The following is a 72,089-nucleotide window of genomic DNA, read 5'->3' as shown; positions in this document are numbered from 1 at the left end:
ATAACAACATGAAATGGAAAGAAAGAAACTGCAGGACTGTATTCTGGAGGTGGGCAAAGGAGAAATTTAGCTGACATGCACGGCAAGGAGACGATCGCTAGAGGTGGTAACTGGCTTGGCACTCACTGCTGACAGGATCACAGGGCCAGCTTTTCTCGAGTATTTAAGGATATTTGCTCAGAAAACAAGCTGGATTAAATAAAACAAGAGTCCAGGAAATAGAGAAAGGATGTTAAAGGTGTTGGTGTCAACTAGACAGCTGGATGGTATACCGGAAACAGCAAAAGGGAAAATAGGTTGAGCCTGGCAACGGCAAAGCTAGTGCTGGGAAGCTACCTGAGAGGTGAAGAAAGAGTTTTAAGCATCTGTTTGAAACTACCTTACCTCAAAGCCTAGAGGGAGCCTTCTTGGTTCCAAGCTAGGAGTAAGAAAAGATACTGAGGACACGAACTGAATCAGCGTTCACATCTGGGTTAGCTACAGCAGCAACTGGACTGCCGTGGTATGCCCATTGGTGCAAAATAATTACGAATGTCATGGGAATAACCAACTGCTTTCTGATTGGACTAATACACAGTCCCCAATTTGAAACTCATATCTGACACAATTATCAGGACCAAAATCTAGACAGGTTCTGCTAAATTATCAGTGTTAAACCAACCCCTGGTGACTTATTATTATGCCCATAATATGTCCCTTAACCCTCAGCAGATAAGCTTTTTTTTTTTCAGTTGATGGCAATTAACTCAAAGAACCACAATTGGTCAAGATGCAGAAAATAAGAAAATGAGGAATGTTCAGCTCTAAACAGGCACATCTGTAGCATACACCCCTCCCAAGACTGAGTGATCACCTGGAAGAGGGCTAAGAAAGATTGTAGGAGCCGGAGGTGATAAATAACTACAAGGAGACAGAGTCTTCTAACACAGTGGGACAGTTTGCACATTTGAACTTGGAGCACTTGTGACAGCATGTATAAGACCTGTGCCACCTCAAGCCAGAGGAAAAGCCCGACATGAGGACTGAAGGTGAATAGGAAATCCCACCCTAGTCGAGGAGCTATTGGCAACTGATGGCGACAGTGAGAGGGGGAATCCATTGATTTAAGCATGTAGATCCTAGCAGTTCCACCACCCTTGAGGAGAAGACCACACATCCAACAGTATATGGAGGCACAAATTGCATTTGATGTGAGGAAGAGAAAATAAAAAAGAGGACATAATATTGGGTGGGTATGAAAAGGGGGTGGATCTGGGAAGAGTTTTGGAAGGGGAAATAAATATAAAAAATACATTTTACAAAATTTTTAGAGAACTAATAAATCACAAAAGTAAAAGAAAATTAAAAAGAAATAAATTTTAAGAATAGAAAGAACTGAATCAGGAAGAAAGGGAAATAGAGACCCAAAAAAGGCTACAAATAGAAAGCCCAGCAAAACACCTCTGCAGGAATATGTGGATACAAACCGTCAACAAAACCAAATTAGAGGTCTTTGTCACACACTGTCACCCACATTCAGAGGGCCTGGTTCAGTCCTATGCAGGTTCCCCAGCTGTCAGTCCAGAGTCAGTGAGCTCCCACTAGCTCGGGTCAGCTGTTTCTGTGGGTTTTCCCACCGTAATTTTGACTCTTTTTGTTCATATTATCGCTCCTACAACTGGACTCCGGGAGCTCAGCCCAGTGCTTAGCTGTGGATCTCTGCATCTACTCCCATCAGTTACTGGATGAAGGTTCTATGATCACAATTAAAGTACTCATTCATCAGTTTGATTACAGGGGAAGGGCAGTTAAGGCACCCTTTCCACTATTGTTTATATTCTTAGCTGGGCTCATTCTTGTGGATGCCTGGGACTTTCTCTATCACGAGGCTAACCTCATAATGGCTCCCTCTATCAAGGTCTCTCTTTCCTCACTCTCCCTCTCTGTCCTTCCCCCAACTTGACCTTCCTGAATCCTCATGCTCTCCTCCCCCTTCTGTTCTCCCCTCCCGACTCCCCATCCACCCTTCTCCCTCTTCCATGTTCCCAATTTACTCAGGAGATCTTGTCTATTTCACCTTCTAAGGAGGTTCCATGTATGTCTTTCTTAGGGTTTTCCTTATTCTCTGGGGTTGGCAGGAAAACTAGCATTTCACCCTAATGCATGAACTGGCTTTTTGGAGCCCATTCCCTATGGAGGAATACCTTGCTCAGCCTTGATATGGGGGGGGGGGAGGGTGGAACGCTTGGCCCTACCTCAAGAAATGTGACAGACTTTGTTGACTCCCCATGGGAGACTTCAGCCGCTCTGAAGAGTGGATAATGGATGTGATGGGGGAAAGATGAGGGGAGTGGAAGGAGGGGAGAGAGAGGAAATTGGGATTGATACATAAAATAAGAAAAAATATTGTTTCACAAAATTTTAATTAAAAATAAATATTCAAAATGCCTCAAAAAAGAATTAGCTTGTTTTTTATTTTTATTTATTAACAAACTCAATATATTTGCATTTTATTTCAGAAGTTTTATAATTTAATCTAAAATGAAGTTCTAATTGGATTTTTGACATTCCCTCTTGATGAATTCAATGTATCTGATTTAAAATGGGTGGCAAGAATTCATGATACCCATGTCACAATCAATGCAACTTATTGCTCGTAGTAAAACATAATAATGAAAGAGCAGTTTCTGATGTTACACAGTCTGTTAGCTAAGGAAAATGCTGCCTGTAGTTAAAGGAGAAATGATAAAAATCCCATTGGATTAACAGTAAATGTTCACTTTACAGGTGCATGAATTCAACATTTATTTCTGCTTGGATGGAAGAAGAAATGTGGGCCTTCTGTAGATGGTAGATGGTAGACATCTAGGACCCAACTGTCACCTTCAGCATTGCTGACACACAGCTGGCCCATTCACACGTAGCTGGTAAATGGTGATAGGATAGAAGGTTAATTGGTAGGGGTTTCTATGGTCAGGGACGATAAGCCATATGGAAATTATGGTCTAAATCTTATTGATCAGAACAAGTGCCAAGGTCTCAGAAATCCTCAGGAAAGTCTGGAAGATGGAATACCTGGTTGAGCACTCGCTTCTAGCAATCAATTTACCCTGTAAAAGTGATAGTTTACATCAAAATTTTAAAGTCATGGAGATTCAGGTGGTGCATAATTTCATTACAGAATCCCTGCCGCTGTCGAAGCATTCAAAAGGCCTTTCCATGTAGAATTAATTGGTATTTCTATGCTACTGTCTGCAGAAATGTGTCCCTGCGGTCTACCTAGTAGTCATTTTCTAGCCACTCAAGCAGATCATTGCCGCTCTAAAAGATGACTGTATCTTTAACAAGCCTCGGAGTTCTTACTCTGTTTCAGTTTATTTAATAAACATTGTTAAGGTGCCAGATTCCATGTTAGTCTCAAATACCATTTTAGGTGATTGTGGTAGCTCTTTTTCCTAACACTGAGTAATTTTACTCTCTATATATGTCCTCTGTGGCTTTCCATTCTTTCCAAACCCCACTTGCGTTATCCTTTCCCATAAAAGCCTCTTGGAACAATTATATTTGTTGCAGATTTATCTTCACCTAAGTTCCTATACTCTTTCTCTTTCCCTCTCTTCCCGATAGTTACATGGGAGTTTATTTATCATCCTACTTTTTTATTTTAAGCTTGTTTTTTTTTTCTGTCCTAAACTTTTATCTCCTAAATAAACCTCTTATATGGAATGCTTCAAAATGTTGCATGTCTGTTCCCAAGCATGTATCATAAAAAAGGAATAGTAATTGCTTACAGATATGTTTCACTTCAAAATATTTGTGAGAATTTAAGTTGTTAATTAATATATAAATTATGCTAGGTAAATTTTAGAAGAAGCAAAGAATTGTTTCTGTAAATTATGAGCTGCTTTTAAAAGGGTAAAGAAAAAATAGAAACCATGGCGACAAATCTTGGACACTCAGCGAGCTCTATCTTATGCCTTTCCTGGAAGTCAAGCGTGGCCATGACTGGAAGTGATGCATTTCATAGTTGCAGTTAAGAGAATGCAGGCCTCCTTCACATTCCCCTTTTGCTGGTTGAAAGCTGACCTGGAGCTACCCTGTGCTCCAAATGTGGCTGGTATGAAAGCTCCAGAAAGAAGGGTGACCCTTCTAGCCTGGCACCTGCAGTGCTTTGGAAAGTACGGAATGTCTACTGCTATATTACTTACATGTGTTTCAGTATTACCTTTGTAGCTCATGACTGCAATTCTTAACCTAATGCATCCAATAACGTGCTTGTTATTATTATTGAGTCTGCTCTGCATATAGCATCCTTTATGCCAAGGACTGGTTACAAGGGATATCCCCAAACTAGGTGTCATGTATCTAAAATACACAGCAGATGATAAATGAAAACCTCACCAATCCACTCAGAATGAGGACCCAAATTTGCAAATAATAATGATGATGGTTGCTTTGTTACATATTGTTAACTGAGTGTTGTCTTTCTTCCGCAGAAGCACATCATAAGATGGTCCTCGCTAAATATCATCACATTAATCTTGCACTTTCTAGCCTCCATAGCAGTAAAATATAATTTCCCATTCATTCGCTATAGTGTCAAACATAGCGAAGATACAAAGGAAAATCTTACATAATAGATAGATAATATAACTAGATTAAGCACCAATTTTTAATGATGCATTTGTATTTTAGAGAAGTCAACACTAACAAAGTGTACAACCAAACTGGTTGTGTGATGGTAGTCAATAGTCTGTTGTGCACACCTTCACAGACTTCCTTAGAAAAACAAAAAACTTGGTTCCACTAAAGTTAGGACTTCATTTCATGTTTATCTGCTTCTTATTGCATAAACATATTGCACTTGCTGTAATAGCCAAACTAAATTTATGTACATTTGTAGACATGTTTAGACTATATAATATATGAGGTCAGTATGTTCCTTTCTCAACTTCCCCAGTAGTTTGGTGAGAGTACTTTTTAAAATCGGTACTGGACATCAAACTCAGACCCTTATGTTTACACAACAGGGACTTACTGAGACATCTCTCTAGCCCCTGGTTTCTAGTATTATCTTGAATCACCTGCCATGAGCTGAATTAGGCTTGCTTGAATTTTCAAGTCTTCTTCAGCAAAACCAGAATTTGGAAGACTGTAGTGTAGACAGTGAGAAGCAGCAGTTGCAGACACACACTGTGATAGGTTATATTCGAGTGCCACCCACACAACAGTTAAGTACTGAAGCAATTATCATGTGTATATGAGTGACCATGAAGCGGTATTATCACAATGGTTCTCAACCTGGGAGTCACATACTGGATGTCCTACATGGCAGATATTTGGGATATGATTTGTTACACTAGCAAAATTACAGCTATGAAGGAGCAACGGAATAATCTTATGGTTGAGGATCACCACAGCACGAACAGCTGTCCTATGGGATCACAACATTAGGAAGGTTAAGAACGACTGCCTTGAGCCAGGCATTGGTGGCACACGCCCTTAATTCCAGCACTCGGGAGGCAGAGGCAGGAAAATCTCTGTGAGTTCCAGACCAGCCTGGTCTACAAGAGCTAGTTCCAGAACAGGTTCCAAACCTACAGAGAAATTCTGTCTTGAAAAACAAAACCAAAACAAAGAAAAAAAAAAAGAACCACTGCCTTAAGACTTTATAGTACTTGGACCAGACAGGACTCACCCATTCTTCTATTATTTCAACATAAAATTCTGTAAGCTTTTAATATTATGGAATTTCAGCAATATGGTAAAATTTTATGAAACATTTGAAATAATGTTTTAAATGCATAAAACAAAAGAAATAGAATAAAGAATTGATTATTTTTCTATTCAATTAACAAAATACTATTTAACAATATAATTAGCATTATATTTTAACATATTAAATAATTAGATCAATCAACAAATTCATTATTTAAAATAATAAAACATGAATGAAAAGTGAGGATTTAGAAATGCTGCATCAAGTATAGGGTAAAATAAAAATATTTTTCTTAGATTTTTAAAGCAAACTACTATTTTTAATACCACTGTGATTGTTACATTCAAAACTAATGGAAACACTAAATTCCAATTGAAAATTAGTAAGAAGCTTTTCTTCAGTCAAGGCATATAGGAGCCCTAAATACTTTCCATAAGTCCATAGACTACAAGCTTAAGAATTGCAGCAAAGAGCTGGGAGTGTAGAAAGATACAAAACTTTTTAGCATGTCTAAGACTCAAGGTTCAACACACACAAGAATTTTAATGAAAATGAATCTATTTATAACTAGTTTTGTGTAATATCTCCTGTGATTTAAAGGGTGGGGTATGTTTTAAAAGGAAAATGTCATCTGTGCCATGCAATAATTTGTAGCTAAAATTTAGCAGCAGGATAGTGGAAGCAGTTCAGCTAGAATCAAGTCTTGATTTAAAAACAAATAAGAAAGATACTAAAAGGCATAACAACTTCCATAATAGGGAAGTTACTGTTCACTGAAGTAGTCATAGACACAGAATGAGCTTGACAGAGAACATTCAAAGCACAGGAAGTCCATGAGTGTCAAAGGAGACTGCACTTGATAATGAAAGAAAAATAAAATGAAGAATTAGCATAATAAATTGCTTAGTTGAGTAATATTGTCCCTATAAGGACAGATTTAATAAAATAGAAAAAAAATGGTACTAAAGGAGATAAAGAAAGCACCTAATGAGTTTTCCACAAATAGAATGAGCTGATGGATATGAGAATGGTTATAAAGAACAAAAAAAATGGGTGGATGTAAATTTTGAACCTAGATAACTAGAAACTGAATGGGTTGTAAAAAAGATATTGAAAAACTACATTGAGCTGCATGTGGTGGCGCATGCCTTTAATCCCAGTACTTGGGAGGCATAGGCAGACTGATTTCTGTGAGTTAGAGGCCAGCCTGGTCTACAGAGTGAGTTCCAGGACAGCCAAGAGAAACACTGTCTTGAAAAGAAGAAGGAGAAGGAGAAGGAGAAGGAGAAGGAGAAGGAGAAGGAGAAGAAGAAGAAGAAGAAGAAGAAGAAGAAGAAGAAGAAGAAGAAGAAGAAGAAGATTGATTTTGGAAAAATTTGTTAAGTCAAGTCATATGGTCCCCAAAGGGAGTGGCACTATTAAGACATGTGGCCTTGTTGAAGTAGGTATGACCTAATTGGAGGAAGTACATCACTGTAGAGACAGGCTTTGAATTCACATATATGCTTAAGTCATACCCAATATCTTAGACTACTTCCTGTTGCCTGTGAGACATAGGACTCTCAGCTGCTTCTCCAGCACTATGTCTGCCTGTACACCACGATGTCCCACAATAATGATAATGGACTGAATCTCTGAACTATATAAGAGCCAACCCAACTAAATGTTCTCCTTCTTGGTTCATCTTCTCTAAGACTCATTTTTGTTGTTTGTAGCCTGCACATAATAAATATTATTGTATGAGGCTCTTGTCAACAAAGCCATTAAAATGTAGTGGTGCAGAGATGCTATGGGCATGGTGTCTCTCTGTAGCAATAGAAACCCTAACTAAAACAACAAGTTTTCAACAAGAGCGGATGCATTTCTACTGCTGCTACTACAGAAAAATGCAAAAAGATGAAAGTCAAAGCATAGATTAGACAAACTCCTAAGATTGATGTATTTATTCAGAATTAATTGTGTTTTCTTGAATCCTGGATAGGGACAGAAGCTTTTGGACAGACTTCAGTGATTTTACTCTAAACCCTTGAATCAAAATGAAAAATAAGAAATAGTTCCGAAATTAATTTCTATGGGATTCTTGGATCCTCTATCTCTGCACCACTACATTTTTAATGGCTTTGTTGACAAGAGCCTCATACAATAATATTTATTATGGGCCGGGTGGTGGTGGCGCACGCCTTTAATCCCAGCACTCGGGAGGCAGAGGCAGGCGGATCTCTGTGAGTTCGAGACCAGCCTGGTCTACAAGAGCTAGTTCCAGGACAGGCTCCAAAACCACAGAGAAACCCTGTCTTGAAAAACCAAAAAAAAAAAAAATAATAATAATATTTATTATGTGCAGTCTACAAACAACAAAAATGAGTCTTAGAGAAGATGAACCGAAAAATTTCCCAGGGTAAAGAACAGGGAAAGGAGGCTTGGTCTTGCCTCAACTGAATGTTCCAGGCTTTGTTGATTCCCCATGGGAGGCCTTACCCCTTTGGAGAGAGGATGGGAGATGGGTTCTGAAGAATGGGGATGGAGGGGAGAGGGAGGATGGGTGGGAGGGGAAGTGTGGTTTGTATATAAAATGAATAAAAAAGCTTAAAATAAAAAATTAATTCTCAGAAACAAATTTTCAAAGGATTCGTTGTAAAATGCAATATAGGAGAAGCAGTTTTATAGCAAAACACATTATCAGGTCACTGTAGCCTCTTCATAAACATGTTTTATGAAAAAACATATGATTAACACTGTGATCCCAGAGAGACTGAAATTAATTCCATGACTGAGTATTTGACAGACAGAATTGTAATGAGTGGGAGGTGTAACCCATGAAGTATACAAGATGACTGGGATGTTCCTGGTGTGGGAAAATTTTAAAATCAAAACCACTATAGTTTCTTAAGCCCAGGGCACTACTTAGTGAGACTTCGAAGTGACATTAAAAATGAAAATGCTCCCTCTACCAACCAATTCTGGTTTTCTCCATGGAACACTATTCAAGAGTATAGTGTTTATAGGTTCTCGGGTATTTTCCACTTATAAATAAACAATGACACTCCATTTCAGAAATTGTCTGGCTGAGCTGGGGGAGGGTTTGGGGAAGGGTTCAACCTGGTTTGTCTCCTCGACAGTGTTTACGAGGGGACTTTGGCAAGTTAAGTTTTTGAGTGACCTTGACGCTTGATGCAAAGAAGGTAGGAGGTTCAGACTTGAAGCTTTCTAAAGATGGCTCTAAGATTCTCAGATTTCTTGGGTAAGATGATGATGTGGTTTTAGCACTTCATATTTTTCTACAGCCAGCGTCCTGAGTGACTGACGTGCATCTTTGTGTATGCTTTAAAGACATCTAAATAATCAGTAAAGGTAATTACTCCTCTTCAAATACCTTCCGCATCCTTACTCTGATTTTCTTTTTTAATGGGTTATATATCACAAAACAGACTTTCCCTTTGGGTAAAATAAGAAGCCAAAAGCCCTCTGCCACTCATTTCCCCAGGAAAACTCCATGGAAACCGTGCAAAGGGAGATTCTGATGACTCTTCTTGTGGTCAGAATGGAGCCCCTTCCTTTCACAGTCTTCCTACTTCTTATGATTCGGAGCCTTTTTCTACCACCTGTGGTTTCTGTTTCTCTCAGCTGAGGACTTTATTCATCCAGCTTTGAAGATGGGGTAGTAATGTCTTTCCACTAAGTTCCCTTTCAAAGATGAATCCCCATGGCCTAGATTACAAAACTTTTCCATTTATTAAAAATGATCATATGCCTTAGGCTCTAGAACATAATCGTGACAGAAAAAAAAAAAGTCCTATTTAGGGCAGCATAAATTCGTTCCAGGAAAAGCTCTCATTATAGCCATTTTCTTCACCTTATCCCAAAGTCAGAGGCATCCTTTTAGCTGTGTCCCTGACAAAATAGACATCTCCTCTAATGCCCTAGTGTCTAAATCTGGAGAATAATGACAAAAGTCTATGAGGACTCCTGAGCACACAGAAGGAACATTATTCGGTCTACAAGGATCCTTTAAATATCTAGTGTGCCACTCTCCTCACAAGTGGGAGGAAATCATGACCCAGGAAAGCAATGCAAAAGGCCATGATGCTTGCTATGTAAGTTATCTCTAATCCACTCTGTGGGAAGGAAGCCACCAGGCTCTATTGTATTCTGCTGTCTGGAATGCAGATTTGTCAGATCTAGAGAGGAGTTAAGAGGTAATCTAAACTTTTAGTGGAAGATAGAGAATCCATAATACAAAGAGATTAAGTAGTTTTTGTCCAAGGGGGCTCAAGTAAGTAGTAAGACACTACACTATGGATTCAAGAGTGCATATGTAGAACATAGGAGCTTGGGAGTTTTATAGATTGCCCCATGCTGTCCTGACTAAAGTTAAATTACAATTTGGAGATATTTCAGTGCTGCTTTGCTAAAGCAATGCCTTAGTGATACAGCACTGCAGACTGATTGGTTTTCACTAAAGGCATTAGAATTGGGCAGTTAATGTATACAAAACCACACGTCAGTGGCAAAGTTATTGTTCAAAGATTCTCAGATTGAAAGGAAAAAGACAGATCATCCTGTATGCACGTTTTGTTAAACAAATCTCCATTGTGTATGCAGTCAGAGACTCTTCGGCACACCGGTATAAAGCGAATTGCCTTATCTGTAGAACTAGATAGTAGTTACTAGTAACCAATTTTCCCATTAGTCACTTATCTGCCCCATTATCTCATTCTTTATCTGTGCAATTTGATGAGCTATTATGCCCACGCTGAAAATCAGAAGAACTCCACTCAGTATTTCAGAGAAAATTGCTTCCAGTACTTTGAATATGCTACAGTAGATTAAGAAAATTTCCTCTTTCATTTTTCCTGAATCTTTAGTGATTTCTGTCATTTTTCTCCTTTCTGTCAGTCTATCCTTATCCGTAATTGACCCTAAGTCATTGAAAATGGTGTTGCTTAATTGGCATCAAACAGTCTACTTTTAGTTGTTTTCCTAAATAACCTGTATCATTTCACCCACACCTACATGGTTAGTGAAAAACTCTGGGCCCTTCTGAATATCTCATTGCTACCAAAACTTGGGCTTATCAACATTTCAAGAATTGCTCAACATCCTTAATGATCAGGAAAATGCAAATCAAAATGACTTTGAAATACCATCTTACACCAGTCAGAATGACTAAGATAAGAATATACTGAGGACAGCTTCTGTTGGATAGGATGTGGAGTCAAGGGAACACTCACCCACTGCTGTACAGTCACTTTGGAAATCAGTACACCAGTTTCTCCGAAATTTGGGAATAACCTACCTCAAAACCCAGAGATACCACTTTTGGGCATATGCTCAAAAAATACTCAATCATAACCCAAAGACACAATGTTCATGGTAGCATTATTTATAATAGTCAGAACCTGGAAACAACCTAGATCCCCTCAACTGAAGAATGGATAAAGAAAATATGGTACATTTACACAATGGAGTACTACTCAGCAGTAAAAACAATGGCATCATGAATTTGCAGGCAAATGGTTACCTGAGTGTGGTAAATCAGACTCAGAAAGACACAGTATGTACTCACTCATAACTGGATATTAGAGGTAAAGCAAAGGATAACTAGACTAAGTTCACAGCTCCAGCGAAAATAGGTAACAAGGAAGACCCACATGGATTGTCCAGGGAAGGGGAATCTGGATAATCTGGATAATCTGGGGGTGAGGAAAGGCAGCAAAGGGGAGAGAATGGAGGATGAGACTATGAGAGAAAGGGATGGTCGAGAGGGGAAAAACGGAGTGGGAGAGCAGTGAGAGATATCTTGATAGAGCCACTGTGGGGTTAGGGAGAAGCCTGGTACTGGGGAAGTTCCCAAGAATCCACAAGAATGACCCCAGCTAAGACTCCAAGTAATAGTGGAATGGGTGCCCAAACTGGCTTTCCGCTATAATTAGATTGGAGAATATCCCCACTATCATCATAGAGCCTTCATCCAGTAACTGATGGAAACAGATGAAGAGATCCACAACAAAGCACCAGACTGTGCTCTGGGAATCCAGTTGAAGGGAGGAAAGAGGGATTATATGAACAGGGGAGGTCAAGATCATGATGGAGAAATCTACAGAGATAGCAGAACCAAGCTTGTGGAAACTCATGACCTCTAGACTGACAGCTGTGGAACCTCCCTGGGACCGAACTAGGCCCTCCGTACGTGGGAGACAGTTGTAAAGGTTGAACTATCTGAGGAACCCCTGGCAATGGAACCAAGATCTATCTATCCCTTGGACATGAACTAGTTTGCTGGAGCCCATTCCTTGTGTTGGGATGCCATATTCAGCCTTAATGCAGAGGGGAGGGGCTTGGTCTTGCCCCAACTTAATTTGCCAGACTTTGTTGACACTCCATGGGAGCCCTTACCCTTTGGGAAGAGTAGATGGGGGGTGGGCTGAGAGAGAGGCAAAGAGAGGCATGAAGAAGGGTGGGAGGAAGAACTATGGTGGGAATGTAAATGAAATTTGAAAAATAAACTAATTTAAAAAACCTTGAGCTTGTCATAGCACTAATGCACACCTGTGTAGTTTACTAAACGGTAAGAAATACAAAAGCGATTTACTTGTTTTGCATCACGTAGCCATCCATGTCTGTTACAAAAACTAATAAAGGAAAGCATTATTCAAAGCTAACACAGCAGTTATTTTCTGTAACACTCTGGGCAGGCAATGTTAAATCAGAAACAATGGAACTGTTTCAGGAAGCTAAACAGTGGGAAAAAGAACAAACAGCCTTCTCCCCAATCTCAACAGCAGTTGCCCAGAGATCAGAAAGTATTTCACGCTACTTAGCTATTGAATTTTTTCTAAGTCTTTTTTTTCTAACTATAAGTTATGATCTGGTTACACTGTTTTTATCGTGGCGACAATCTGCGTCTTTAATGTGTCATCCTTGGTATCTAGCAAGCTAGCGTTTACTTGTAAATTGCTGGGTATCTGACGGAAGGTCTTTGTGTTCTTCAGATTAGATTGCATCTAAGGTCATAGGTGTCAGATGAATGCATGATGAGGCAATAAAAGGCTCCACATAAGAAATGAGCAAGTCACTCTGCGGAAAGCTTTACACAGAGAAGAAAAGAAAAGGGAACAGAAGAGAGAGAAGCAGGGAGAAAACCGTGTGGCAATGGAGACGCTGGTGTTACTGTTTTTGCTGAGACTGTTAGGGTTGTTGTGATGTCAAATCCTTGCATTCATTAGCTTTCCCAGCTACACACACAGATTTCTATTTCCCTTGGTAACATCTGTGCACCTACTGAATGCTTCATGTGAACGAAGACAGTTGTCTGTTGTTATTATTAATTGAAGAATAACTTAAGATTTTCTGTGTTAGGTACAGGAGATGAAGTAAAGCCTCTAAAAGCAGGAACTCAACAGGAGTGGAAGCATTGCAACCCACCCTTATCCTTAGAATGCACAGGAAGCAAGGATGGTTGCTGGAACATGCAGGACATGAAACACATTTCAGAAACATTTATGTCTAAAACTTACGGGAAGTCGCAGCTTCAAGAGAAGCATGAGTTACCAATGGACTCTCAGAGTGAGCACTGTGGACTGAAATAAGATCATCAAAACATGCTTTCAGAGACACGTAGATTACAACATAAAAATTTTCCTAGGTTTGTTGTAAAACAATGGTCTTTTATCCTGTCACTTGTATTATTTTTAATAAAATGCTGAAAGTACAGGTAGGGTGACCAGGCAGGAGGTAGAGACGTGGCAACAAAAATTATGGCAATGAGAATTATGGAAAGAGGAAAGTTTCAGTCTGCAGTGGTCGTGACCCAACTTCAGAGGAAGCAAGATGTGACTGCCTTGCCAAAAAAGGTACCAAGCCACGTGGCTAACTCAGACTAGAATTATGGGCTAATGTAAGTTATAATAATTAGTTAATAAGAAGCCTGAGCTAATGGGCCAATCAGTTTATAACTAATGTAGACCTCTATGTGATTCTTTGGGACATAACGGCTGCAGGACCAGGCAGGACAGAAAATCTCGATCAGCATAGGATGACAGGGAACTACCCTTTATTTTGTATCCAGACTGTTTATCCTCATATTGCAAGGCAATAAGGAAATAAATTTAAAAAGTTAAAAAGACCTTTGGTTGGTTTAGAGAAACCCTTTTCAAGTAATAAGTGGCAGCAGCTGAGCTTGAGTCCCATTTGCTTTATGCAAAATAAAGGGAAAATTAATTTTAAAAAAGAGAGAAACATTAAAAAAAGAAAGAAATGACATTGCTCAACTATGTTCATAGCAGCATTGTGTGTCATAGCCAGAACCTGAAAACAACCTAAATGACCCTCGACTGAAAAGTGGATAAGGAAAATGTGGTACATTTACAAAGCAGAAAAAAATAATGACATCTTAAAATTGCAGGCAAATGAATGGATCTAGAAAACATCATATTGAGTGAGGTAATCCTGACCCAAAAAGAGAAATATCACATGTACTCACTCATAAGTGGCTTTTAGACATAAAGCAAAGAAAACAAGTCCACAATTCACAATCCCAGAGAACCTAGACAACAATGAGGACCCTAAGAGAGACACAGATGGATCTAATCTACATAGGAAGTAGAAAAAGACAACTGGGAACATGGGAACCGTGGGAGAGGACGGAAGGGGAGGAGAGTGGCAGGGAGGAGAGCAAAGAAAAATGTATAGCTCAATAAAAATCAATAACAAAGAAAAAATGTTAATGAAAAAGAAGTGAGAAAACATAAAACACAAAATAAAAATCACCAAAAGATTATAAATTTTAAAAAAAGAGTTCCTTCACTGAGTAAGGGGGCAGAAAAGAGTGGGAATAAAATCTCAACAGAAAGTATTTTCCCAGTTGTGTTGTATGAACTAGAGATGCTCTTGGAGTGTTTGATATACTCTCCAAAGGGCGCTTCTTTTAAACTTCCAAGTGTGACTGAAAGCATCAGTTTAGCTCCTGGTACCTCATAGAGATGTCAGACCCTTCAAATTTAGCCTAAATGCTCAAGCTAACAACCCACGAAAGGAGCTTTAATGGAGGGAGGGTCAAAAGGAAGGGGAAGGAATGGAGGGTGAAGAAAGAAGTACTTTATTCTATATTTTTGGCAACGTTCAAAGGATGTAACCTTGGTATTTGTAGAGTTGGCTAGTCTAGAGTACACAGTTATTAAGTTAAACACTAATCAAGACGCTGGTATGAAAATGTGTTTGTAGCTATAATTACCACTTGAAGTTTAAATAAAGGAGATTATCCTCAGTAACACAGATGGCCTTCATCCAATCAGCTGAAAGGCCTTAAGAGCAAAATCAATTTACACTGATGAAGCAGAAATCTCCCTCAAGAGTACAGCATCAGCTCCCCACTGCTGAGACTTTCCAACTTGTCAGCCAGCCTGGCCCAAAGCTTTGAACTCATCAGCCTCCACAAGCCAACAGCAGATTAAGCCTAGAAATAAATTTGTTATATATATACACATAATTTCTCATGAATCTGTAATGTACTAAGCAGCCTTCTATGGACAACTGAAACAGTGGAAGCAAACAGATTATGCTATGATATTGGTCATAGGTTTTCCTCATCCTGGCCAAGTACAACATGAAAAAAAAAAGCCAAGGGACTTAATTGTTGGGTTCTTTTTTGATAATAGACACAAGAATTTGTTTATCATCTAGGAAATTGTATAATTTAAGAAAGGAGTCCGGAACTGTAAAAACATGTCAAGGACAATCTGATTATTACTCAGAACACATTTTAAACCAGAACAAACAGCAATCATCTTGAAGAAGAGTAGACTCCCTCATAATGGTATTAAAATGCATATCCACATCCTTCCCACTAAATTATGAATGCCTGAAAAGCAACAACAACGTCTTAGCACCTTCTGCATGTCATATGTATGTAATAAATGGCTTCTAAATAAAGGGATGGCTAAATTTGCATCAAGAATGTTGGTAATTTAATGCTTGTTGGCTGCATGCCAGTTATATTCCAGCCCTGTGCTAAGTTTTGAGTACACAGCCATAAATAAGCATAAATATTCCCATGTAGAAGTGGGCTGTAGTTTACCTGAAGAAGCCTAAATGCCCGACGATGCTGCCGAAAAGTACACTGGAGAGAAAACTATGCTGTTAAGTTAAACTCAATAAGTTAGTTGTTTATTTGCTACAGTGATGTTTGCCTTTCTAAGCATAGAATACTTAACACTTCTGTGGGGATAGCTTTAACAGAAGGGCTCATCAGAGTTATCAGAACTAGTCTATGTCCCGGCATTACAGCCAGGTATAAGACATTGGGCACATTGCTTAACATCTCTGATCCCCCTGTTTCCCAACAGCGAAACAGAACAATTCCTAACTGGCAAGAAGTGTGTGTGTCAAATAAACAGTGGCAAGGAGAGCTAGTTGCTTGGTGCCCAGCCTGTGGAAGGTTAAGTACAAACTAGGTTTTACAGACTTTGTATTGCAAAACTCCACCGTTACTGGGGCAACAAATGTCTTTAGAGAAATAACCCCATTCCCTAGGAGCTTCCCAGCCCTTGTGATTTTTCAAATGTGCTCAGACATTCTTTCATCCAAGGGGAAATCCTCTACAATGTAAAGACAAAGTCACAAGAAATACAATGTAAATACAGATGTTAGTTACGGGTTCCTGTAGACTCATAAGAGTTACAGTCACGTAGACTTGGAAGAGGCTATGGAGATCATCCACAACTCATTCCTTATACGTTAGAAAAGCAAACCAACTTCAACTAGAGTACATGGCGGGCGGTACCATGAGCACACCCACAGTTCAGAGATGCGCTTTATTGCTTTATTCTACTATCTGTAGTTGGTATTCATACGCTGCCGGGGTTAGCACACAGAAGACAGGGAGCTGTTAGTACTGACTCTTTGCTACCTGCCATGTGTCAGACATTACTGGAGTTAGAACCTAAAGCAAGATACACACAAGACCAAGAGGGACATTGGAAGACGACTGTTACTATGTACCACTGAAAAGAAAGTCTCTGACTCACCCACCACACTCTGAACAAGCAGGGACAACAACACAGGTTTCGGGGGTGAGGGGGTCTTTACCTCTTTTTTGTCTGTGTACAAATGTTGTTTGTCTTTTTCTACAGTTTACTTAGTCAAACCCATTTTTCTTTTCTGATAATTTAGAAGAAGTGTTCTTGTTGAATGTATACAGTGGCCAGACAGAGCCCTGAGCCATCAGGCAGACATGAGGTCACAAGGAACTACCCCAAATGATCACCATTGCTCCCATCTCTGAAGGAGGTAACCATGAGTAGCATGACCCCTTCCCTTCTTTCCGTGGTTATTCAAAAGATAAGCGAGCACCAGCCATTGAGAAACATCTGGGGAGAACAAGGGACACCAGATGAGACATCTTTTCCCTTTGAGTTCATTAAAAACCAAAGGAAGGCGATGATCTTTTCAGGGGTGTTAACCACGCCTCTTTCTTTCTCAGATTCTTTTTTTGCTTCCACCCACAGGGCACATTTTATAAATAAGCCTATTTAGTCACTGACTAAAAGGGAGTTTCTAAAAGGCTACTAGTTGCTTATTTCATGTGTTAAAAGATTCATTTCAAAACTTCTGTGTCATCCCAATAGATCATAAATTGGCAACAGACCATGTTAGTATCATCCATACACTTTTAAATTTGTAGAAAACTGTAAGGGCCTTCCCATACCCTTCCTGTGACCTCTTATAGCCACTAGAACATATGTTCAAAACAAGGTATCCTTTCCTTAGAATGGAAACTAGGGACTGGAAAGTCTACTTCAAAGATGAATAGTAATAATGGATGGAAATTATATGCCCACCCCTGTAACATCTACTGGTTAGTTGCTCTGGTACTTGCTTCCTTTCCATCATACTTGAGCCCCCTGCCAGCATTCCCTTCATTTAAATGTCTCAACCTCACTTGTTCAATACAAGTACTGTGCTTGACTTTGTTCGCTCTGTTTCACCAGTACCTATGATTCCACACTGCCACCAATTCCTACTAACAACTTCTCTGTTTAATGCCTAGAGGTTTTAGTATATTCCCCAGAGATTTGAAAAATATATAAAATTATTCTTACACACCATACTGCAAATGTATGTGAAGATATGTCATAGATCTGCTCTTTACTCAATTAACAACCCAAAAGGTTGTGGCTACTTTGGTCTCAAAGCCTGTTCCACTGGTGTCGCTGTCTCTAGAACATGTCTTGTTAGTCAAATCCCAATGACAGTGTGACAAAGACCAAGAGTAGAAGAATCCAGCAAAATCCAATGCTATTCTTATGCCCTGGGCTCACTTATCTTCCGACCATATTGCTTGTGTATAGTCCTTTCTCATTTAGTCACGTGTTTTCAGACTATGTTGTAAAACAATCTTGTTTATTTTCATACCACTTCTTGAAGAAATCAGTTTCTCCATTGTTTGGACCTCAATGTAAGATTTGAGTTTAGTACCATCTATTGTTTTTGTTGATGTTGTTGCAATTTATATTCCAGGATACTAATATCATTGACTGTTTTTTCCTTTTCACTTAAATTAAAATTTTAGCTGATATATATCATAATTGTCCTCATTTTGAGATAACATGTTATGCTGTGATGCATGCACATATTTTGCAGTTTAAATAGATTTGAATCAACAGAAGCATATCTATCTACAGAGTGATTACAGATAATAACAGTCCTGTATATTTCAAAAAGCTTGGAGAAAGTTTCAACTTCTTACCAGTGTTTATTCTTGACTCTCACTTTACCCAAGATGCCCCTGACCACCCATGCACTGTCCACAATGTCAGTATTGATATGCACCCTAAAAAAAGACTAGTGCTGAAGGAAGTGGTCACGCTGAAAAACAGAACTGAAAATATAACATTTATTTTTAGGGAAAGTGGTCTCTGGCTCTCTCCAGCATGAATGTGAGCACCATCCTCCATAGAGGAATGAATGGAATGAATCTCCAGGGTAATACTGCTGTTATGAATGAAACTTTAGCCTTCTCCTCCAAAACACAGCCCCTTCTACCCAAACTCAAGAACAATGGACCAAAGGAGCATGATAGGCAATTAGAAAATCTGTTTCAGCTGCTTAATTTCAGGTTCTTTTTTTTTTTAATTCTGTCCACCAAATACTGGTTGGAACCAATACGTACCTTCTCTTATTTCCCATCCTTACTGATTTTGCCTAAAGTGTTGCTAACCTATACATATCACCCTATACAGGGTAAGATTCTTATCTCTGTCATCTAAGCTTAATCTAGTTCTCCTACTTAACAGATGTCTACTTTGCACTACAGCAGGCAATGCACTTAGCACAGATAATAAATTTTATGTATTTTATCAATATCTCATGTTATCAAGTATTATAAATGAAATATAAACTTATACAAGGGAAGTAAAGAAAAAAGAAAAGTGGAACAGGGAGGTAATAAGGTGATGGAGGAGGGTCATCTGTCTATGTGTTAATTTCATTGGTTAATAAAGAAACTGCCTTGGCCTTTGATAGGACAGCAGCTTAGATAGGTGGAGTAGACAGAACAGAATGCTGGGAAGAAGGGAAGTGAGGCAGATGCTATAGCCCTCCTCTCCAAGATGCATGCTGGTTATGATCCTTCCCAGTAAGCCACCACCTTGTGGTGCTACACTCATTAATAGAAATGTGTTAATCAAGATGTGAGAGTTAGCCAGTAAGAGGCTAGAGCTAATGGGCCAAGCAGTATTTAAAAGAATACAGTTTCCGTGTAATTATTTCGGGTATAAAGCTAGCTGTGCGGGAGCTGGGTGGGAACACAGCCCGCTGTTCCTTCTACAATAAGGCATCAGAAATGAAAACAAAATGGAAGCAAGACAAAGGCTGTAAAGCAGAACCATAGAAGAAACTTAGAAATGTATCCCACAAGAAGCCATAAATTCCCTGTTTTGGTTGACACTAACTTCAAATTTGTTCAGGAAGGACCAAGTGGTTATTAGGGTGACTCATTGTCTTAGTTAGCTTCAATTGTCAACTTGACATAACCGGGAGTTATCTGAAAAGAAAGCCTTGACTGAGTAAATGCCCATTATTTGACATGTGGCCATGCCTGTGGAGAGTTGTCTCAGTTGTGAATTGCTGTAGGGCCGCCCGGGTAATGGGCAGTACTACCCCTAGGCAGATGACCTAGGTTGGACCAGCAAGCAGTGTTCCTCGGTGGTTTCTGTGTCAAGGTCCTAATAGAGTGCCTGCACTGATTTTCCTTTGTGAAAGACTGTGACATGGAAGTGGAAGACAAACACACACCCTCTTAGTTGCTTCTGGTCAGAGTGTTTTCAATCACAGCATTGGGAAGGAAACAAAACAACTCATTGAAATGTGTCCTTAACCTACAAAAGACAGAATTGTTTCAGAAGAACTACTCTGCCTTGTCCTAGAACTAGCACAGAAATGTTTCCCATGAACTTCTGTGTGGAAACAAAAGTGATCAAGTGGCTCTCCTATTCAATAAAAATGATGCCCTGAGTGTCTCTCTGATGATGCAGCCTTCCTTTCATCTAGGCTTCCTCTTAAAGTGGTGCTCTACCTTTTAACTCAGTTTACTCCCTTCTGACAGTTCTGCCTGTGACACTGAAGCTTCTGCCCACACAGCCTTTTGGAAACTACTTCACAATGAAGTCCATGTGCCTGTGACTTCACATTGAACAACTGCTTCAAAATATTTCCTGCCCCACCTGGGCCTTCTCAATCTCTCTCTCTCTCTCTCTCTCTCTCTCTCTCTCTCTCTCTCCTTTCTCTCTCCCTCTATGATTAGCATATCATAGCCTGAGAAGTTTTCATAAACACTTGCCCTGATGTGCCTGCCCCTCTACTCAAGTGCCCACTATCATCAATCACACCAAGACTGAACATGTCTACCTGTTCCTAAGTGTTCGTGTCCAACATTTATTTCCTTTCATGACTCTCAAGTTCAAGCTTGAGGAATGGCAGGTTTGGTTTCTCTGCTGACCTAATTGCTCTAGTATCCACATCACGTATTCAGCCCTGCCTTCAGGCTCTGGGCAGCATGACACCTAAATCAGATCAGAGAGGAGATGTGCCCCGTTATTGTCTATTTACTCACAAGATGTTGCAAGTCTACTCATGTATATGCTTTGACCTTGAAACTGAATAACTGTTTTCATAATCACTAGAACAGTATACTGATTTAACTTACAGTTTATTAAACCCATGTGCCCTACCATGTTCAGTTCTCTGATGACCAAAATTCTGTGTTCTAAAGGTTGCATCTTGAGGTCTGTAGACTGCAGCATTCAGCAGTCAGAGTTCCAGCCCCTTGTCGTGTGTTCCATAATATGCATTCCCTTCTCTTCCTGTGTCTCTTCCTATTCCTCATTTTCAGTTGCTATAGCTCTTTTATTCAAAGCCAACTCTAACTTACAAATCTCAGTTGAAGTTCTAGTTCATCGAGAATATTCTAGTGTTCACCAGTGGGTCATCTTTTCTTGGCAGCAGCTGCATCTGTCCTATAACATCAAATATTTGACTTTAGCACAAATTCATGAATTAATATTTCTAGCCAAATATAGGAAACTTAGAAATATTTTCATAAGACAAATTATAAATTTTAGACAACAAATTAATGTGAATATAGAAAAAGGAAGGAGTACCAAAAAAATCAGGAAGGATCAAATGCACATACTTGATGCCAAAAATGCAGAAAAATCTTGGTCTCCAACTTGCAGTCATTTTTCAATAAAAATTCTGTTCTGCTTTTGGCATATTTAGAAAATGAACATTAAACAAACTAAAGATAAATTATAAAGAATCGGGTGTATACTGTATAATGTTAACAGATTTGGGTGATTTCCAGTTACCTTCTTCCTCAAGAGATTATAATGCTTATGAATAAGTGTTGCTATGGCTTTCTTATATATTATAAACAAGATAGTTTCACTATGATCAAATGTCTACAAATTATGTTAGCTAATATTTTATTCAATATGTAAACATTTACATTTTTATTTTAACAAATTAATAGAAAGTAATTATCAGAATAAATAATAAAATGGACAAGTTGGATTTCCATAATATCAGTCTTATAACAATACAGTTCTATGAACTAATCAACTTCAATGAATTTTGAGATCTATCTCATTTCTATAAAATACAGACTACATACAAAGAAATAGACCTAGATGACGTTTTCTGGTTTTCTATTTTTATTCCAAAGCCTCATTCTAAGCATTTGTAACTAAAACAATAAATCAATCCTGAATTCCACCAACAGCTGTGACCTCTGATCAATAATCTAACATCTCTAAGTTTATTTCATCATTAATGATATACCATCATCATAATAATAATAAATATAAACTTTCTTTGGTATATTGTAAAAATGTATTAAGTACACATCTTACAAATAATGAAATTGTTTATAAAATTTAGTCGTTTACTTTATGAACAACTATAACCGCCTAAGAATGAAATCATTCAAGACGACTTGATTCAACTTGAAGTGACCACTCTGTCACTAAGATCAGATGACTTCCTCTAGCCATGGTTACTCATGAATGGCTAAGCCTGTTGCTGTAAATAAATGGGCACTAGGACGTTTCTTTAAAAACACATGTGGCTCAACATTAGACTTCTTCCGCTTTGTGGTCTCACATGTCTGACCACAGTGACTATTTTTAATCAGGAATTGTGCTTTTTAGTGACATCCAACTCCACACATCAGAGTCACTGTCCCTGTGGTGATGTAGGGATGTGTGACACTCTTCACTGTCATATCCTTTTCCTTCTGTTGTTTTTCTCCCATTTATGTTTCCAAAATGCATTTCTACTATGGCGATTTTGAACACACAGAACAGTGAGATGGGCATAGGCTTCTCACTCCTTAAATCTACAAAAATAAAAATGAGGTAGTCGGCTGTCTTGGCATACCTTATTTAGCTAGTAAACATGGGATGTTTCCAAAGAAAGCTTCTGCAGTGCTGATAAATTAACCTTGTTTTTAACTCTAATTGAATGAAAGTATTAATACTAAACATCAGTTTTCATAGCCTTCTAGAATTCTAACAGAATTGTGTCTCTGACAACAATGTGCACTGGATGTGTGCTCTCTGTCATTCAGTTGCTTACACAACTGATGGAGAAAAAAGCTGAAATTCAGATGAATATGGGTTCAGCTAGAGTGGCTAAAACACTTTTTGAATATCATATAATATCCCCAACCTGAATTGAGACAAATCTAAGTTCAAATCCCAATCACACAATTTCAAAGCCTTATGACTCTGAACAGCTGAATTATTTATATTACTGGGACAGACAGACCTTAGTAAGACTAGAGAGAAAATGAGGAGGAGAAGGAATGAGCACATTATCAATTAACACTAAGTACTAAACTGAAAAGCAGCCCAAGTTAAGGTAGAGCCAGTTGAGAAAAGGACCCTCTGATGGCATAAGAAACATTATAGTATCTATGAGAGTGTTTCTCAACCTTCCTAATGCTGTGACCTTTTAATACAGTTCCTCGGGTTATGGTGACTCTCAATCATAAAATTATTTTTATTGCTACTTCATTACTGTAATTTTGTTACTGTTATGAAATATAATGCAAGTATCTGTGTTTTCAGAGGGTCTTAGGCTACCCATGTAAAAGGGTCATTAGACTCTCAAAAAGGTCACGACCCATGGGTTGAGAACCTCTGAACTATGATCTATACTTCATAAGACAGTTCCTTACCCTTTTCCAAATATAAAACAAATATATGTAAACAGTCTTCACTAGAAACTATGCAGTTTCACAGCAAATATGTGATTTTGGTATGAATTATTTTTCAATCTTAAAAACTTCAAAAAAGGACTAGGAGATTACACAATGGGTAGAGACATTTTCTGCTAAGCCTATGATGTGAGTTCAACAGAGAACCAGCTCCCTCGTGATGCCCTCTGGCCTCATCACACAGACCTTGGTAGGCCTGTATGCATGCACACGTACACATCAAATAAAGAAATATAAATAAAACTTTCAAATTAAGAAAGTCGTTCAGGTTATTTTTCTAAGCCTATTTAACTGGAACCTGAAGGACTTTGTGTGCTCAGATAATGATACTTCAGGTAGAATGAAGAGCAAGAAAAATCTATGCACTCAGGTTGATAGCAGAAGATGAATATTAGAAAATCAGTAGCATTTGGGGAATCCAGATGCTGAAGATGTGGCAATTGGATTACTAAGTTCCCTCCCCATATCACTTACTTTTCACAAGGAGACCAATTTGAACATCACTCTTGTAAGGAAAACCTTCATCTTTCTATGTATTTAAGTAACTAGTACTAGAGATTACATGATAAACAAATGGCAACAGTAAGATTTTATCTCAGGTCTGCCAAACCCTATGCTCTTAACCAAAATGCTATGGGAAACAGCTCAATTTCAAACAATAAGACAATGTGGAAATAAACCAATGCAAAATGTGAAATAAGATTTTAAATTTAGACCTCAGACTTAGATGCTTTTCCAACAGATCTACTAGCAGAAACCTAACTACTGCCGAAGGCCCAGTACCCAGTACCCAGTACCCTACTCCTGTACATTCCTTCTGCTGTAAGTATTGTTGACCAGGTTGTGCTCTCTGGAAGATGTCAGAAATGATATGCAACCATATGATACAACACACACACACAGGTGTATACACAAGCCTGAACACGCGAGCTCATGCAAAGACAAGAATAAATACAAGTGCACACGCACCCACATAGCTATACATACATGTGTATGCATAACTGTATACCAATGTATACACACATTCACTCATGCACACACACATAGATACACATACACACACACGCACACTCTCGCCTCTACAGCTGACACAACACCTACCACTGTTTCTCTACACCCTTACTGGAACAAAGAGAAAATCAGTGTTAATCTAACAAGTGAGAAAGAGATATAAGTCATAGTTTATCACAGCATAGAGGTCATTGTTTTTCTTCATTGAAAACTAAAAGCCTGGAAGTGAGAAGACTTCAATGTCACAGTAATGATAACACAAAGCAAAAATCTAAATGACGATAATTTTTGCATTAGAGGCTGGTGGTTAGCTTGCATCCCCTCTGTGAAACCTAGAGAGCTGGAAACCCCATGCCCAACCTTGTGGCAAAGCATCCACACAGTCGCTGTCCCCTCTAGCCTTGGTACGAGGACCACAGTTGTAATGTTCACACCAGAGACTCTGACTGCCACCTGCTGTAACTAGAGCCCACAGAACCAGGTTTTTCCCCGGAAACAGGTGCTGCTGACACCCTGGTACCTCTCACTGGAAAAAATTCGTATCCCTCTTTTTCATGTGACTGACTCCTGACTGACTAGTGATTGTCAGGCTTTATGCATTCGCCCATATATTAGCAAAAGGGGAGTCTGGAACATACTTGATTTTTAACTTACATATTGTGAGAAACTAAAAATGCCTTTAAACCAAGTAAGAGTTGAAGTCAATGATAGACCATTCTGAAAACTTTTAAACATTCGCAGTAAATGCTAGATTAAATTAATTTCCTTAACTGAAACCCCCCTTCATGTAAGTTCAGGCTTAGTGTGGCAAAAGAGATGGAAAATGGAGGGTAGAGCCGAGCCAGTTAATATCTCTTTCAAGCACCAAAATTGCAACTTCTACCTGACTGTCACTTTCTCTACTTTCAAACTGCACCCATCCATCCATCCATCCATGTGGATCTTGGTTCTTCCCAACCTAGCCTCTGTGAGTAAGCACCATGGCCAGTGAAGTCTGCAGATAGGAAGAGCATCATCGTTATTTAACATTGACCAGCTGCGCTGCTTCGCTCGCTAAAGTCACAGAACAGGATTATAGTCCCTACTTCATGAAGTATGACAATAGCTATGCAGTGTTAATTCCATACCATAGCTCTAGAAGGTCAGGAATAAAACCACTTTCTCACAAGAATATACCGCCCATCAACTACAATGGCATGCAGCGACACCTAGTGGAGAACAGGCATATTTTGAACTCTCAAGTTGATGGAGGTAAGCGATTTTCAATTCTTCCCTTCCCCTATAAATATTCACGGTGTTTCCTTTCGTAAATTCTGGAAGACTTCGAATGGAAACAAAATGTATACAATTTCTCTATATATTAAAAAATACAAACTCTCAGAAGAATATTCTCCAAGAAAAGTTACCTTTGAAGATGTTTATGAAACTAACTCTTCAAATAGTACATTAGCTAGCAATCACGATTGTAAAGGAACGACATAGGACTGGAAATGCGGCTCAATTGGTAGCATGGTTGCCCAAAATACATAAAACTCTGGATTCCATATGCCACATCACATGCCCATGAAGGTGGAGTGTCGTGGAATAATCTTTTTGTACCCTGTAAAGATGTGTCTCTCCCAAAGCACCTTCTGATTGGTTTAATAAAGAGCTGAACAGCCAGTAGTTAGGCAGAAGAGGATAGGCAGGACTTCTAGGCAGAGATAGGAATTCTGGGAAGAAAAGAGAAGGGATTCACCAGCCAGATACAGTACTCAGGAGAGGTTCTGAGCCACACAGCAGAACGTAGATTAATATAAAAGGGTTAATATAAGTTTTAAAGGTTAGTTGGGAAGACACCTAAGCTAAGGCCAAGATTTTATAATTAATATGACGTCTCCATGTCACTCTCTGGGAGCTGATAGCCCAATGAAAGTCCGACTACAGTAGACTATGCCTGTAATTCTAATACTGGGAGGTGAAGCCTTCAGGATCAGAAGTTCAAGGCTGTCCTCAGGTACATTGCGATAATAAGTCTAGCCTGAGAGTACAAGAGACACTGTCAAATTTTTTAAGAGGTAGAAAATTTTCAAATTCAAAATAAATTTGTGCACTGAAACACACAGGCCCTCCAAGAATAAGAGAATATAGAAGAGAATCATTTGCCAAAATTACTGGAGTATAATCCACAGATTTGTGGTCTTGGCTGTGTTACTCATTGACTGTGACCTTAATCAAATTATGTGACCTCTATGGGACTTTGTTTTATACCTTGTAACATTAAAAGGTTTAGGTTTAGATGACCTTTGAAAGAGCACTCACAAAAGATGGCAGATTTCGGTACCAGCTCCTGAACACTGTGATGCTCAATCTTGAGGTCACCACTAAAGGTAAAATACAAAGCACATTTTCCCATACCAGACTTTCTTTCAATCATAAGTTTGTCCCTAACAGTAAACTCACTTGTAATTGTAATCTTAAATGTGTCATCATTTCCTTGATTGTCGGATAAAATGGTTGCATTAGCTTTCAACATTCTTTCTATTTGCTTTACTAGTTGGGCTGTTAGCTACCACTAGTAATTACCGCCCATGAGAGGCTGAGATAGAACAGTCACATGTTCAAAACTGTCCTTGAAAAGAACTGGAAACCTAGACCCCAAAAGGCAAACATCACATCTTCTCTCATGTGTGGATGTTAGCTTTAAATTTAGGTATTTGTGTTTCAATATTAATAAACATATCGGGTGGGAAAATATTAAGGGACCATGAGGTGGGGGATATCTTGCAAAAACGGGGAAATTAAAGCATAGTATTATTCGGGGGAAAAGGAGAATAATGGGACAAAAAACTAAATGGGGTCGGGAGTAGAACAGGGAGAGGGGCAAATATGAGGAGGGATAACTAACGCTAGAGACATTTTGAAAAAGCCATGGTTAAACTACTAACGTATAAGCTTCCTAAAAATATTTCATAAATGTATATATAATGAGAATCTAAATGGAGTTTCCCTATAACGGGACCAAAATTCCCCCCAACTAGACACCACACGCTAGCAAACAATAAGCCCAGTATCAGAATGAGTTTACATCCTTTTGGGGGTTTTGGCCAGTGGGGCCACATCGACCCATAAACGTTATAGGCTATTGCCATTACTCTTAGTTACCGCCAAGAACCTGAGGGGAGACCCTACTACTGAAGACACCACATACTTGGATCACAAACTCAGCAAAATGTAAGTGGGCGCTAATCAAAAAGCTTCCATCGTGCTGGAAGGTGACAGGAACACGATTGGAGGAACAAAAGTGATCGTTATTCTCACCCAGCTGGGAACCCTGCCAGCTGCAATAATCACTCATCTGGCAAGAGGTGCCCACTGGCACACTAGTGACATAAAGTCTACCATAGATGTAAGGAACAGCAATGCAAATAGGATATCCATGTCTTTCTAATTGGTTTAGCTTACTCCCAGAGATGGAGCCCATAGTGGGCACCATTAACACTAACTATGGCTGGCCATAAGCCCTAGAAGAGAACCTACTATTATTTATTATTCTGATAAAATAGGCAGAGTATTAAAATGACCCCTAACAACTTATTTCTGCACCCACATATTAGTACACCTTTCAACTCTCATCAAAGTAGCTTCTCCTTTGAGGTGATGACAGTTAACACAGAGACCCATAAACTGGTTCATAGGAAGAGAATAAGAGACTTCTAGTGTTCAACCCAAAATGGGAAGCCTATATGATAGCCCTCTCCGCAAGACGCAAGAAAAGTCATGGAAAAAGTAGTGGGAAGACTGTAAAACCCAGAGGCGGTAAAGGTTGTCAAGGAAACAGAGTTCTCTGGACTCGTGGCACGTGTGAACTCATAGCACTCTGACCATATGCAAAAACCGTTGCAGGTTGTAGCCACAGAAAACCCCAACACAAAGGCGAGGTGGGGAGTATGAAGTCCCCTAGCAGAGGAACACTTGGTTGGCATTTACTAGCTCCTGGGAGAGGGAAAATCAGATTTTTACAAGGGTGTGACCTCTGGCAGGCCAGTCAGGCTCCAGGGCAGTCCCCACACCTAAGATTATTTGGGCAGTGTAAATTGAACGTGGTGAGGAAAGATAAAGAAAGAACACAAAGTTGATTGGGCAGGGAGATGGGAAGGGGTTGAGTGTGGCCAAGATACAATGATGAAATAAAAAGCATTTTTTTTGTTTTTTGTTTTTTTAATGGAAGGCCTGGGGCAATAGCTCCAAGGTTAAGAGCACTGACTGCTCTTTCAGAAGACCCAGGTTCAATTCCCAGTACTTCCTTATGGCAGCTAACAGCAATAGTTAACTGCAGTTTCAAGAGATCTGGTGCCCTCTCTTGGCCTCTGTAGATACTGCATACATGTGATGGACAGACATACATCCAAGAAAACACACTCACATATACAAAATAAATATATTTTAAAAAGAAGGGAAAAGGAAAAAAGAAAATGAAAAAGGAAATAAAAACAGAGACGAGAAGGACATCCCATTTGCACTGTTTGTTCCTTATATCTTTGGTAGACTTCATCCGTCATGTCATCTGGAAATAGATTTGTGCATTCTATTACAAGATGAGGGGATACAGGGCAGAGATTGGGAGAGATGAATATTTTCAACTTTCCTCAAATCCCACAATACTTAGAATCTATTCACTTTTTCTAGTTATTTTGGATCTAAAGTATGTAAACTACATTTTCATAGAAATATGACCATTTATTTCCTACATTCAAGATATTCTCCTGGGATTATATTTAACATTTATTGGACCTGTAGATCTATAGCCATTATTTTTCCTGCCCTTGATATTAAACGACACCCGTCATTTTTCTGTATAATCTTTCCAAACTACTTCTCTATTAGCATTACATAGAAACAAGTGAGTTTGTTCTTTTAATCCTGCTCACTTTTTTTTAAACTACAGATGCTTTTTCTTTCTTCTGTTTTGTTTTTGGCTTTTTTGTTTGTTTGTTTCTGTGATGCAGCATCTCATGCAGCCCCGGCTATCAGCTATGAGCCTCTGATGCTTCCACTTCGGTTTCCCAAGCATTTTGTTTACAGGTGCGCACCATCATACCTTGTTTATTTGGTGCTATGAATCCAACCCAGGGCTTTGTGCCAAGCAAGCACATCACCAGCTCAGCTATATCCCCAGCCCCTATCTCATTGTTTGGTTTTATTGTGCTTTTACATTCACTTCCTATTTGTTTCTAATTTCTAATCTATGGGATCTTATGTGCCATTTTATAACTCATGGTGGTCATATTCCTCATCATTTTAGAGCTTTTATTACTTTTTAAATATAAGTATTTAGTGTTATAACATTTCCTGAAAATTACATTAAGAGCAAAACTTTGTGGTATGTATTTATATTTCAAGCGTTGGGAAACTAAAGCTGGAAGAAGATGAACTTGAGGACACACAAGGCTATAGAGTGAGTTCAAAACCAGTGTGGACATGTCAGGCCCTCACTAAAATGAGCCACTTTAACTCCATTCTAGAATTTTTATTCCTAAAAGTTTAATAATTTTATTTACCTTTTAAGTGTCCTTGAGTCATTTTATTTTAGCTTATAAATATATGAAGAAGTTTTAAGGCATCTTTTAAAGATAGAATTCTTTTACTATTATGGTAGGAAGAATAAGCTATCATGAGATCCTCCCTCATATTTTAAACATATGAAATAATATCGTTCAATGTTTAGAATGAATCACTGCTCAGCTTGTATTTTTCTTTTGATTCAGTTCAGGACCCAAACTCATATGATGATGAAATCATATTTGTCACCCCAAAATCTTATCATTTCGTGAATTCTTTAGCCCCAACTTGCCCAAGTAGAACACTTGCTATTTTTCTCTGATTTGTTACGTTAACCCCATCATCATCTTACATATCAGGAGTTTATTTCGTCTGCAAACATGCCTACATCACCACAAATGGAGATTAAAGTTATAAATAACTATATAAAACACAACACAGTTTGAGTGTCTGATTTGCATCTATAACCCCGTCTCACACACACTTGATTTACTTAAACAGAATCCAAATGATCTGAAGCAGGTTTTATTTCTCTGGTACTTAAAGCTTTCTTTAAGTACTTCATAAGTACCTGATAATTTTGCAATAAAAGGGTAAGAATAATCTTTCCTTAGAAAAACCCAGAACTCAGTTCTTAGCAACTGTCTTTCTAAAAATATAACTGGAAGATTCATTTAGCACAAAGCCAAAAAGATCATCTGAATTTGATACTTAAAACTTCAAAAATGATAACTCTTTTATATAACAAACATAAATAAATGTTGGTAAGAAACTCAGAAGCACAAAAGAATTTTTTTCTAAAGTGAATATATTTTCTACATCATCCATAAATTTAGGCTGGGATTTATCACTATGACATAATTCAAACCATGTTACCTCAGAAAGACTAAGGCTTCTTGCTGGGAGGAAGGTTGTTATGTTTGTTGATATTTTGTGAGAGAGAGAGACAGAGAAAGAGAGAGAGAGAGAGAGAGAGAGAGAGAGAGAGAGAGAGAGGGAGAAACACCAATACAGACCCCTATTCCTGCTTTCCTCATCCCTCCATCCTTTCCAGGATTGGCCTGGGATAGGAAGGAAGGTCCTGCCTTACTCTGCAAGGGCCTATAAAGCCTCCAAAAAGAAGATTTCTGTTACTCTCACTGTATCCTTCTACTGTACTGGGAATCTTTAATTTGAGAAGAGACAGCAATTCTACATCCTCTTGAAGTTCTTTTATGTCCTGAACTAATCATTCAAACTTCAAAAACTGATACTTGTATTTTGTTCCTGCTAGTTTTGCTCTCTACGTGTTGTATTCTTTTCCCCTGAAACAGTGACTACTACAGACTTGGAGGTCCAGGGATGGGAGTAGACAGTGTGGCATGAGCAAGGCGAACACAATTTCATAGATATTGGGCAATTCACTTACTTGATCTGCAAAGAAACAAGTCTTCGAAACCAACTTCTTCAAACACAAGAAAGTATGCTAGCTTGAAGCAGATATAATACACTACCATTCTGTAGTTTATAAAAACAAAAGCAAACAAACAAAACAACTTATACCCAACCTAATGTAAGAGCAGATACAAATGTGTCAGCTCATCTAACTCAACATCATCTGTGTTTAGGAGAAATCAAGGATCATTCTGAATCTCTGGTTCTCTGTAAGGAACAGCTGCAATTCTTTTCACATAATATGCTAAAAGAGCAAAGTTGCTAGCTCTTCACTTCCTAATAGCCATTTTGAAGGGTTGTGACTGCTCAAGAGGGAACCCTGAGAACTCTGGGATGCACAAATATGGCTCTGGAGTCCGAAGTTCAAGCTGGGATGCACATGACCCACAATACTGCATTTTGCAATCTGTGTCGCCGCTCCCCTGGGCCTCAATGTCTTTTACATGTAAAATGATGAAGAGAAGTGCCTCCCTTCTAGATTTTATATGTGACAAATTAATATTTATAAGTCTTACCAATCATGTCCCGTATTTATTTATATTATTATTAGCGATTATAGGTTGAGCTTGCACCGCGTTATCTATTGAAGGCAAATTTATTAAGTCAGAAATTAGTCTATGGGTGCCAGGGTTAATGATTGCAACTGAGCGTGTAGAATCTGGTAGTGTTTACTGAAGTCAGATTCTGGCAGTTGTTATGCAGGTCCACATATTTGTCAAAATCACTGAATTCTACTATCAAAATGAGTGACTTTTACTGCATGTAAATAACTTAAAGCTGTTGGAAATAGAATTGGACATTGTTCATAAAACTATGCATTTATATTTTCAGTCATTACTGTAATTAAGGTAAATAGAGAAACTTGGCATTGTGGGAAGAGTTATTGCCATAGTAACCAGTTAGCGTCTTTAACATCCCATTTCTTTGTATTAAGTAATCATATCTTTACCATCATGCCATCTAAGTGTTCAGTGTTTGCTCATGAGAGTTCTTTTATTGTGTTTTGTGATCTTCATCAAAGGAAAAAGTGAGTGACCCTCCACTGAGACCAGTTGCCTAATAATCAGACAGCGCTCACTGTGTTTAACATACAAGATATTGCAGTCTGAGAGGGGATTATTTTCTATGACAAATCTCATATGGGAAATGAAGCAAATTTAACTAGAAAAAGATTTTCCGTGTCCTCATCAAATGTGCATTGCAAGAAGGAAAAACAAACTTCCTTTAGAGTGGTTTTAATTATTCACCATCTCTGACGTGATTTCTACATAATTCAACACAAATGCTGCAGAATTCTTCTTTGCCAATTCTGGTGAGCATAACAAAAGCCCTCTCAACCACTCAGGAAAGAACCCTTTCCCTTTCCAGATCCCTTTGGACTCTACACTCCAAGCCTTCTGACTGACGCTCCACAACACTGAGTCACCCAGCCAGTGCTTACGTTGACTAAGCCAGTTTCCTAGGATTCTCTGAAAACCCATTTGCATTCTTTCTTGAAACAAACTTTTAAAAGACAACTAAAAGTGAGCCAAACTCCCAGTCTCATAAAGTGTAGGTCAAATCCATATAAAGTCTTTAAACCTCCCCTGGGAATGATCAATGCTACTTTCCCAATATCATTTCACATAATTATTTCTCACTTTCTCTAGTTCCTTCTTCCTTAACCTGTCAATATGCAAAATTCTTTTCTACCAGTGAGTCTCACCTGAGAGCAAGAAAATCTTCATGCACGTGAAGCTGTTAAATTCTGTCCAGTTTTTCAGGGTGCTCCAGGACTACCATTCCATGTAGAAGGAGCTGGGGGCAGCATTCCTGCCGCCAGCTCCCAGCCACCTGGCTAGCTTATGCCCCGAAATAACAACACACAAACTGTATTCATATAAACACTGCTTGGCCCATTAGCTCCAGGCTCCTGCTGGCCAACTCTCACATCCTTATCAACCCACCTCCATTAATAATGTGTGTAGCACCATGAGGTGGTGACCCTCCAGGAAGATTCTAGCATACGTCCATCTTGGGCTGGAGCTTCATCGTGTCTGCCCTGGAGAAGAGAGGCATGGTGTCTGCCTCACTTCCTCTTCCTCCCAGCATTCTGTTCTGTCTACTCCACCCAACTAAGGGCTGGCCTATCAAATGGCGAAGGCAGTTTCTTTATTAACCATTGAAATTAACTCTTCCATCAATTCCACAGTATATTTCTGACGTATCACAAATCAAATACCATTTCTCACTTATTTTAAACCCTCCAGTGATTGCAATACTTTAGCTGCATCTAGTATATCATTTGATATGTAGCAATATCTCATCCTCTTCATTCCTCATTCGACTGTTAGTTTGGCAGTAACAAGAATATCATAGTGTTTTATACTCTTATTCAACTCCCACCCTCTTCCCCACCCAACACCGTTCTTGGAATTATAACGTGCTCCGCAGCATCATTGAAATGAAATAGTAATAGCTGTGCCATCCTTGCCTGTAGTTACAACTCTCCTGTACAGTCAGAGTTCACATGGTGAAATCAGTGACCAGGTAGGCCTCATCTGACTCATTTGTGTAAACAATGGGAAGTACCTCTAGCCAATAGCAAGGGATTCTTGTGACAGTTTTGTAGGTGCTTCGTCCCTTTGCTAATATTCCTTTGCTCATGGCATCCATACATGTCCCAAGATCTCCTTTTCTGAGTGTCCACCCAAATCTGAGTGATCCTTATGTCACTCCACTTTCTGCCATAGAAGGCAGTGTGACATAGCAAATGGTATCTGCCTAAATTACAGTCACAACTCCCAAATTATGTTGTTCAGGAGGCAGACATAAGCACACTTATTTTATTTCCTGAGCTTTAGAGTCCTTATCACTAGCACAAAGATCAAAATAGTAACTTCAGAAAATTATTGGGAGGAATATGATAGAAAAGTATGCTTAAAGTGCTTTTTACTATACCTGACAAATTAAAGATATTTAAAATGGAATTAAAGATAACAATTCAATAAAATAAATATTTCTCAGCTGACCAGTGGTATTATGAACCACTTCGAGGTTGTGAAATGGACTAAACAGACAAAGGACCTATTTTCAAAGAGCATAGAGCCTCATGGAAAGACACAAACCGTTCAAACTGCAGACACAGTGTGATGAGCTCAGTAACACTGAAGGAAGGACAGTGTGCTCTTAGGGCATAGATGGTGACATCTATGAGATCAGAAGAGTCAGCTTCCCAACACATTCAATTCATACCCTAAAAGATAAAACTTAGTATCTACAAACCACAGTCAGTGCTAGAAGACAACTCCATTTGCTGTCCCAGGGCTGAGATACATCACAGTATCAACACACTGCAGTCATTATTAGCAAATGAGTCCATTTTTATCCTGGTGCTAAAAAGTCTAAGGCACCAGGGTGCTACATGACCACATTACAGATTGAGCTATGCCTTCTGGATCACCCTACATTCTAGAATCCATAAGCATAACCTTGTAGAGAAATATATATATGTACATATACATATGTATACACACACATATATGTAGTCAAATATACATACTAGTATCCATCTTTTAGATATGTAGAAGAGCCTCAGGACAAAAATATAATTAATACATGTGTCATGTATTTGCATATTTCCTATTTTGGGTAATAACAAAACTCAGTGAGAAGAGATGGAGACTGATTAGCTCCTTCTGCCAAGCAGATGCCCTCCCTGTGCTTCTAAAGCCTGTTGCCCTCATTTTCTGAAACACCGTGCTAATTTTAAAAAGTGAAATAATGAAAGACATTTGGGGTGGTGAATGGAAAAATTTCAAAGCTAACCAGGCAATTTCTCGTTAGACCAGCCTTTAGGGAGTGAGGCGAAACCGGCACTCCGCTTTTTAAAGAGGAACCTGCGTGCTGTAACCTTAGGAGGCCCAAACACCACGGGAAATAAAAACACAGTTTTGGGTAAATGGAGTCTAATGGCTTCAGATTAACATGGATGACATCAGTGACAGGCCTGGAATTCACTTGGAGGCGCCATGCTCTCTGCCCCTGTACAGGGTTGGCATGGAGCTGCAGAGGGAAGAGCTCAAGCAGAACAGTCCCCTCCTGAGCTTGCCCTCTCCCTTCCTCTTCAACCCCTGGCTCGTCCTTGCACCCAAGAGGAGTAATGATCCACAGCTCAACCTTTGTTCACCTTTAGTGTGAACTGGACACGTCTTTGGTAAGAGCAACTTTGAAATGCTTTTTCTTTCCCTTAGGATTCTTCCCATTTCCAGTCAGCTCTGTAAATTAACCTAAAATATTGTTCTGTGTTGTAATAAAAATGCTAGTTGTGTATTCTCCAGGTGTCCAATTTGTATGCTGCAATTGTGTTTATATTAAAATATCACAGATGCATCCACTCACATTTGGCTTCTTTGTTTCCTTCTGAACTGGTTAGATGGCTCTATCAGTAAGCTGCTTGCTGAAAAAGTGTGAGAACCTGAGTTTAGATCCCCACCACTGTGTAAAAAGCAAGGAATAATAAATAGTACATGCTTATAATCCCATCACTAGGGAGGTAGAGACAAGAGGATTCCTTGGGCTGGCAAGCCAATCTAACTGAATCAGTAAGCATTCAGTGGACTACACACACACACACACACACACACACACACACACACACACATGTACACTCACATAAAAGACACTTTCCAACTAAAAAATGTGATTATTATGATAGAAATCTTCTAAGTCATGAACAGAAAATAAAATTAATATAAATTTGATAAATTGGTAAATTTCAATAACCTTCTTTCACTTCATTTTACTCTGCTTATCCACAGCTTTGGGGGATTTTCTGAGGTACCAACATGAGACAAGCTATGATTGGGTTCATGCTCAATTTTCAGACTAACTGTTCTAAAATAAATGTTCTCATGTTCTAGTTTTGCTCACCAGAAATAAAATGAACAATAATAATCCTAAACGCAGCGGGCTCTTTTCGGATTATCATAGTTCTCCAAAGTTTCTAGAAGGTTGAAGAAATTCTGAAGCACCTCTAACTAATGGCCATGTGACTCTCTCAATTTTGTCTTCTGCAAAAAGTGAAGCTGGTAAGATCGACTTCGTAATGTTATTGCAAGGATCAGGTCACGTTCTTGCCTCACTGTGTACATCTTAGATGCTAGGTAAAGTGTATTAGCATCATTGGTATTAGGATTAAGAAATATACCATGATACCCATGAGGTATTTGTAAGTGCATTATGCAGCCAAGGTTTTCAAACACACCCATACTGAACGGAACTACTAGAAAATGAAACGCAAGAAAGCACCAGTGTAGAACCTCGCCACCAGACTTGTTTTGGCCATGAATCTTAAGCCCTGCTCCACTTCCTGTCTCTTTTCTGGTTTTCTCATTTACAGGTTTAAGGAGTCAACCTTAACAGAATATAATTACCAAGAGCTCACACCAAATCATTTTTTATGGATCCTCTAGATTAATCATGGCTCTCCAACAACATCTGAGACCTCTAATGCCTTACGTGTGACCCAACACTTAACTCTGTAAGGAAATAAGTAGATCATATACAGATTGTTATAGACGATGGTGGTTACGGCACATGATGTCTCCCTAGGGAACTGCCAGCACGAGCACTTGAACTAACCTTCAAACCACATCCTCTTAGGCAGCTCTGTTCAACCACAAGTTCATTCACTTCTGCTGTGAAGACAGGACTACTGCGCAAGGAGATGAAGAACTTATCTCTTAGGGGCCCATAGCACATCACAGATGCTATCACAGGCTAACTGTTGGTCATTGAGGGCAGCTAGTACAAAATGTCTGATGAGTCATCTGCAACATGAGCAATCAAGTGACTTTGTCTTCAGGACCAGTGATTCGGGTCAAACTAGGTGGCTAGGTATTCGTCAAGCCTACTAGTTTAGACAATTGTCTCTGCCCAAGTTGATGGCTGTTGTTATGGATCTTCCACCTGGTGGATGATTCAGCTTACTCTGAGAGCCCAGGTTTGGCTCGGTATCCTCCACTAGCTACCCGTTCTACCCTGGAAAATTCCACACATCCCTCCGTCTATCTTTTTATCTTTTATCTTTCTCTGTTTATCTTTCCTCACACTGCAACACACAGTCAAATGCCCTCTTGACAGTTTTCACAACTAAATTATTAGGTGTATCATTTAAATGGTTTGTCCTTAAAGTCTATAATAAAAAATTTTCTACAACCCAAATTTAAGTAAACGATATGCTTTGCCTTCCAGGGACTACCTCCTGATCTTTCTCTTTCAGAAATACCAGCTAGATACTGTGTGAAGTCCAGTGCAAATGAGAATAAAAATTAGGAGAACTTTATTTAAAATTTATTGAGAATTTTAAGACACTGACAATAGGGCATTCATCCTCTGGACCATGTTATGCTGTAAGAAGTGCCAAGTATTCGTGGACTCTAGTGAGCGCCTTATTCTTATGACACCTCTAGAGATGTCAGCTCTGGTGTCTCCTTCAACCATAAAGCACTTCCTCTCTTCCAAAATGAAAGTCAATAATGTCTTCACCAATATTCTTTGTTCTATTGTTTCGCATTGTAGTCTTCTGATCATTTACTGGTTTTCTGTGTGAAACGCTCAAGGACAAAGCGATGAGCAAGATAATTCACTGGCCTGAATGAGTCTGCTGGGACCTGGGAAGCCTAACCCTTATATTCCCATTCTAGTATGGGTCCCAAAATCTCGGCTACCTTTTCACTGACTAGCCTATCACCAGTTAACCAGAGAATCCCTGTGTACAGGGGCAGTGTGGATCTCAGTTATCTGTTAAGTAATCTTGCAGGTAGTACTCCTAGAAATAAGGCTTGACCTTGGACAAAGATTCTTCAGCTAAGTGATTGATTTCATAGCACACAAATCTTCCAAGTTCTCAATAGCTAGAGCCAATAGCATGTCCGTAGGCTAGAACTTGCTCTGCCTTGACAGAGGCTACAGACTGAATCAATAAATGATCCTAAAAATAAAGCCACCACATGATCCTTTTGGGAAAGTGCTTGACTTAAAACAGACCCGAGTGGAATATTCCTTAATTACTGCTGTTTTGTAATACGTTTTGACCCCTTCTCTTCAGGCATGTTGTAGATCCCCAGGGTATTTCTAGGCATTGCATTTAGTAATTTAAGCCTGCTTCCAATCTGTAGATAGCATCACTTCTTCTACCAAACAACCCTGGCTCTTGGCAGAAAGGAAAAAGAAAAGAAAAAGAAATATACTAATTATAGTATTTGTTAAATTATCAGATGTCTAGTGTTTTGAAGTGCTAGAGTTACTTTTAAAAGACAGAGTGGTATTTATGTGACATTGAATTTAAATTTGCTTTGCTTTATATCATATTATTGAAATACCAGGCACAAGCTGGATCATAACTCTAAGCTGGAATTCATTAAGGGATTTTTATGAGACTCTTTCCTAAAAAATGAATCATATTTTGTTTATAGTAATCATTCCTGAATCTCTCAGGTAGTTTACTGTATTTCTGATATTAGGCAGCAGGTATTATGTTCCTTTTAAGAATAATGCTCCAAGCTTATCAGCTGAGTCAGAGAAGTTAGATTCAACTCAACAGAATCAAGCTAATAACACAGGTGAAAAGACCATTGTCTTGGTGTAGAATTAAGCAACTTCAACCCATAGAACTCAGTAAAAGTGAGTGGAATTAATATAAACCTAGCATTGGTGTTGTGTCTTTCTGGTAAGGAAGAAAGGAAGAACATATGTGAAAATGGGCACAGATAGAGAAGGAAAGATGTATATTTTTGTTTGATTTTCAACCAAACATAAAACAAGCAAAATAAAAAATCTGATATAAAAAAGGTAGCCGAGCACCTCTGGGTTGGGAGGGGGGTGGACTAACATGAGCTTCACTTACAGCACAGATGTTGTGAGCAGCAGGATAACACACACAGGCTGGTTTCTTTGTCCAACAACAAGGGAGCTTTGAAGTGGCTTATCCAAACTGTCTTCAAACTCTAAATTTTAGGGGTAGAAATTCTACTTGAAAATGCGGCTGGGAAAGCTGTTTCTAAAATATGTTCTCCTGTTTCCTAAACGCATAAGCTACATTTAAGTAATAAAAAAAAATACTCCCATTATTGTAATGGTCCACCTTTCTGAACCAGTCCTACAAGGAGTAATGAAAGCAAATGACTGTTAGAAATTTTCATTTCTATTTGCCTTCTGCCTACTCACTTGGAAAAATGGTGAACTGGGGTAGCTGTCTACCTACCTGAGGGAAAAAGCTGGTTTCCCTGAACTTCCAAAGATGGAGTTTTTCAATGAAATTAAACCAATGTTATGTTTTGTTATAACTTATTTTCTGTAGGAATTTTTAAAGTATTTAGGAAAAATAGATGTTTTTACTTTTGAAATGAAAGACAGAGCCATCCTTTGTGTGTGTCTTGGTCCCCCTCTCTGTATATTCTCTCTTCTCTCTTTCTCAGCTTCCTCTGTAAGAGGCACTCATCTTGGATCTCCCCTGGCCATGCTGTGCATGCAGATTGTCTTGGGGAGTCCCACAGCATCCTGGGCCATGCCTCCTGAGGGGGCACTCATTCTTCATTTTCCTTTGGATATAATTTTATTTGGGCAAAAATGATCTTTCTTTCAAATAGAAATGTTTGAAGACTACATTTTATCCATTGTAAAAAAGAAGAAAAAACATTTACTTGATGGTTAGCTTTAGTTTTAGAGTTGCTAAGGCAAATCCCCAATTATTCAAACTGGAGGGAAAATCGTGTAGTTTTTTTAGTGAGAGAGTAATCCAAGTAACTTTTTGAAGCTTCAAGGATTACAATGGTTTTTGTTTCTTGTCTTCCCTAAGTAACAAAATTGTTTATTCAATCTTAATTTCACGGCATGTTTCTCTAGAGGTCCCCAGACAGAATTTCAGTGTGTTATTTTCAGATCCTAAAGACAAACACTGGCTTTGTGTTTCATCATATTTCCTTATTTGATAGTCATCAGGACTCAGTCGTTTGAATTTACGTGCATTATGAAAATATGTATTTGTGTAAATTATACTTCCAAAGTTTAGTATTTCCAAATGTGCATCGTAAAGACTGAACTAATTATAGGGCATGAAACTGGGAGATTCCTTCTCCAGTGACATTCCCCAGAGAATTCCTCTTTGCTCTCTCTTTCTCCCTGAGTGACTGGACACCATTCGGGAATTCCCAGAACGGGTGGGGCACCACCACCACTATGGCTACACTGGGGATAGACTTGCTTCAAGTTTGAGTAGATGGGCTTCTAAATAGTGTCTTACCAAAACGGGGGGCCTTTTAGTATCCGTGATAGGAGAAAGAAACAGGAAATGCAGCTTGAGTTTGTGCTGTTTTGTTCGCAATTTCCCATGAAAAAGGAAGAGGCGTATGGACAGAATAAGGACATTGAATTGATTAGGTGATTTCAAAGCAGACAGGCCTAAGCTTTGTAGCTATACAACTCTGAACCCTTAAGGCATTCCTTAGTTGAAGAAGCAAAGAACCCTGCTTTCCATCTGTGCCCCTAAGGAAGTGCTGAAGTTCCACTCTCCTTCATATTTCACTGCATTTAGTTTTATTTCAAGGTGAATATTTAACATTAGTCCATATGAAGTGAAATCTAGAGTTTAGAAGGTATGACATATCTTAAAATGCCTGTAAATGCTATGGGGAAGAAGTAGGAGCTGGGAGATGGCTCAGTAGATAAAACACTTGCTCAGCAAGCATAAAGATGTGTGTTTGGGCCCCCATGTAAACGTCAGGGCGCATGGCAACCTACCTGTAATCCTAGCATGCAAAAAGCAAAGACAGAGAATCCCCAAAACAAGCAAGCTACCTAAAGTAGCTGAATATTGAGTTCTAGTTTCACGTGAGATCTGTGCCTAGTATGTTAGGTGAAGAGTGATGGAGAAAAACCAGTGTCAACCTCCAACATATGTGTACAATGTAGTAGGAGGAGCAGCGGGACCCATAGTAGGAGGGTGCTGGCCACGTCCCACCACCTGCTCTGCTTAACCCCTGAAATAACCACACAGAAATTGTATTACTTAAATTACTGCCTGGCCCATTAGCTCTAGCCTCTTATTGGCTAACTTTCACATCTTGATTAACCCATTTCTATTAATGCTCAGGCTTCTTATTAACTCTTATAACATATATTAACCCATTATTCTCATATATGTTAGCCACATGGCTTGGTACCTTTTTCAAAAGGGCAGGTCACATCCTGCTTCTTTGGTGATCTGGGCAGGACAGAAACCCCAACAAGCAGGCCCTCATGTTACAGTACAATGCACTGCACACACATATACATTCATGTGCCCACATATATATGAGCACACAAGCATATATGTATACCACACCACACACATACACAAATAATAAACATCTTCCATTAAATACATAGTGAAGCTTTAAAAAGGGAAATGCCCCCCAAAAATATAAGAATCATGGAATGACGTGATAACAGTTAAAATTAAGGGCACCTTTAATACAAGTCATTGGAGTAAATGCAGACCGAACTGACTGCTAGCTTGCATTGCAATTTATGTGCATTTTATCAACAGTGTTGGATAGACCCAACAATCTAAGTATTTTTGCCACTATGTTTGGTGTTTATACATGTTAGAAGCCAAAGTAAGTTACACTATGTCTATTCATCAACAAGCCAGATGGTGAAAAACTAGAAACGGGTCTGTGCTCTCTTGGGTCTAGACATTGGGTGGCAATTGTTTGGACCACTTTCTGGATATCTGAGCAATGTGTCTACATAGACAAGCAGTAGTTGTTCTGAAAGATAAGACACTGGGAAGAAATTCAGCACCAAGAGCCAAGACTAACAGAAGGCTAAAAGGCAAGGGCTGAGAGTTCAGAAAGGCAGCAGATGCTAATCTTCTCCAAAGGTCAGCAGCTGCTGCCTGCTGGGTATATTGCACTCAGACTTCCCCAGTATCTAAGAGTTTATCCTGCTTACAGAGTAAGTTGAAAAGTACTGAGGCAGGAGAATGGGACCAAGAGTAAGGTCAGAAGGCCTTCCACAAGGCCTTATGAAATAAGCATATTAAAAAACAAGTTTGCAAAGAGGAAGACTGGAAAACCCCTCTGCCAAGGTTGAACAAATTCAGCTATTAACACAGTCACAGAGCATTCTTGAGTGTCTCGGGGGATCCCACGGCTCTGTATAATACATACTAAAGCCCCCCTGGGTAGATATTTAAGATGCCAACATGATATGGGAGGCATAAAGTTGTACGTAGACCTACATGTAACAGAGCGTCCATGGAAAACCCCATACAATGCAAATGAGCAAAAAGCCTGAGGTATGAGACATAAAAGCCATACCTTTTACATAGGTCTGTTGAACTGCTCAATTTGTAATGTACCTGAGCCACTCTGCTCAAGCCTGGAAGTGCACAAACCCTTAAAACACTGTCTGCTTCTAAGGCAACTGTGTGTCTCTGCTCATGTGTCCAAGCACAAAGGAAGTTGGAATCCCTTTAGAGATGCCCTGATAGTAGCTGACATCTGTGCTCTATGTGCATGCCATGCAAAACCCATACAGTATCGCTAAGATGCATTGAAACAGGTTTATTTCCCAATAAGTCACAGATAATGAAATAGTCGCAATTCTCATTTTCAGGGAGTTGTTAAAATTGGCAAAGCTTGGTATTTACAGTTTCTCAAAGGCCATTATTCTGTTCTTACAAAATTTATTTTAGATTCTAACTATATAAAATTATCAAATAGCCCCACAAAAAAAATATTAAGCAATACCTAATTTTGCATGTTTTAATTGGTATTGTTTTGGACTTGACTGAAAGAAAAATAAAGGGCTGATAACGTGGGACTGGAAAACCTAACATGGAGTATTTCCTTATAGGAAAATGATTCTCCTTCTCTGGTCAGCCATAGATTGCTTATAGTTCTTCATCAGTCACTGTGTTAACAATAGATATGAAATGGAAATAATCCAAATGTCTTTGGATTGATGGATGGGTAACAAAATGTGAACACGTATACGCAGTGCAATTCTGGTCAGCTGTAAAGAAAAATGAACTAATGAGGTTTGCAGGTAAATGATCAGAACTGAGAAATATACTGTGTGGGGTAACCCAGACCCAGAAAGACAAACACCGCATGTCCTCTCTTATTTGTGGACATCTCTCCAAATCTTTAGACCTGAGTATAAAACTTGGAGCAAACACAGAGGCTGGGAAAGTCAAAAGGAAGAGTGGAAGTAGCAAGAAGGAGCCATAAACAGGGGTGGGGATGGGGTTGCAGGTTCCTAAATATTTTAAGAAGTATTCTCTCGATGACATTCTGCTCCTTTTTAGTATCTTATTACACACATACACACACACACATACACACACACACACACACACACACACACACACAGTATTAGACATAAGACAAGGGAGTAAACAGCTCCCCATAGTTTGCACTCAGTAGAGCAGATCATCTGAAGCACTCTGTTCAGTCCAAAGTCTAGCAGGTGCTTCAACAGACTGAATGATGACGAGCAGTCAAAATAATGCCTCAAAGGACCAGTATAGTAAGAGCTACAAGGGTTAGCCAGAAAAGAGAGCCCATAGCTTGTTACAGGTTCTTAGTCAGTTGCCTACTGTGATCAATTGTCAGTAGTTCCCATCACTTGATACTAGGCTTATTTGTACTCAGGTCTGTCATTTTTATTTTCCCAAAGGGGATTTTCCTTTATGCTGCACATTGTCAAAAACTTGAAAAGACATAATTGTTCAGAAGAGAAGTTTTGACTGCAACAGTTGAAAACTCTAAGGAGCTGCTGCTTCCAGCCATCTGGACTCGGCTGACGTTCTGATAAGTTTAGATAAAACCTCTTTTATCAGCAAGGCCTTGCAATCCCACAGCACGACTTTCCATATTCAAAAACCCTCTCTTTGCATAGATATGTGTTTGTAAAACTAGAATTTCCTAGCACAGAGGCTGGCGTGCCAGAGAAGGTAATTAGACAGACAGTAGAGTCTTTTTCTGCCAGGAAAAATAAGAGTACTTGGTGTCTCACGCAATTTCAGAACCTGATTTCAAAAGGATCATAACACGGAGAAAATAAAATGTTAGACTGCTCTACAGGATATATGTGTAAGTATGAGATTCAGTGTAAAAAAAAAGATAGTGAATAGAAGAATGCTACCTTGATATAAATGCCTGGTGGGTACCAACCTCAATAGCAAGGTTGTAAGGGTGCATGGAAGGTCTTATTTTTAAGAAATAGACAAACAAAAATGGATTAGGTTTTATGGCTTTAAAATTAAATAGGGAAAAAGAGGATCTATTGCAGTTTTAAATTGTCTTTTTTTAATGTTGTTTTCATGCGGATGTTGGATGATAGAGATACAAAAATCAGAAAATTTGGAATAAAAAAAACCCTTGATTACTAAATGGCTATTTCTACAGTTTATTAGCTCAGCTAATTGTCATGTCTGTTTATTGTAAGGTCTATCTGAAGCACTGTTAACCTCAGTTCTAGAATTTCTTCATTCCTCAGACTACACCTAAGTACAACTTCACAAAATTACTTTTTCCTAAAAAGCAGGATTTTTTTTTTTTGCTGCATTGCAAAAAGGAGCAATAAAAATGTAAAGTGGTCCAGGTTTTTCAAAACTATATCCAAACTGTGAAAATAAAAGAGAATAGGATGGGTTTTTAGTTTGTATTTGAACAGAAAAACTTGCTTGATTATCTGTCAGAATTATCAAAATTTAAATATGTAAAAAAGAGTTAATTTTTAAACATATTCATTTTTATTTTACTCTAAGACTTAATTTACAGGCGGGGGATATGTGGATCTATTTATGCCATACTATGTACACAACTCGTACTATTGCCAGGGTATTTATGCTTAGGCTATTGATTAGCTATGCTCTTCTTCTAAAAAAGAAATAGTTATCAGAAGAAATATACTCCTTATGGACTTGTTTTTAAAAAAGTACACATTAGTTTTATCATCAAAGTAGAGGAAAAAGATAAGCAAAGTTATACATAATTGAAATAATCATAAGATGATCAGATAAAAATCAATGGGAAGATATATAAGTGTATTTTATGTAGTTTTATACTAATCTATGAAATGACCACATTCTAGCGATGCACAAACGGGCTCTGCTAAGACCCATAAAGCGGAAGTTATTGGATAAAAACAAAGGCCAGGTACTTATATAAATCCTTGCGAAATATGTACTTTTGCACTAATCTTTCTGTTTCCTCTTGTTTTTATCATTCCTTTATTTTTAGGTTAATGGACTGTTTCTACATGACTACACCAGCATGAGAAAAACAAGATTACCACTGATTTGAAGCTTGGTGAGTTTATCCACAGCACAAATCAGTCCTACATCATGTCAACTTAGATCATTCTAAACCATGAACTCTCTTTTTTACCAAAATAAATTGACATTCTGGGAGCATTTGAGTTTAATTTTCATTTTATTTTCTGCTTGTGCTATAATTTTAAAAGCACAATTTACTAAAGATATGCTTAGCTGCATTTATTCAACAAAACATATTTAAGTTTACTAATTAATTAAATTCTTATTGCACTTCTTTTAAAAATTATAATTTACCATTTTTAGTATAACTACATGTGTTTAAAATTTCTCAATTGTAAATTTGAGAGCATTTGACCCTACATATTTTGGTGGAGATTAAAGATGAAAATGTATGAGTTAGTCACAAAATATTGTAGGATGTAAAATTGCAGTTATTTCTTTTCATTTTTAAATTAGAAGTATTTAAGAAATACTTATTTTAGAAATTTTTCATCCCCAGACTGTGAATTATATGTTCTTTATTTGGTCAAATGAAATTCCAAAATCTGTGTTTATTCTTCTCATTTAGAGGTTTGCAAGTTTTAACTTCACCCTTCATCTGCTTCCTATCTTCCAAGACTACTTCGAAATATTTTGCTATTTTTTCTTTCTTCTTTTAATCTTCTTTTTCCTTCATGTTTAAGTCTTGTGTGTTCTTTACCTCTCATTTTTCAAGTGTTTTGGTTGGAAGAGAGAATAAATTCAACTGGTCAATCTGACCTTTTTTATAATTAAATATTTGTGAGTTACTTCTTTGCTTCAATCTAGAGAACATTGCAGGATATTAAATTGTTGTCCTTCAACCCAGCAAAGTTGTGGGACATGGTGACCATGAATCTGTAAAGGCACAAGGGCACGTAGGTCGGCATTCAGTTCTGGAAACCTTAATAAGCAAGAGAGAGCTGATGGTCATAGGCAAACATGGGGAGCAGACCTACAGTCCTGAAACAACATCTATCAAGTCCCAGATGTGGGGGGCTAGAAAGCCAGAAGCCATCATAGAACACAAACAATTCTTTCTATGTTCTATGTATTTTGTATGTAACACATCTAGTGCATAACTAGTTAACTAAATATTTTCTGATATTGAATCGCTGGTAATTTTATGACATTGTATTCTATTTGTATTCTGTAACCTAATAAACTGAGTGTGACTTGGAACCCTAAACAGTATAAAAACAACTGCTTAAACATGTTTATCGAATAGCATTTGAAACGCCATAGAAAGTAGATAAGTTAGAACTTAAAGTCACATGTATATGTATTTAATATTTATAGTTTTATTTCAGTCCCTTCTGATGCTTCCAGCTGATGGATAGCTTGTAGCATAGACCCTTGTTCTGCATCAATCATCTAACTGAGCACACAGATGTTGTTGAACTTGACAGAGCTTTGCTGGTATTAGAAAAATCAGGACCACACTTAGGGCAAAAAGCATCTTGGGGTCATGCAGCCTGACAAGGGTGCCCACGTGGATCTCAGCTTCTTGTTTCCCTTTGAACCAAGCATCTTGATGGCAGAGACAACCCACACAATCATTTCCAAGAGGACAAACTAGGGGAACTGTCCTCTCTCCTTTCTCCTTTAGCACTCAAACTTCTGGTCATGCAAATCCTATCTTGTGGCTTCTAACCTTTGGTATGACAAATAGTCCTGGAGGATTCTAAATATCTGTTGCTGAATCAGATAACTCAATCTTTAACCGAATTACAAAAAACAATAACCAAAAATGAGATAGCAATTTTAAAAGAAATGAAAAGAAAGAGGATTTACAGAGAGTTAATTCACATGTAGAAGAATGAGCAACATTAATTAGGAAAAGTGGTCATCTGAGTTGAAATTTAAAAAGAAAGGAGGAATATACTCTGGTAGAACATATACTTCGTTCCTGCAGAGGGTCTTGGGAAATATACACTTCCTGACTGTCAGAGTACAAGAAGCTGAAGGTCAGATAAACTGGAACAGAAACTCTTTCCGTGCATCTATTTTTCTAATCTTCACTGTTCCGTTTCAGAGAAGAGGAAATAGATAATCTGAGAGGTAAATTAACACGCCCAAGGTCACATAGCTAATAAAAGCCTCAGCTAAAGTGTGTGTTGTTCTAGTTTCTGAACTGAACTATCTGAATATACTGAGTGCTCTTGGGTGCTCCGGGAAACCCCTGAGCACTAGCTCACCCACAGGGAGTCTTCAGTGCACATCTGAATGCTGCATACTGATTTTGTGGTTTTTGTCTGACCCCATTGTAGCTATTAAGCTATATGTTATATCTATATACTTTATAAAAGACATTGAATTACATAGATGGTAAAAATTAAAAAATACGTACACATGGCTTTAGCGGATGAAGTGGAAAAGACAATGAAACAAAATCAATTGTTCAAGAAGAAATACTGAATCCTTGTAGGAGACAAGGAGGAGCAGTTACATTGACAGTGAGGATGTTCAAGAAGCAAGGGCATTGAGTATGGAAATTTAACTTCACTAATACAATTCAAGGCATGATCATTATAAATAAACCAGCCAATGCCATAGTTCTCTTAGTCTCAGTATTTATTAATCATCTGTAATTAAGTTTATTTTTCCAAAAAACATTTCTATTTTCACCACTGTGATATATTAAAACTTTAGTAAATTATCAACAATTTAGAATGCAATGATTCTTTCCTGAATTTATGATCATCTGGAATCTAGCTGCACACACATAGCTCTATAACTAACTTTCCTTTCTCCTTATGTTGCTACATTTACAACCAAAAGAGGCTTAGTTAGCCAGTAACTTCCCTCCTTCCCACTTGTTCCCTCATGTACATCCATTTAGCTGTACAATGCTTATTCTATCACTTTTTCCACTTCTCTCATGTCCTCTACCTCTATCCGTGGATATCTTTTACCAAATTCATGCTGTCACACTAAAAGACTCATTGGCACACGCTACAGACATGCCAGTTAGAGTAGGTAAGTGGCAGAGTCCGGCCTCTGTGTCTCTACTGTATCAGTCTTCAGCAGCTTTCACAGGACACAGGGGTGGGGGGACCAGCACTCCATTTTATTACTTTCTCCACCTTGCTGCTGCCTGCCCTGCTCCACTGCACTCATCCCTGGCGCTATTGTTAAGGGGCCTGACAACATCTTTAAATCCTTTGCTCTCTTATTCTCTTTCTTACTTTAACACCAAAATGATTACTCTTTTTTTCACACTTCCAAATCTTTATTGCTTAAAATTGTACAAGTCTTTTACGGTACAATATTTTGTTTTTGGGTTTTTTTTTTTGTTTTTGTTTTTGTTTTTTTTTTTTGGTTTTTCGAGACAGGGTTTCTCTGTGGCTTTGGAGCCTGTCCTGGAACTAGCTCTGTAGACCAGGCTGGTCTCGAACTCACAGAGATCTGCCTACCTCTGCCTCCCGAGTGCTGGGATTAAAGGCGTGCGCCACCATCGCCCGGCCAATATTTTGTTTTTTAAACAGTCTCCAAATGTTAGTGTACAGTGGATATCTTTTTCTGGAACTCAACTATGAATTATGAGTTCACCAAAAATAAATATGCTCTTTGGTGCTTATGAAACAGCATTATTCTGCTTTCTGTCTAGTGGACACCTTTTTCACAGTCTCACTAAGATGTCTTTGTACTTGTCCTTCATCTTAGGCTGTCTTTTCAGTTCACAATCTTTCCCAAGAAAACTCATTATAATTTTTACTTTTATTAAGTCTTTATGAAAATACCCAACTGTACTTCCAAGCCAAATCTCTCACATAAACTTTTTCCATCCTTTCTCTCTAAAGATATATCCAAAGATGATTATTGGGTCGCTCTTAACTCTGTAGACTTTTCTCCCAAGATCTCTCCCATTTTCATCCTAGACAACCCATTTCTTCACTTTTCTTCAACTAACCATTCCTTCCTAACCTTTGCCTAAGCAATCCCTCCTTCATTTGACACTTCAGCATCTCCCATTGACTCCCACTCAGATGGTGCATTACTGGGATGGCTTCACTGATCATTCTCAAGTCTAACTCGGTTCTCCTCCTGCAGGTACACACAGACCCTCTAATAAAACCCAACAGCATGTTTTCTCATGGCTTATCAATAAGAATAGAAAGAGAAGACCAGGGTCTCTGGAGATCACCCACTGGCACTGAGCTTCACAGGGGACAAGAAATCAGAAGACACTTTGAATGAGTCAATAAAGTCATAAAAGCGTCACATAACTACCTATGTACAGCTACCAAACTAGTTCCAGACTTTATATAAAACATGCATCCAATTATCTCAGGCATGTTTTTAGTTGTTTTCTCAAAATCCCAAGTTAAAACCCAACCATGACATGTGCTGCTATATACACACTCAGCCTAGATTGAGTCAACTCGCAGAATTTCAGTTACAAAGTCCAAAATGCCCAAGTTTATGTAAAAACTGCTCTTCTCAGAACTCATTCTTAAAGAGTTTTTATTTGGTGTTTATGCTATTTTATTTGACTAATTACAAAGACGCAATTTTTCCTTCATATTTTTAGGGAGTATTCTAAAAATAAGAATTGCCCCAAAAAGGAAGCCTTAGAAGTTGACGAATTCATTGTCAGTGGGTTCTAATTAAAATCATCTTTCAGAACTCTGTATTTTTAAAAACCTATTATTAATGAACTGGTGGGTAAGAGGAATTCCAAAGTCACTGAGAAATCTAATCACCTATATTCTTATGAAATATATATGAGGTGAGTCATTTTATCCCTTCTTCCTCCATGACCCACAGTGACTTCTATTAGCTTTAAGAATTCATTCTTTTGAACTATATAATTTTACATATTCTTTGAAAGTTGACTCATCAGAAAGTCATTTTACATGACTAAGCACTATACCTGTATGCTTTTCTTTTTAGAAAAATGAGCGGGCATATCTGCTGGATCTGTAAGCTATGCAGAGCTAAGAGGTTCCCTTCAGAGTAAGTAGCTTTTAAATATTATTGCCATTTTAAATAATTTTTAGTCACATGATAAATACGTACATAGATATTTTAACTACGTTTTAAATATATTTTGCTGAGAAAGTAAAATTTACATTTACAGAGGAGAAACTACAGCAGAGGAGCAGTTACATATGACACAAAACTCATTTCCATTATTCGAAGTGTAGATCTAAGAACTCGGCAACTTAGACATTTTAGAAAGAGATGATTACAAACGTTCTTTTAAAAAGTAATTTGGTACTGTTTATATTAAAGGGATTTTTTTTAATCCAATATATTTTACAACTAAAACCTTCTTAAGAGGTGCCAGACACCTTCGTTTTTTCCTGAGGCTCACAGGAGTTGAAGCCTACCAAGCTCTCGATCTTTTATGATTGCAGGGAAATTTGTCACTGCCTTGTTTTTTTACAGGGTCTGTCATTACAGACTAGGCTACCCCAAGCTTGTGATCTTACTGCCTAAGCCTCCCGAGCACTCAGATCAGTTATATTATAAAGACCCATCCTTTTTTCTGAGATCTACAAATAGATTAAAATGGAAAGAAGACTGAAAAATTAACAAAACAATTGGGTTTATCACAAAAAAAAGTTACAGTTTCAAGACTTCTGTCAGATTAACCACACATGCCTAACCTAGGTTAAGGGAAGACCTGAATTCTGAACACATACGTGTAGGTCAGGGCTCTTGATCAGTCTAACCTTCCACAGACATAGGAAAGCTACTGCTTGATGAAGAGAGGTAGCTGTAGTGATGGATGCTAATACCCAACACTCAGCATTCCAGTGAGCAGTTGAAGTTCGTGAACTATGCAGGTGCACCCATGGAAAAAGATATAAAAGTCTCACTAGGGCAAGCTCTCTTCTACTGGCGATCCCTATGGCCTAACACAATCAGAACGCGGGTTTCCTGTAGTCTGCCTTGCAGATCCCCCATGGAAAGGAGAAGTTCAGCAAAAGAGAGGTCATTTGATAGGAGCTTTGCATTCAAAATGACCTCATCAGATATAGAGATAATAATAAAACTAAGGTGTGTGAAAGCTGGACGGGGGTCTTTCAGTGTGGAGATGTCCGAAGTCCAGCATCAAGGAAGGGATCTCTCAACGCTCAGACACTAAGTAAGCATCAGCGTCATGGGTTTCAAAATGTCTTCATATCTGATTGCTTTTTGCTGCCTACCTGCCCAGAGAAAAAGGAAGTGACAAGAAACTGGAAAACCCAGGTCAGGAGACTCAGGCTGATCTGGGGCAGAGGTACTTAAAAATAATCTTTACATAATTCTGAGGATACCATCTTCCTAATCATGGGCCAGCATAAACCCTGTGTGAGAGAGAAAGGAAGCCAAAAGTAAAGCGGGAGTTCAAATAACCCAGTTTCTCCAACCACTGTCCGTATCTGTAAGTTTCGTAAATCATGCAGGCAAAGGCATTCTCTTGGCAATGAGTTCCCAACACAGCCATGTTGTCTCCCCTCCCTGGAGATTTCAGTCTTTCCTCCACAATGGGAATCAGTGAGACAAAAAAAAAAAAAAAAATCATGTGAGAAACCTGCCTCACCCTTCCCATTTCAATAGATTAAAAAATATTATTTTAGCTCATCCTTTTTGAAGTTCCAGTGAGAGAAAAGAACAGTGAGTCAGAAATAGTTTTCATGGAAACGTTTATGAGAGCACCGGACAGAGTGCACCTCGAAGCTGATGTGAAAGTCTAGACAGAGACCATCCGCTGTTACAGGACTAATATTGTTCTATGCTATGTATTATTTAACTTTCCAAATCTTTTGTTATGTTCACAACCAGTTAATGTTGCTGGTCAATCCTGAAGAATTAACACTCAGGCTGACTCTCTAAGAACAACAAGGAGCAGGCCTCACTTGCATCTTCAGGTTTTTTTTAAGAGTATACCAGTGCTAAAGGCAGGAAGACCACACGTGAAGCAAAGCTGGGTGGCGATGGACATATTAGTGACAGGAAAATAAAGTTATTTGTATGTGAGAAAGTAGAACAACTTACCAGTCCCCTCATGAAGATCACCAACAGAAACAGAAATTGAGCCTTCAAGCCAGCACCTTTCACAGATGTCTTCTAAGTGTGACTTTATTTACTCTGATCAAGTAGAATGTAACTTGATATATTCTACGTTCATTAATTCCAATGCCTTCAAAGTTCAATATATAAATACATGCAGATCAAATGAGAAAGTGCGAATGTAATAGGCTATTGCATGTGCATCAGCTTTGAAGATAAGCCCAGCATTAATTAGGGAAGGGGGTGCACCTGTGACAGTGGCAGAGGGACATGAGACAATCCTATAGAGGCACTGGGTGAGTCTGTGGCTGGAACTTTCAAAGTGTGTGTCAAGTATATATCAAGCGTAGACAACAATGAGGACACTAAGAGAGACTTACATAAATCTAATCTACATGGGAAGTAGAAAAAGACAAGATCTCCCGAGTAAATTGGCAGCTTGGGGACCTTGGGGGAGGGTTCAAAAGGAGAGGGGAGAGGCAGGGAGGGGAGCAGAGAAAAATGTAGAGCTCAATAAAAATCAATAAAAAAAGAAAAAGCATATATCAAGTGTATATCAAGTATACACCAGTTATATTTTAGAGTTTAAAAACTCAGTGAAGCCTATCACATAAAGGGTCAAAGGACAATAAATAGTGTAATTAGATTTTTCCATTATTCTCAAGAGAGCATAGATTTATTTAGCTCAGCAAAACATTGATAATAATTTAGCCTAATCAGTGCTTTTTGTTTCTTTTCAAAGTCTTACTTTGGAAGAAGTTTTAGGATGGGCCCAATCTCTGGAAAGCCTGATGTCTACAAGATGTGAGTATGGCGTGCATGTCACCTTTGGATAAGTGGGCTGCTTCATGTTTATGAGGAGGGGGTGGGGTGCTGCAGGACAAGTGTAAGAAGCGCTGCTTGCCACTTCCTAAATGGCAACTGACACGGTTCAAAAAAGAAAAACCTGAAAATAGCTTCTCATGACAACCGCTGTTATTTTCTTCAGTGTTAATTAAAACAAGATTAGTCACCGTGGGTATTTATTCTTCGCAAGTGTATGTATGAAGCCCATTGGGAATATGCTGAAATAGTAACACATTCTGAAATATACCGCCTTCCCATAGCTTGCTAAATTTAGTGCTTGGAAATTATTTTAAAAGTTGCTGTTCTAAGTACTTTCAAAAGGAAGAAACAATTTGAGCCTCAGTGTTCTAAAATTCTTTGGAGCTCTTCAGTCTCTGATTTCAGGGGCTCCATGTGCACAAGCACAAAAAAATGATACAAATGAAAGGTCATATAGATGTAGGTAGATAAAAACATAAGTTTAGAAGCTCAATACGGTTAATATGAAGAATGATGGGTACTCAGGAGAACTGTCTGTTGTGTTTGTAACAGAAAATGATAGGTGATAGAAAATGATAAAAACCAGAAGACAAGTTAAAAACAAAAAAATTCTACTGAACTTAGTGAACTCTCTAATAGTGCTAAAACCGTCAAATAATTGTTATTTTTATCTGTGGACTTAGCCCTTTATTCGGGACTTCCCTTTGTGAGAGTCTTTGTGAGAAATGGTTGTTCAGATGTCGTGACTATGAACAGTAGGTAACCATGCCACTACAATGTTTTAATTAGTAGGTGTGTAGCGTTATTCTAGACTGAATACATCCCATCACTCATGGGGTTCTCAGGGGGACTCTACCTGCCCACACTGCCTCAAGAACATTCTTTAGTACCACCACTGTTATTTCTTAATCACAGGGCAATGGTGGGAGGTGTGAACTCTTAGCTTATTCTACCAGGATTCCTTATTCCCTCAAGACTACTTTCCTAGTATTGTACATCCCCAGACCTGAGTACCATCTAAGCATCCATTTTTAATCATAAGCCATCCCACTGAAAATGCACACAGCATAATTTCTTTCTTTCATTTGTTTGCAAGAAGATTTGAACTGTGTCTTTTACATATCAAGTATTATTCATAGTTCCCTGATGTAACTTTCTAGTAAGACCATGAATTAAATATTGTATCTTGGGGCTAAATTTTAGGGCACTTAAATAGATGAAGAAGAGAAACTTGACTGTTAAGTCAGCTGCATTGATTCTTCTCCAAGCAGTTTTAATATCAGCCCTAACCCATGTTCACAATATTACCAGGTTAATCTTACTTTCAGAGTTACAGACATATCATCTATAAAATAAGAGTGATAACCATCTCTCTGTTCAACACTATTGTACTAGTTGAACACAAAAGATATAGTTCAGTGAACTAGACAGCCTGAGCACAAAGTAGTTGTACACATCTCTGAGTACAATAATTTTTTTCTCTCCTTCCAGCCAAAATACCAAACTCTTAGTGTTCAGGATCCAAGATCCCCTAACCTAACCAGTTTTCTAAAATTTATGCCTAGTTGTGTCCTTTATAAAACAGACCTTCCACCAGTGTGGGAGCTGCTCCAGCCCTTACTTGTACATCAGTGATTCTCCTGCTATAAGCTTTTGCTCAGTGTTCTTTTTTCTTACCCTATCTAACACACTCTCAAAATTAAAACTCACATTTCACCTTTCCTATGAAATGATTTAGAAATATTTTCCTGTTCTATTTTGTTAGTACATTATTTATTATGCTTTTAATTGCAACTAGCTTTGGTAATGAGTTTCTTTCCAAAGTAGCTTGCTGAATACATTGTAAAAAAATTTTTAAGAAAAATTATTACTCATTCAGATTACATCCCACTGAGAGACTCAAAGTGTCATTTGTACCTAGTAGGCATGTACTACAGTTTAATGACAGATAAATATTAGTAGGAAAAGATCAACACACCAAGCTATATTATATAAATTTATATGTCAGGGCTGAAGACTTGACAAAATGAATAGAGTAAATTATTTGACATGAATATCAAATGGGCATTTGCTTATGTGGACTCAGCAATTTAGAGATACAATGTCGTAAGAATAAGCAAAGTCTACAGAAAAGGTAAGGACAAGAAGGTCTCTCTCACATTGCTCCTAAAAAATCCAATGGAACCATGAAATCAAATTAGCATGAAGTTCATTTAAAAATTCTACTATCAAATAAAGTGATAAAAAATATAAATCATCCTACAGATAGGACCAGTCAGCTAAAAATACTAAGAAAGCAAAGACCATATGTTGTAGAGAATAAAAGTGTGTTTACACTAACAAATGACATTAGTAAAATGTATCTGGTAAGCTATATCCAAAATGCTATTGTTACAGAGATCTAAATACAGCTCTGATCTAAGAATATATAGATCATAAACCTACATGGGGATGAAATGCATTAATATGAGCCTCAAGAGAAGATGAGGAAATATTTGTTGGAAGACTTTTAAGTAATAGCTATATTCAACATAATGCCATTAAATTTCAGTAGTTTATAAAAAGTGGGATTTGGAAAGGATCACATTTATACAACCAGTTCTAGGAGAGACGATTTAATAGCAGTCTTTTTTTTTCTTTCTTTTTTTTTTATTGAGAAAAGGAAAAAAAAAAAAAAAACAAGTTTCCGCCTCCTCCCAGCCTCCCATTTCCCTCCCTCTCCTCCCACCCTTCTCCCCCCCCCACTCCTCTCCCCCTCCCTCTCCAGTCCAAAGAGCAGTCAGGGTTCCCTGCCCTGTGGTAAGTCCTAGGTCCTCCCCCCTCCGTCCATATCTATGAAGGTGAACATCCAAACTGGCTAGGCTCCCACAAAGCCAGCACATTAAGTAGGATCAAAACCCCGTGCCATTGTCCTTGGCTTCTCATCAGCCCTCATTGTTCGCCATGTTCAGAGAGTTCGGCCTTATCCCAAGCTTTTTCAGTCACAGTCCAGCTGGCCTTGGTGAGCTCCCAATAGATCAGCTCCACTGTCTCAGTGGGTGGGTGCACTCCTCGCGGTCCCGACTTCTCTGCTCGTGTTCTCCCTCCTTCTGCTCCTCATTGGGACCTTGGAAGCTCAGTCCAGTGCTCCAGTGTGGGTCTCTGTCTCTATCTCCATCCATCACCAGATGAAGGTTCTATGGTGATATGCAAGATATTCGTCATATTGCTATAGGATAGGGTCATTTCAGGTTCCCTATCCTCAGCTGCCCAAGGAACTAACTGGGGTATTAGGGCTCTTCATGTAGTCTTTCTGTGCCACAGATGCGGGAGCTGTGATGTAAACACATCAGTTGAGGCTGTGCTGAGCACAACCTATTAATAGCTGTGTCTAGTTGGATTTCCTGCCATTTGCTGTAAAGAGAGGGTTCTTTGATGAGGGGTGTGAGTGACATTTATCTATGTACACAAGGATATTTGGAATGTTATCCTTAGAATGGTAAGGAATTGTGCTGGCCTAGCAAAGTGGTAGCAATAGTTTCTTTTTTAAGAGCCATGGCGTCCCTATCCTAGGACACTGGTTAGGTTTCATGATTTTCCTCCTGTTGAGTGGGACTTAAGTCCAATAAGACTGCCTTTAGTTGCCACCAACATTTAAATCCCATTTACTGTACCTTAATGTATTTTCTGCCCAAACCAGAAAATTTCAATATCAATGGACATGTTAACATAGAAGGAAGAAAATGTTCTGGGGTCCCATCCATACACAAAGAATCACTAATACCTAATGGAAGAAAGAGAAATAGTCTCTACCTGGGATGAACCCCTCATTGGTTTGCCAATGAAAAGTGATAAGCCTTAAAATCATATACACACAAACAACAAATATTGACTCAGCATATATATGTGTGTGTGTGTGCGTGTGTGTGTGTGTGTGTGTGTGTGTGTGTGTGTGTCTATGCGCATGCGTGCATATATATGCATTTAATAATACAAAGAAAAAGAAGGTAATGTGGCAGAAAGATTAGATGAGCTGGGAGAGGCTACATGTAAAGGGAAGGTGAAAAGTGATACAGTTCTATTTCAATTAAAAATATTTTTGCAAAAAGAACAAGAAAAAGAAGGAGAGAAGAAGGAGAAGAAGAAGAGGAAGAAGAAGACCTAGTTGAGAAGAGTGCTATAACAAAGTAGATGCTGATTCAAATTCTAGATGTTATCCAGTAATTTACTGCTAGCAAACAAGTTTTCAGAACATTGATGATACTTTCTAAAACTGATGTGTATACATTCACATACCGAATGCGTACTAAACCTGTTTTAGTTATCAGGTAGCACACTTGGGGAAAATCCCATCAGCCTGTCATACAAACAAAAATGCACAGAAAATTTTTTTTCAAAATCTGAAAATCCTTTCCAAAAAACAAAAAGGATCACCATTTATGGTAGATTCTGAAAGACAGAAAATAGCTATCAAACTAACTTGCATAAGCACCAGGAATAACCACAGGGCAGGGAACCCTGACTCCTCTTTGGACTGGAGAGGGAGGGGGAGAAGAGTGAGAGGAGGGGGAGAAGGATGGGAGGACGGGGAGAACGGTGGGAGGAGGGGGAGAAGGATGGGAGGACGGGGAGAACGGTGGGTGGAGGGGAAGGGAAATGGGAGGCTGGGAGGAGGTGGAAACTTGTTTTTTTTTTTTTCTTCCTTTTCTCAATAAAAAAAAAAAAGCACCAGGAATAAAATTCCAACGGCAACAAAAATACTTATTAAAAATCAGATCTTTTGACAAAAAATCCTAAGGTAGGAGTTTAAATATAGGAAATTACTTAAAAGTAGGCAGGTATTGATAGCCGATGTCTTTTAACTGAAGAAATGCAGTGCATTGGTTCCTTGGTGTTTGATGGAAAAGTGTCATTAAAAATTATCCACGGTGAGTGGAGCAAGAAAAACAGTGTACAAATGATAAAGTCTACAGGTGACTCAAAATTCCTCATCTTTTCAAACATATAAATTGTTTAAAAATATTTTTTCAGAAGTAACAAAAATATAAGGAAAAAATTTCATCTATTCAAAAAATACCTGAGACTTACGTAAGATTTTTCCTCAAATAATAGGAACCCAGACTTCATCACTGAATCCAAAATTGCTATCACAGAATCAGGCTTGACCAGCATGAAAATGGGGAAAGTAGTTGTGTGGGTGTTTCTGGTAACTAAACACTAAATGCGATTAGTAATTTAGTGATAGATTCATTTTTTGTTATTTTTTGATATTATAATATAGTTATATCATTTATCCCTTTCCTTTACTTTCTCCAAACCATATACCTTCCCCCTTTATTTCTTTCAAATTCACGGTATCTTTTTTCATTAATTGCAGTTAAATACTCACTACACACACACACACACACACACACACACACACACACACATATATATATACCTAAATGCATAACTGCAGACACTTCAATTTGTACAATGGTACTTGTGTGCATGTTCTCAGGGCTGACCATTTGGTATCTGGGGAACCAATGTGTTATTCTGTTATTCCCTGGGAAGGCTGTCTCTCCAGCTTTCAGGGGTCTTTGTTGTCTGTAGTTCTTTGCCTAGAGTTGAGGCCTCATGGGTTTCCCCCACTCGGTTTAGCAAGTCTGGTGTTGCCCTTGCTCAACTCCTTTATAATGAGCCGTGCTGGTGAAACTTTATGGGTGATGCTTCTGAAATTCCTAGGAGACACAAAGTCACTGAAAACTCAGTGTTCCTCCAGCTCTTCCAATCTTCTGCCACTTCTTCTGAAACAGCACCTGACACTCAGGTGGGGGAATTACAGATGTGTCTACTGGGACTGGGTTGCAGAAGTCTGCATTTTGAACAGTTGTGGTTTTCTGTAGTGGTATCCGTCTGCTGCAAAGAACGTTTCCTTCCTTGGTGAGAGCTGAGGACTAAATTTACCTGGGGGTATGAGCACACACATTTAGAATGTAGGTAGAATTATGCTGGTTTAATAAGTACCAGCTGTAGTATCTCCTCCAAGATCCTTGACTTCATTAGTCCTAGATAACTGGCTAGTTTCCAGTACTAGGCAAGATCTCCCTCCTGTTGTGAGGTTCATAAACCCAACGAGAAAGCTGTTGATTATTGCCAATGTATGTGTCTCACCGCTGCACCCTTAGAATTGTCATGCTGCACTAATGATAGTTGTGGTTTGTAAGTTTTATAGCAGGGTAGGACTGCCAGTTGCTTCTCTCCTTTGGAAGTTTGTATGGTGACTTCTGGTACCATGAAAGCCAGCCCTCAGGGAGGTTCTGAGTAGTGTAGCATCTTCAACAATACGAGCCTACCTTCCACCTCTGGGAGCAAACTATTGTCAAAAAATAACGATGGAAGTTATTCACTGATATTGTTGCTTATATGAATAAAAAGATCACTTGGATGATTCAAACAATCCTCCCATATATCTGGGGGACAGCTTGAGGGTGGTAATGAGATAAAGGGGGGTATACATGTGCTTGGTCCATGTACTCCACTTAAACAGAGGAGACAAAGAACAACCTAATGGATAGATGATTCCACAAGTGGTAAGTGCTTTGAAAAAAATAAAATCAAGTGACATGGAAAAAAAGGTGCAAGACTACAATAATTCAGCTGAGAGATGCTGACTGCAAACAAAACTGTCAGGAGGAGCAGAAATGCCAGAACCTCTGACAGAGAATAAAACTGTCAGAAGGAAAAGGATCTGAACACAGAGATGAGTCAGAAGAAGCAGACATCTGTGCTGATGTATTTGGATATGAAGCCAAGTAGCAGGGAAACATATGTGAAAGGTGCAACAACGTGAGATTAGTGTCTGCAAATAACTGAAGAGAAGTTTAATATGCCTACTGCATAAGGCCTCATGAGGCCGTGTGAATGACCTTATTTACCCTGAACACTAATCAAAAATAAATACATTTTTATTCTTTTTTTATTGAGAAAAGGGAAAAAAAAAAGTATCCGCCTCCTCCCAGCCTCCCATTTCCCTCCCCCTCCTCCCACTCCTCTCTCCCTCCCCCCACTCCTCTCCCCCTCCCTCTCCAGTCTGAAGAGCAGTCAGGGTTCCCTGCCCTGTGGAAAGTCCTAGGTCCTCCCCCCTCCTTCCATATCAAGGAAGGTGAATATCCAAACTGGCTAGGCTCCCACATAGCCAGAACATTAAGTATGATCAAAACCCCGTGCCATTGTCCTTGGCTTCTCATCAGCCCTCATTGTTCGCCATGTTCAGAGAGTCCGGTTTTATCCCATGATTTTTCAGTCACAGTCCAGCTGGCCTTGGTGAGCTCCCAATAGATCAGCCCCATTGTCTCAGTGGGTGGGTGCACCCCTCGTGGTCCTGACTTCCTTGCTCATGTTCTCCCTCCTTCTGCTCCTCATTGGGACCTTGGGAGCTCAGTCCAGTGCTCCAGTGTGGGTCTCTGTCTCTATCTCCATCCATCACCAGATGAAGGTTCTATAGAATAAATACATTTTTAAAAGACCTTCCCAGCTCCTTTCTGAGAAAGAAAGAAAGAAAGAAAGAAAGAAAGAAAGAAAGGAAAACTAGTTAGAAGCATATTTCAATAAACAAGGTAAGATCAGAACACAAGAGAGAAGACAACCTTGAAAATAATTAGCATCTAGATGCTAGGAACAGCTATGGGTCAAGAGATTACTGGAAGAGTTAAGATAAAGAAGAAAGGGGGAGAGATGGTGCTTGGGTACAGGGAGATATTCCAGAGTTCAGGAACAAGAGGCAGTAAAGGCAAAGGACATCTGGTGAACTAATGTGACAGTTCTTTCAGGAAAAGTTATATGAACTGTAAAGACTGGAGAGAGATCAGGGAGAGAGGGCCCATAGGTATAATAACATAGAAGCCCTTGATAGCTCAACAAAAGCATTTACAGTGGCATGTGAGAGCAAGGTAAGATATGTAATGCTGTGTGTGTGTGTGTGTGTGTGTGTGTGTGTGTGTGTGTGTGTGTGTGAAAATAAGATTAAAGAATAGAAATTGAGAAATGGCTGCCTTGAAGTCTTTGTGCTTTACTCTGTAACAAAATATCTTGTAGCCAAACTGTTAAAATTAGAAGGAAAATAGAATTCCATAAATTAGAAGAGGCTAGCTCTGAAGTTCAGTGATAAAGTGCTGGCATATACATAAGGCTGTGCATTTAGTTCTCATCACTACTTTTGTGTATGTGTGTGTTTATGTGTGTATGTGTGCAACTGTGTGTATATATGTGTGCGTGTGTGCATGCATATGTGTGTATGTGTATATATATATATGTATGTGTGCGTGGATGCCTATGTGTGTATATGTGTGTGTATGTGTGCATGCATATGTGTGCATGTGTGTACATATATGTGTGTGTGCGTATGTATGCATATGTGTGTATTATATGTGTGTGTACGTGTCTGTGCATATGTGTGGCTTTTGTACAAGCAAGTAAATAAATGAATAGCTCATTCATAAAAGTAGCAAGTCACTTAGCAAAGAATTCACATGAGACTAGCAGCAGATTTATCAATAGTTATCTTACAGACCAGGAGGGATGGCATAACATACTCCAAACTGTGAAAGAAAAGTATCAGCCAAGAATTCTATACCCAGCAAAGCTGTGCTTCAAGATGAAAGAGAAGTAAAAACTTTCCTAGATAAAACAAAAACTCAAGAAATTCGCAACATTCAATCGGCTCTAAGAGAAATGTCCAAGGGAACAGTTTCTAAAAGCAGAAGGGCGACTGCCACTATTAAAATGCACAAAACTCCAAAAACTGAGTGAAAATGTAAAGGTGAAAGAGGAATCTAACTCTATCAACACAAAGACACCAAGCCCAAAGTGAACAGAAAAGGAAGAAACAAAAAGGATGTATAAAACCAGGGAAGAAAAAAAAAGATGACAAAACTGTCTTTAATCTATTATTGATAATATTAAATATAAATATACCAAATCCCCCAACTAAAGTATATAGGCTAAGAGTATAGGATTGTTTTAAAACATACACACACACACACACACACACACACACAGTTAACCCAATACCTAATGCCAATACTATGTCATTTTTTATTACCTTAACTCTGTAATAGAGCTTGACATCAGGACTGGTGATACTTCAGGAAGCTCCTTTATTGTACACAATTGTTTTATCTATACTAGTTTCTTGTTTTTCCATATAAACATGAGTGTTGTTCTTTCAAGGTCTGTAAATAACTTCTAATGTAATATACTAGGATAGCAATATTTCAAGACAAGTAAACGATTTTGAATATACCCAAATGATATGTATCTGAAGTGATAAATATGTCAATTATTCTAATTAGTCATTACATAAACTACACATAGACTGATATATCACACATGTACAACATATAACTGTCACTATGTGTCAGTTAAAAATAAAAATAGACTTTAAAGAAAAACAGAAAGGAGGGTTTATATAAATAGTTCAGTCAGCAAAATGCTCAACTTGCAAGTATGAGGGCCTGAGTTACTGAACTTACATTTTCAAAAAAGGAAAACACCTGGGCATAGTTGTGTATAACTGTGATCCCAGTACAGAGAAGGTAGATACAGGTAGACTGCTATATCCTGTGGGCCACCCAGCCGAACCTACTTAATCAGCTCCAGAACAGTGAAAGGCACACATGTTAACACACACACACACACATCTTATGTATGTATACACATATATATGTATATATATATATATATATATATATATAGAGAGAGAGAGAGAGAGAGAGAGAGAGAGAGAGGATAACAAAGATGGGAAGGAGACGTGGTCAGTGGCAGGAAGGAGTGTGGGGTCAATACTTGTTTTGGTCTCATTTGGGAAACATAGCAACATGCGCATCTGATGATGACAGCTAACACTGAGGAGGTCATGGCAGACAGGAGAGGGGATAATGTAAAAGCAACAGAGAAATGTAAAGCTCTAAAAAATGAAAAAACATAAAAGAGCCTGGAAAAAGCTTAACTGGTAGAAAAGGAATCAAAGCAACTCTTCTAGAAAATTCTAGGGCTATGATATCAAGGAAATAGCAGTTGACAACTGCACGTTGTTGAGTGATCATTTAAAATTTACAGTGACGTTTTAACTCAGAAGACACAGCTATAGGTTTTACTGTATCCTGCTTAGCCGCCCCAGCACAGACATTCTGGATAGGCAGGGGTTCTAAATAAGAGCTGGCATTAATCCTTTACTTTGAATCAAAATTATACTTAAATGTACTTTATATCCCCCTTGTAAATTATCATAACTGCAGGTGGACAATCTTAAAAATACTGGATTTAACCGTGGAGGACTGGCAAGCCGATTAAGGCAATGAAATCTCCCCATACTGATAAAGCATCAGGCTGGGGGAGCATCTTTATTGATGCAGTGGCACAGACCTGACACAGGAGTTACTGATGGATGGAGTTACTGATGGATGCTGTTACTCCCTCCTGTGCATTGGCTCAGCTCCCTTCTCTGTGAGAGGTTTCCTGCCTCCCACTAAGGATTGGCACCTTCCTACACTATCATTTTCCCAATCTCGGCTAACCACTGCTGTTGCCATGGTTACTCCATCACACCTTACATTACTGTGCAACTTCGCCTGAGCCCTTTCCATTTAGCAATTTTTGTCTTCTCCAGTTTTTCAGGCACTGTTTTTAACCTGGCAGGGTGAAAAAAGAAATGTCCTTTTTTAGACATGGCTGTTCAGCTAGCACTCCTCCCCCCCACTGTCAGAAAATGAAAGGTCATAGTACACTGTAATAATCCTCCAGTCTCAAGTACCACCTGCATAGGGAATGATTAGAGCCTACTGCACTTTGTAAAACTTATAAGAGAATCCTTTAAAATTTAAAAGCATGAAGGATACAGAAGCCGAGGTTATAAAACATTTATCCATCAGTAGCTGCTATTTACCAGCGTGTAGGAACTGTATATTCAGTAGTTAATAACCTGCAGTCCTGATTCTTATAGCTTCTCAGTAGAATGGGAGGACAATGGGAAGAAATCAACAAATATAATGGAACACAATGTATTTATTGGAGTTGCACATTCTTTCTATACTAGGTTAGTTTATCAACTAACAGTGCATATTTAGGCAACCAGGGGAGTTCAGGGAACTTTTTTCAGATGTTATGATCTATAAGCCAAGTCTCAAGTCAAGGAATAAAGCACAATGTAGGAGATAAACTATATAAATAAATGACATACCACATAACAATAAAGTGGGTTTAGAGAAGAGTGTCTGAGCAGGGCTCAGGAATTACATTTAGGAAAGAATAAACATGGGTATGAGCGTAGAGTACCCTGTCCAGTGAGTCTGGAAATCACACTGAAAAGCTGTGGCCTTGTTCATTTGAGCCATGGGAAGGTGTTGATAGGGTACAATAATGTGACCAGACATTTTAAATGGCTTTTTCCTCTCATGAGATTCCTAACAATACTGAAAGGAGCATCTGATAGACTGACTGAAGCTTTGTCATATAAGATGGTTACAGATGTACCTCTAAATAATCTGAAAATAACAGAAGATAATGCAACAGTATAACAGTGTCATTAGCACATAAAGAGAATAGAAAAGTCGGGAAAACTCTAACTACAAAACACAAATATTAATAAAACAGAATATTTACTATAAACACAGAAATTCTAGTAGAAGTATAAACTTCTGTATGCCCAGTGGTGCAGATTGAAAGTACATGAATTTAAAATTAGTTCACATGTATTTCAATATGTACTAATGGCCACAGCTCACCTGCAAGTCAGTAAATAGTTGACTAGTCTTGTGCAGAAAGCACGATTCTGGGAAAGATAGGGTCCTCCTCTGACTCAGTTAAAAGATATCCCACATGTTCCTTCCCCATCAAGATAACTGTCACATGTCACTTTGCGTATCAGAGACATACTCATCCCACTGACGGCTTGTTCAAGAGTAATACAGAGATTTCGCCTAGTAGTTCGGTTGTGCTGTGAGTCAAAACAGCTATAAACTCAGCAATTCGATTTTGTCTTTAACATTTACTAAGGTTCCAGAAATGCTTTTGCACACATATTCTTTCAGCTGTTTGCTTAAAGAGCTAGTTTTCTCAGATGAAAACTCACCTGGTGTACACAAATGTCTGCAAAATAAACCAGTTGTGTAATCCTAGTCATTCTGCACACTAGAGTCATGTCTGACACAGGTTCCAGTAGTCTGGGTCAGCTTTTAAAAATTATGATGTAATAATAAGTACCATAAAAATCCCAGTTGACCATAATAAAGAAGGCTCTCTTGTTGCTCTCGATATATAACAACTGAGGTCAATTTTAACTCTGTTCCACACGGTAGTTCTGGCATTAGGCTAAAACATCATATTTCTTATATATTTATCCCCCTTATGATAGGGAAAGAAAAGAGTTGCACAACATCAAGAACCTTCTGCTTTGCTTCCACCTTAAAATGCACTTGTACATGACTCTCACTTCTCGGCACAAATTCAGGGGCCAGTGCAGAGGTAAGGGGAGCATAGAAATGTGACCCTCTTAGAGGACCAGGAAATAACTGAGAATAATAGTAGGTAGTACTGCATCAAATACCCAGGCAGTATGTTTCATCTATTACATATAGAAAACTGTAATTTAGGAAATGAAAATTAATTCAGAAGAAGTTTCATTAGCAAAGGATATGGATAGATTGGGAGTTGTACAACTGTTAGTTGAACCAAAAAAAAAAAGATTTTTATTCATCTCTCACACTGGAGGCTAGAGAAGGCAGGGGTAGGTACAGGGGGTTTCCAGAATAAGAATTTATATAATAAATACAAATTCATATGTAATATAAAACCTAATATTGGTTTCCAGACTGTATTCCCACCCCCATCCCGCCCACCCATCCACCTAACCATCCAGCTGGTCAAGAATCATCTCATTCAGTGACCTGTGGACTTTCTATCTTCTGATTTATAGCTTATTTCAAAACCCTTGTCCTCTATTGCTGGCTAAGTCTTCTGTTACAATTCAAGTACCAACTATATAAATTCCTTCATTTTTAATAAGACTTTTTTTCAGTGCATTCTGGAAATCTGGCGTTTTCACTGTCTTGTTAAAGCAACGGTGTCATTTTGTTTTGCTTGCAACTTTGCCCACAGCTTTGGCTATGTCTCTAGCAGGAGAGCTAATAACCACAGCTGTGTTCTCTGCAATACTTATAGCAAGACAAGGACTATCACACCGACATGCCAAAAGGAAAACGAACTTCTTCTTTGAAATATAATTTATAATGCATTTTCCACTGGATAGTAACAGCTAACCTATGCCACTTCCTAGGCTGTATATCTATATATGCTCTGCCCTCATCTGACCTGTACTCCCGGGCAAGGTGAAGTTTCTTTCAGACCTCTCCCATCCATTGCACTGCAGGCTGCACCTGCCCATCGCACTCTGAGCCATACTCATGTCTGTGTATCCCTGCACGCCAGATTCTTGCAGATGACCAATGTTCCCCAACCCTGATGCTTTTGTATATGGTAGTTACCTCTATCTCTGCTATTTTCCTTGAGGATAGACTGTTGTCTTTCTTGCTCTATCACTGCTAATATAATCAGTGAAAATCAAGAGCTCATGTAGCTCATGTAGTGCTAACAAATTGGTCTAAAGTCTCTTATGAAGTTGCAGGAAAATATGACTTTACATCACTTCTATTCCATCTGATTATTACTCTTTTTCATGAGAGTTAATGATACCAATCAAAATTTTTGTTAACTAAATTCCATATTTTAGGAGTTAGTAGGCACTGGTGACCCAACTGATGGTAACAGTTTCATGGACAGATACTGACCTTAAAACTGGTCAACTTGCAAGCATTAAATGAGGCACTGAGTGTCTGTAAAGGAAAAAAATCACACTGTCAGTCTATCGGTAGTTTTGTATTCAGTCTGACTAAACATAGTTCTAATAACATCCATGGAAAGTTACTTTGTCATTTTATCTTTTAGCAATTAAATTTCTCACATACACCAAAAGACTTCACAGTCACCCAAAGGAGTTTAGTGGCCATCCCAAAGTATTCATTTTAAACCTTGATACCACTCGGCCCTCCCTGGGATGATGAGGAACAAGTTACACCCTTAGAATGTGTCTAATCTATGAGCACAAGCTTCCAAAAAAATGGGGCCTGAATAAAAGTCCTCCCACTCTGCTCACCCCAGAGACTGTTCAAGACCAAAGCTGAAGATAATCATCTAAGCAGCAAGTGTCATTGGCTGGTTATGTTCGACACAACACATTGCCCTGTGTTAGGTTCTCAGAAAGTGTCCAACATCCCTCTGGATTCCATTCCTTACTTGGTCCTTATTTCTGGGTTGAACCATAAACCATGAATATGATGTTCAATTCTTCATCTTCCTGTTCTTCTGCTGATTGGACACAGAGAAACACTCCAGACAACTCTGCCTCGTCAAAGTATCACTCATACATAACTTAGTTTCCTCCCAACCCTAACTTGCCAGATCTATAACCTAGTTCTTACCTATCAGTTTGTTGTGAGGTCTTAATATATTCTGCAACTTTAGAGGGAGAGTTCTGCCTGCCTACGGAGCTTAAGTCCCTTGTATGGATTCTCATGACATCTCCTGGCCTTTCTGTCATAGGCACATCTAAACTGACAAATATTTTCCACTGAGTGACTCAGAACAAAGGAATAACCACCAACCAGTGTCATCATTAAACATGCTTCAGGGACCTGGGTGCGTGGCTGATGCAGTATCAGAAGATACCCACCTGCTTGTTCTATATCTTTGGAGCTCTTCTCGGGTTTCTGTATTAAACTGTATGAATAACTGCTTAAATGTTTGATAACTGTTAACTCTTGAAAATAATCACATTCTTCTACTTTTAGATGGTCCAGTAGTATACGCAGCATATTTAAAATTGGAGCACAGTGACGAGAACATTAAATTCTGGATGGCATGTGAAACCTACAAAAAGATTGCCTCACGGAGGGGCAGGATTTCCAGGGCAAAGAAGCTTTACAGCATCTACATCCAACCACAGTCCCCTAGAGAGGTAACAGTCACGGGGCATGGCAATCGGGATATCCTTAGAAAACACTAATAACTCAAGCATCACTACCTGCCAGATATAGTCTATCCCAATATCCCCTAAAAAAATGTATAAACTAAGAATTACTAATCTGCTGGGTGATGATGATCCACTACTTTAATCTCAGCACTCAGATGGCAGAAGTAGGCAGTTCTCTGTGAGTTCAAAGCCAGCCTGGTTTACAGAGTGAGTTCCAAGATAGCTGGGGCTACATAGAAAAACCTGTCTTGAAAAGACAACAACAACAACAAAATAATTAATCTTATTTTTCAGTCATAAAACCTAATTGTTAGCTAATTTAATAAACCTAATGAATTGCCCTGAGTGGTACAATCATAAAGTAGTAGCATTAGGATTCAATGGTGAGCTGTTTGTCTCACTAACTTATCTAAATTCCCATCAAAGTTAAAAAGAACCAAGGGGTCCCTGGAAGAGTTCTCTGGCAGCAAAGTCATGAAATGCCGAGAATGGGCATGAGCAGCTCCCCGGTGGTGTTGGTCTAGCATGCACCTGAGTAAACCCAAACTCAGCTGCCATCCATGTTATCAAGTTATCGTCACTGCTGTCACTTACGCTGCCTAACACCAAGACACCTGACAGAGAGACAACCAAAGACTACAATTCATGTTCAAGGCCAGGGTGGAGGATACCACAGGGGATTTCTGTCACTCAACATAACCCTATATTATTCAATTATTCCCACCAACCCTCCTGGAAACTTTTAGTCTTCTGAGATAACCACATCCCCCATCTATTTCTGCACTTCTCCTCACTTGCTTCTCGTTTTAGGACTTGTGTGGCTAGCACAGTGTTTGTGACTATTAAGGACAGTAAGGTTGAAAGCAGCCACTCGCTTCCTTTTTTTCTTTAAAAAGAGCCCTCCAGTTCATAAGCTTCCACGTTTGCAGACTACCACCAAGAAAGCATGGGCATGTCCCAGATACCAGAGGTTGCTGGCGTTCCTTGTCAATGGACTCCCCGCTTTCTTCTATTGCTCTGGAACACTTACAGCAGGTTTTTACTTTTTTTTAATTTTTTAATTTATTTATTTATTAAAGATTTCTGTCTCTTCCCCGCCACCGCCTCCCATTTCCTTCCCCCTCCCCCAATTAAGTCCCCCCCGCCTCAGCCCGAAAAGCAATCAGGGTTCCCTGTCCTGTGGGAAGTCCAAGGAACCCCCACCTCCATCCAGGTCTAGTAAGTTGAGCATCCAAACAGCCTAGGCTCCCACAAAGCCAGTGCGTGCAGTAGGATCAGAAACCCATTGCCATTGTTCTTGAGTTCTCAGTAGTCCTCATTGTCTGCTATGTTCAGAGAGTCCGGTTTTATCCCAGGCTTTTCCAGACCCGGGCCAGAAAACATATAGGCATCCTCCTAAATATTAACCTTCAGCAAGCGATGAAAGGAGACAGAGACAGAGACCCACATTGGAGCACAGGACTGAAATCTCAAGGTCCAAATCAGGAGCAGAAGGAGACAGAGCATGAGCAAGGAACTCAGGACCACGAGGGGTGCACCCACACACTGAGACAATGGGGATGTTCTACAGGTTTTTACTTTTAAAAAGAGCAAAGACACCATTTCCTAAAACTCCTTTGAGATAGCTATGAAAACTGCACCCAAAACTGTGCTGTTACTCTAAAAAAGAGGAGACTAAATTAAAGCATCCCATTGCAGGCATTCACATTTGATTGTGCTTAACCTACAATTTCGTTTTTCAGATTAACATCGACAGTTCAACAAGAGATGCTATCATCAAAAGCATTCAAGAACCCACTCAGACGTGCTTTGAAGAGGCTCAAAAGATTGTGTATATGCATATGGAAATGGATTCTTATCCCAGATTCTTAAAGTCTGAAATGTACCAAAACCTTCTAAAAACAGTTCAGTCCCAAAGCTCTTGATTACTACCCAAAAATTTAAACTGAAGAAGATACATTGTAAGTGTTAAATTTAGAAAAAAAATGTACAAAATGAGAATGAAAGCAGAAATGAAACAGAAACCAAGCCATAAATTGATTTCTAGTTCCCAAAGGAAATGCATTCCAAACATACACAGTTTATAGCCTACTTACAGAGAGGAATTAACAGAGAAGGAAAAAGAAGTTAGCTCTCATCATACAAACACTTTAACATTTTTCTATACTAGGCAACTAATGATCATTTTTTCATTAAAGAAATTTGGCAATCAGCACAGATAACTTGTTTTTAAACCATTGTTCTGTGAATCATGTCTCTATGTATTCTACAGATAAGCTTAGAATATCTTGAATTAGTATATAAACTAGTCATGGTATAATCAATTATATTTTAGCTTGAGAAGTACTGAAAAATATGTTGAGACAATTTAGCTATAAAATTTTCCCGGTAGGATGTCCATAATTGACCTCCTATGTCATCTGTACCTTCTACATGCTAAATCATTGTGATGAATCTAAGCACTTACTATGTGTGAATGATTTTTCCTTTATACTTCATATGTGCTTTGCTATTCGGATATAAAATTTTCTTTTACTTTGGGATTAATTTCCTTGCAATATGAATTTATTATAGTGTTGGAAGGCAATAAATTTAAAATTAAAAGGTTATGTGCATACTTTTTCAAAGACACCTTATTGTGCCTTACAGTACAAATCTCAAAGGGCCTAAAGTTTGCAAAAGTAAGAAAATAGAACAAAGTGCAGTTTAACTTATGTGTTTGGTGTCACCTTGCTATTATTTTAAGATGCTAACAGAGTTTAGACTCAATCCTCAGACTGGGTGTCCCTGGGGTTCAACAAACATACACAGATACAAAATTTGAACTGTTTCCTTTTATACCTAAAAAACAAAAAAATCAAGTCTTGTGTTGCTGATGGACAGAAAACATTGAAACTGACCCTTACCCTATCACAGAATCATGTTTCAATAGTCATGTTTTGTCCTGGTTTGACAGAACATCTTTAAACAGATTTTATCCCTCTGATAAAACAAAGCATCCGCTCTTCCCAGTGACTCCCTTGTTCTCACACTGCCATGGTCCTTGCTCCTTGGGCTTATGTATCTTATTTTACTAAAAATAAAAATTGCCAGCCTCCTTGGCTCACAAGGTTCTAGGCATTTTAACTACTGCTTTCCGTGTTTAAAGAGGCAGCGTGAGTAACTGCACAGCCAACCACAGTGTATTCAGTTGCTGAAAAAATAGTTAGTCACTAAACCACCTGCCTCCAGCTTTAGAGAAGCTAACAACACAGTAAGTGACTAAATGAAGAACCACGGGCAATAGAGTGGGGAAATGATACTTTGATGTCACACAAAGCCATTGAGAAAATACTAAATTTATTATATGAAACTTAAGTTTCATTTTGGATTTCCAAAGCTATTACATGAATTTATTCAGACGTGGGCATACTATAGAAAATTAGAAGAA

The 72,089-nt window shown here is 38.7% G+C and overlaps 1 protein-coding gene across 1 annotated transcript; it reads left to right on the top strand.

Moving 5' to 3' along the window:
• The first annotated feature begins 44,449 nt into the window (after positions 1–44,449).
• On the top strand, positions 44,450–71,353 carry Rgs13 (regulator of G protein signaling 13). Its single transcript, XM_041649161.1, has 6 exons — positions 44,450–44,578; positions 45,731–45,799; positions 50,680–50,742; positions 53,531–53,592; positions 68,478–68,644; positions 70,402–71,353. The coding sequence occupies exons 3-6, from the start codon at positions 50,684–50,686 to the stop codon at positions 70,582–70,584; spliced, it is 471 nt and encodes a 156-aa protein (XP_041505095.1). The 5' UTR covers positions 44,450–44,578; positions 45,731–45,799; positions 50,680–50,683; the 3' UTR covers positions 70,585–71,353.
• The last annotated feature ends 736 nt before the right edge of the window (positions 71,354–72,089 follow it).

Source organism: Microtus oregoni, unplaced genomic scaffold (assembly GCF_018167655.1).
Source record: "Microtus oregoni isolate MIOR12 unplaced genomic scaffold, Mior012 000003F_ref0000135, whole genome shotgun sequence".
NCBI lineage: Eukaryota > Metazoa > Chordata > Mammalia > Rodentia > Cricetidae > Microtus > Microtus oregoni.
Note: the sequence above shows the minus strand (reverse complement) of the source record. Positions and strands in the feature narration are given on the sequence as shown.

Bases quoted from the DNA above. Each gene is read 5' to 3' on its own strand.
- Rgs13 (XM_041649161.1), top strand. From the start codon at position 50,684: ATGAGCGGGCATATCTGCTGGATCTGTAAGCTATGCAGAGCTAAGAGG. The intron at 53,593-68,477 runs GTGAGTATGGCG...TTCTACTTTTAG, and splicing joins AAGCCTGATGTCTACAAGAT to ATGGTCCAGTAGTATACGCA. The intron at 68,645-70,401 runs GTAACAGTCACG...TTCGTTTTTCAG, and splicing joins AACCACAGTCCCCTAGAGAG to ATTAACATCGACAGTTCAAC.